Source organism: Nicotiana tomentosiformis, chromosome 2, assembly GCF_000390325.3.
Source record: "Nicotiana tomentosiformis chromosome 2, ASM39032v3, whole genome shotgun sequence".
Lineage (NCBI taxonomy): Eukaryota > Viridiplantae > Streptophyta > Magnoliopsida > Solanales > Solanaceae > Nicotiana > Nicotiana tomentosiformis.
This window is the reverse complement of record NC_090813.1, coordinates 78,733,468-78,805,556: the sequence shown is the minus strand read 5'-3', so window position 1 is coordinate 78,805,556 and position 72,089 is coordinate 78,733,468. Positions and strand designations below refer to the sequence as shown.

At 37.2% G+C, this 72,089-nt stretch overlaps 1 protein-coding gene and 1 long non-coding RNA gene across 2 annotated transcripts; one reads left to right on the top strand and one right to left on the bottom strand.

Annotated features, from left to right (window-relative positions):
* Window positions 1–24,694: 24,694 nt before the first annotated feature.
* LOC138904895 (uncharacterized) lies at window positions 24,695–25,420 on the top strand. The gene is made up of 2 exons (XR_011413486.1): window positions 24,695–24,864; window positions 25,092–25,420. It is a non-coding gene; the product is annotated as an uncharacterized lncRNA (long non-coding RNA).
* Window positions 25,421–28,096: 2,676 nt separating this feature from the next.
* Window positions 28,097–31,735, bottom strand: LOC104098793 (sugar carrier protein C-like). The gene is made up of 4 exons (XM_009605614.4): window positions 31,432–31,735; window positions 31,000–31,322; window positions 28,889–29,512; window positions 28,097–28,766 (listed from the first exon to the last, which is right to left on the bottom strand). Exons 1-4 carry the CDS (start codon window positions 31,562–31,564, stop codon window positions 28,275–28,277), a joined length of 1,572 nt encoding a protein of 523 aa, XP_009603909.1. The 5' UTR covers window positions 31,565–31,735; the 3' UTR covers window positions 28,097–28,274.
* Window positions 31,736–72,089: the final 40,354 nt, after the last annotated feature.

The window sequence follows — 72,089 nt, the reverse complement described above, 5'->3', positions numbered from 1 at the left end:
CATATATAGAATAGGGTGACATGAGATCACCCCCGGGTATGTGTGTGGTAAGGTGGAAGAGAGATTTGAAAGTTAAGAACAACTCTTGGCACGTTCGAGGACGAACGTATGTTTAAGTGGGGGAGATTGTAACGACCCGACAGGTCATTTTGAACATTTACGTTCCTTTCAACTATTTGAAGTCTTGAATAACTTCCTACGAGGTATTATGACTTGTGTGAATTGTCGGTTTTGGTTTTAAGATATTTCGGAGTTAGCTTGGAAGAATGAATTTTCATATTGGAAGCTTAAGTTGGAAAAGTTGACCGGATATTGACTTATGTGTAAATGACCTCATAATTTAATTCTGATAATTCCAATAGCTCCGTATGGTGATTTTGGACTTAGAAGCGTGTCCGACAAAAGTTTTTTGAGGTTCGTAGTGGAATTAGGCTTGAAATGCCGAAAGTTGAATTTTTGGGAAGTTTGACCACGGGGTTGACTTTTGATATCGGAGTCAGAATTCAGTTTCGAAAATTTTTATAGCTCTGTTATGTCATTTATGACTTGTGTGAAAAATTTGAAGTCAATTGGACTTGATTCGATAGGTTTCGGCATCGAATGTAGAAGTTGGAAATTTCATAAGATTAAAGTTTCAAGTGAGTTCGCACAAGATCTAACTTAAAATGGGCATACCTCTCTTTATATGAAGATTTATAAGATTTGTTACCTATCAAAAGAAAGGTATATGTATCTAGTTTCCAACTCTTCAAACCGTTAATCATTTGAACATTCCTACAATAAGTTATGATCAAATTACCAAAGGCTGGAAAAATGCAATTTTGCGGTCAGATGTGCGACCGCAGAATCATTATGCGATCGCATAATGACACATTGTTCGACCGCAAAATGGTCGCCGATATGCCCAGCGCTGCCCAGTTTTTGGCAGCGATTTTGCGGTCCATTGTGCAACCCGCATACCCATTGTGCAACCGCATACCTATTTTCGGAGGGGTAATTTTTCTATTTTTATAACTCGACCCCATTTTGATAAATAGGTTTTGGGGCATTTTTTGGGGCAATTATCTGATGATTTTAGAGAGAAATGAGAGTGTTCTAGATAGAGGAAGTAGATAAAGTGTCTTGTTCATCAAATTCTTATCCAAGCCTTAAAATCCAACAAGAAATCCCTCAAGTTCTTCATCAAAGAGGTAAGGTTCTAACCCATAATCTTCAATTTCGAGTTTGGGAAATGATGGGTGATTAAAAGTATGATTCATGGGTGTAAGAGTATTATTTATACGTATCAATAAGGTTTATGGAGAGAGTGTTGAGTTCAAATGGGTAAAGATTGGGTTAAAAATGGTAAAAATCTTCAATGACTTTAGTTTAAGATTTGAGGGTCGAGTTGATGTTGGAATTTGTTGAAATTTATATTGTTAGACTCGTGGTTGAATGGACTTTCAAATTTTATATCTTTTGTCGTGTTCCAAGACATGGTCCCCACGGATAAATTTTGAGCTAAATTTTGAATTTTATGGGAAATTAGTATTTTCTTATGGAATTAATTCCAATAAATTTTACTGACTGAATCGAATTAATTGTGGATAGATTCGAGGTGTTTGGAGGCCAATTCACGAGGCAACGTCATAACGGTGTAAAGAAGTACATGGTTTGAGGTAAGTAACACTTCTAAACTTGGTTATAAGGGTATGTAGACGTGCATCACAGAAAGTGTGTCTTGAATAAATCCTGTGAAGTAGTAAAATTAAATAATCATGTTATTATTTGAACATGTGACACGTGTTAGAGGAATTAAGCTGAGGCTAGTAATAAAGATCATGTTCAGGCTATGTGCCGATATTTTAGGACCTATGGGATCGTGATGCTATTGAATTAATTATTCTAAAATATACATTTCACACTCATTAATAATTATCCATTGTGAGGATATTTATGGGATTGAGCTGCGCAACGCATCAGGCCATTTGGCTTTATATATGTTATTATTAAATGGATCAGGGCTGCCCACCTGCAGCAAGCCAGAATAGATTTATACATTATTATTGTTCTGGATCGGGGCTGCCCGCCTGCAGCAGGCCTTATTGGCTTTACTATTTTATGGATCGGGGTTGCCCGCCTGCAGCAGGCCTTAAAGGCTTTGTTATTATACGGATCGGGACTACCCGTCTGCAGTAGGCCATATTGGCTTTGTATTACGCTTGGGCTGAAGGAGCCCCTCCGGAGTCTATACACTCCCCCAGTGAGCGTAGATGATCATTGATATTTGGAATGGACTTCCTAGGGCATGGACTTGCCTTACTTTCAGCTTATATATATATTTGGGATGGATTTTCTCAGGGCATGGACTTGCCTTACTTATTTGTATTGTAATGAGTTATCTGGACATGAATCTTGTCAGTATTATTTATATATAGGGATAAATTATCCCAGGGCTGGATTGGCCTTATACGATACTAAGTGACTGACTATCAGTCGATGTGTATTTATATACGGGTTGGAACACCCCTGGGCTGGATTGGTCATAAACGGTACCGAGTGACCGGATAATTTGTGACCGGTATTTACATGAGATCTTTCAACTGAGATGTCATATTCCTAATATCATGCAGTATTGATCTATTTCACTTGTACTGAGTTTAACTGATGAACTTTAAAGCATGCCTACATTTCTGTACCATTACTTTTACTGGACTATACCTGCAGAGCTCATCATTTGTTTCAGCCCAGAGGTTATTCTTGTTACTTATTGAGTTAGTTGTACTCATACTACACTATGCACCTCGTGTGCAGATCCAGGTGCTTTCGGATATGGAGATGGTTAGATTTCAGAGTACTATCAGTTGGAGACTATCAAGGTAGTTGTTTGGCGTTCGCTGACCTTGTCTCTCTTTCATTCAGTTATTGTACTGTTCTATATTTTTAGACAGTGGTTTTTATCAGTCAATCATTGTACTCATATTAGATGCTCATGTACTCAGTGACACCGGGTTTTGGGAGTGTTATATTTAAAATTGTGAGATTTCTTCCGCTGAATTTAATTATTTGTTTTCAAATTTAAAAGATATGGTGGATTATTGAGATTTTTGGCTTGCCTACTATTGAGATAGGCGCCACCACGACAAGTGAGATTTTGGGTCGTGACAACAGCCTTAATGAGATGTCTGCACTCGATCTCACAATAACGGATTACTGATGAACAAGAATAAAAACTTTGAGTAACAGAGAAAATAAGGGTATATTACCTTGATATGCGTGTTACAGTATCCCTGATAAATAATCCGACCCCTTTTATATAGTAGGGGAGTTTTACCCTAAGTACAATTCTATAAAAGGTAAAAAAAATTCTGTTTAACCAATCGCCGAGATCCACGCCGCAATATCCGATTGGTCACGGACATCACGACCTTTTGTTGGTCGTTCTTGGTTACTTGGTAGTGCTCTATGAGGCTTTTGGCATTCGAATCGAACTCGGGATCATGACCCTAATACTCCCGAGGCCGAACGTTTTGCCCGGACCCCGGCTCGAGGGGCTCCTCGTTTCGATTGTGGTTCCTTGTTATTACGTCTCTTGCTCCGTTTGTCTCATCGGAAGCCGAGGCATCCCATGGGCTCGGTTTCACCCGTATACAACTATTATATATCATATACAATCAAACATCTCTATAACAACATCCCTATATAACAACCTTCACTATAAAAGTCAAGTTTTCCTCAGAACCGATTTTGTAAGTTATATTTTATGTCTCTATAACAGCTTCTTACCTATAACAGCAATATCTATATTTATTGCAGAACGCTCATAGTAAAATTACCCCTCTATAACAACCATATAGAATCTTTAAGATTATTAATAATATTTCTAAAAATACACACAATCTTTTCCATTAAACAAAGTTTCTATCTTGCATAATATATAGTAATTGATCTGAAGATTTGCACGTGATATCACTTCCATTAGAAAAAATTTAGATAGAAAATTTAACTATTAAACTATTAGATTGGCTTCAAAGGAAAGCTGTACCTTTTTGCTGAAAATTTGGACACGAATGTTCGCCAATTCAAGCGTTACATCGCTAGTAAGAGAATGAATTCTACGAAACAAGCTACAATTGTAAAGTTTTTCCATCAATCTTGAAAGAATTTATTTTTCTAGGTGGCATTAAAATATTCGCCTTAGAGTTTAAATCTTTATACATTTAGTTAAGAATTTATTAATAATGTATTAGCTTTCTTCAATATTTAACTAGTGAAATATGCATATCTTTTGAAATTTTTACTTTGAATAATTTTCTTATCTTTTAAATATCTTTTACCAAAAAATATTTAAACGTCAAATGTTGTTATAGGTGTATAACAACACATTCACTATAAAAGACTAAAAATAAAGAACAAATGAGGCTGTTATAGAGAGAGTTGACTTAATATATATACAAACACATAAATATATACTATATATATATATAGAGAGAGAGACAAACTTCTCTATAACAACTATCCTCTATAACAACACTTCACTATGACGATTAAGTTTTCTTTGAAACTAATGTTTCATAGTATTAAGTTTTCTTTGAAACTAATGTTTCATAGTATTATATTATATGTAATATGTACTCTATAACAACACTTCACTATGACGATTAATTTTTCTTTGGAACTAATTAGTGTTTTATATTATATTATATGTAATATATGTACTCCATAATAACACGTCACTATAACAGTCAAAAAATCTCACAACAAACATGTTGTCACAGAGAGATTTGACTGTAATAGATAAATCCTTAAATATGCAACTATAACCGATTGAGTTTGTTGAAACAGTGAGCCCAAGTGTAGCAACGGAGCAAGCATGTTTGAAGGTGGTGGCTGTGTTCTATGGCGATACATGTTCCAGCATTTCAAAGACGTTTCTAGTGGAAACTGATGTCTTTAATGCAATTAATCCCTCAACGTCGATTGATAAATCATGGAAGAGGTGGGAACCCGGGGGGGGGGGGTTCTTTTACTAGGAAATAATATATTATTAAAAGATTTTTTATATATATTTTATGTTTAATGTTTAAAGAAAAAAAAGGAGAAAAGAAAATTTTAAAATAAACTATTAATAAACAATTAAAAAGTCAATAGGAACTACTAATAAACAAAAAAGAGCAATTAAGGAAAGAGAAAAAAGAAACAAAGGAGTAAATCTCCTCCTATAATTATAGTAGTCTTAAATGGGGAAATTTTATTATGTGAGTCACATAACTAATACTTCTTGACAAGTTGACTCATGTTCCTACTTACTTATTTTAAAGCATAAGCTAAAAAAAAGGCAATGTTTAAGTCTACTTTTAAATCCGAATTAGAGGCTGGTGGCCCATAAAAGAAAAATAAAGCAGGAATTTTTTTTTCATTATATTATTATCTTATTACCGTATATTATTAGGTATTTACTCTTTCATAAAAAACTTTTTTATTGAAAATCTTGCATTTTAGCATTCAAGTAAATTAAATGTACGTGTAATCTCTATATTTGCAAAATTTAATGCACCATATCTTGAGCTATTCAACCAAAGAAAATTTTAATAAAGAGTACTCCACTCCAGTTAATATGATAGGTGAAAAAAGTAGAAAATTAGAAATGTGAACTAATAATTTTCAATTAAAAAGTACTCATTAGTTTATCACGGTTTGAATAATAAAACTTGTAATTTCGAAGAAATAAGATTTTTAATAAAAAAAAAACTTATCTTGGGAGATTTTTTTTTCTTTTACTGCACATCAGTTAAGCCTCTAATTAGGAAAAAGAGCAGACTTAAATATTGCCTTTTTTTTAGTTTATGCTTTAAAATAAGTAAGTAGGAACATGAGTTCATTCGTCAAGAAATAAACTAGACTCACATAAGTAATGTTGGTTATGTGACTCATAGAGTAAAGCGAGATTAGAGCAATTAAGCAACCGAATTCAAACTCACGCCACAAGGGAATGATAGTGCATTGCTAGTGGCACCATCAGTCATTTTGTTAACGAGGGTGCCACTTAATATATTACCATACATTCGTTATGTATATACATGCATGAATATATACTATTGCATAATTTCGGCCAAAACTTGCGGGTGACGTGACACCCCATCTCTTACACATAGATCTGACCCTGTGTGTTACTATCTATAGTCACTCATATATTACTTTTTAAGTTAATATATAGAGTAACAACAGTACAGAAAAATTCTACGTTATAAGTGCAATATAATTTATCTATCTATCTATCTATCTATCTCTCTCTCTCTCTCTCTCTCTCTATATATATATATATATATATTAAAAGAATAAAGTTTGCATTGTGGTTAACTCAAGTGTCAAGCTACTATAAAGCCACTTGGCAATCTTAAGGAGAGTTTGTGGGAGACTGTCAAATAAAAAAATATCACTTAAGAACTATAAATGGAATCTCATTTATTAAAATTAAATTGAAATAAGAATTCTTTATTTAAAAATAAAGTTCAGCCACTATACTAATATTTTCTAACTGAAAATTTTTATTTGAAAAGTAAAGAATTTTGATATCAATAGTATTTGGATTCCTTTTCTAATATCGAGTGAGAAGAATATATCCTACCGTAATCTAATGTGCAATTTTAATTTATTTTAAAAACTCAATACTTTTTAATGAGTTGAAGATAAATATATTTTAAGGTTTTAACCTAAAGTTCAGAATGTAGCTATATTTAATAAATTATTTATTTCATAATGGATAATCCAAAGTGTCTATTTTAGACTAAGTTTTCTAAATTTTTAACAAGTATACAATTAAAATAATTTTTTTAAAGGCTATAAGTTTCAACAAAAATAATAATTACTTGAAGTTTAATAATAAAAATACTGTGATATTTTGTTGAAGTACTATATAGTTTGATCATATGCACTTTTATTTTTGTCTATTATTGAATAAAAAACTAAATGAAAAAATTAAATAAAATATCATACTTACTAGGGGAAATAATTTAGAAAGAGGGGGATAAAGATAGTGTCACGACCCAAAATCCCGCCACAGGTGTTGTGATGGAACTTAGTCTCTAAGACTAGGTAAGCCGATTATAATAACAATTCACGCCAATTTTTTTAAATATAAACCAACAACGGTAATACTGAGTCACGAACTCTAACTGAATACATGGAATGATCTCAAGGATCGAATACTCAATTATGTTTGATTAATAATTAACAGTACAATAAAATGGAAAGATTCCAAGGGACTTCGACGACCAAGCAGCTCTACCTTGAATCATTGTGATCACACTTTAACTCTGTTCGAGTCCGATATCTCCAACATCTGGCTCTGTACAAAAATGTGCAGAAGTGTAGTATGAGTACACCACGGTCGGTACCCAGTAAGTATCAAGACTAACCTCAGTGGAGTAGTGGCAGGTACAGTCAAGACACTCACTAGTCTAATAACTTGTACAATATAGTATGCAAAAATAATAAGAAATAAATAACAATGATGACAACAATAATCAAGCAGTGATATACACAGCAGGGCGACAAGAACACCATAAATATTGCGCAACACAATAATGAATGCACGTACAACCAATTAATCAAGTCCTTCCAATATAAATCATTCGCCTATATGTTTCTCAAATAATACTCTTCAGAATAAAATTCTTTCACATAAATCTCTTTCTAATATAATTCCTTCAAATATATATTATTTCGAATATAATCCTTTCAAATAAAAGTCACCTAGTGACACCTCATCTCATAATCATAAAAATACGGGTCTCAACCCACTTTCATATTCCACGGCACCTCGTGCCCATATCTCTATCACAGCTGCACGGATAACTCTCGCGCCAAATATGTCTATACATAAAATCCGCACGATTAATTTATTTTCAATAAAGTAAGGTGATCATTTTTAAACCGAGTAAGAATTCAACAAAGAAATGAGTTTATTTTAGAAATAGTTGGAGTGAAGAAAAATGACATTTCAATTTAAATAAAATATCAGACAATCTATTGCTTCGGATGTAAAATTTATTAATTCAAAACATAATAGTAACTTCTTTTATTTAAAACAACTCAGTCATCAAAAATCGATAAAAATCAGAAATATAAATCGTCATAGTCTCGTACTAAAAAGCTCAAGCCAACACAATACAACAAAGAGTACAAACACACAGTAAAATCAAATAATACATCACAGCAGCTCACAAGGATTTTCCTATCACGAAATACAAAATAACCAAAGGCAAGTGCAACTGTAGAGAGATATCAACAAAAGGGCACTCCCGAGATACTGTCTCGTAGTCCCAAAAGTAAATGCTCAACAGGGGATCTCCCGAGATACCGCCTCGTAATTCTAAAAGTAAATACGCAAGACATAGGGATCTCCTGAGGTACCGCGTCGTAGTCCCAAAGTAAATATGCAATACAGGGGGATCTCCCGAGGTACCGCCTCGTAGTCCCAAAGTAAATATGCAACAACAATAATGCCTCAGGCTATCACAAGTCATCATAATTCAATTCCCGACATAGCCCACCTTGTCTCGCCATATGCGCAATAATAATGTAAATGCCCGCCTTGTCTCGCCGCACACGCATAATAATATTCCCACCTTGTCTCGCAACATGCGTAAACCCATTCCCCCCCCCACACCCCATATATATATATATATATATATATATATATATATGTATGTATGTATCCCGCCTTGCCACGCCGAATGTGCATAAATCAATAGTAATAATAGCACGACAGAAAATTTGTGCAAATACCCGAACAAAACTTCCCAACAATATAACGTGCCAATATCACATCTTATACATTGCATCTCAAGTGCTCAAATATTATAATATATCACAGATTTGCACATCAAGTGCTCAAATATTACAATTTATCACAGATTGCACATCAAGTGCTCAAATATTATAACTTGCTACAAAAATCCACAATACATTATTCTTCACAATTAGGAGCCCATGGCTCAACCATAATGTGCTCAAAATCTTAACAAATCTATCCGGGAGTGAACAACTCACCAAAATAATATTTCACATAAAAATCAATGTGACAATTACACCAAATCATCATACAAAAGCAAATCCAACAAAACAAGAATTTAGGCAAGACAAATCAAAGGATTTAATAAGTGCCAATAATTTCCAATTTAATACATAAGGGCGTTCAAGGATTTTAACCAATATAATTTGCACATATAAATCAAGTACGTACTCATCACCTCGCGTACATGGTTTTTAATTACACAAATTGTACATAAGACTCAATGCCTAAGGGGAATTTTTTTCACTCAAGGTTAGGCAAAATACTTACCTTTTTTGAAGTTAGGCCGATATTCCGAAATAGTCTTCTTGCTTGAATTGACCTAGGACAGCTCAAATCTATCCAAATTAATTGTGTAACTTCATTAAAATTCATCGAAAATAATTTCGGATAATAAAATACCAGCTTAAAATTTTATTCTAAAAAGTCAGCGTGAGGCCCGTCCCTTGGAACCCGACAAACGTTTTACGAAATCCGAACACCCATTCCGATACGAGTTCAATCATACCAAACTTATTAAATTCCGATAATAGATCTCCCTTCAAATCTTAAATTAAAGTCTAGAGGATTTCTACCATTTTCAACTCAATTCACTAATTTAGTGATAAAAACAACAATAGATTCATGTAATTTAACCAAAATTAAGTTAGGAATTCTTACTCCAATGTTTCCCTTAAAAAACTCTCGAAAAATCCCTCACCCGAGCTTCCTTGGTCCAAATATTGAAGAATGAAACAAATTTGGACTTTATTATGCTTCCAAGGGGTTTGTTTATCGCGTTCACGACCCTCCCCTCGCGTTCGCGATGAACAAATTCTCTAACAACAATTTTCAAACTCTTCTCAGACAGCCTCTAGTATAATGGTCATAACTCTTTGTACAAAACTCTAAATGATAAATGATTTAACTTTCTGAATACTCGACTCCAAGGGATATAACTTTCAATTGTTTCTTATCTCTCAATTCCTTATAGATTGCGAGATATAAGCTTCCAAAGTCAGCCTTGTGCAACAAAGATTTTCAAATTCTTCCCAGATAGCATGTAGTGTATCTACCATAACATTTTGTACACTACTCCAAATAAAAAATAGTTTATTTTTTTGAAAACTAGACACAAGGGGCTACAATTTTTATTTTTGGATCACCTCCAAATTACTTATAGATTGCGAGATTTGAGCCTCCAAAGCTAGATGACGGACAACAAAAATTCCTTCTTCGCGAACACGAGAACCTCTTCGCGAACGCGAAGAACAAAGTCCCAATAGCAAAATCCTTCTTCGCGAACGCGATGAACAACACCAGAACCAGCAATCAGCAGTATCAAACACCCAAACTTGGTCCGGAACCACCCCGAATCAAACTCGAGGCCCCCGAGACCCCGTCCAATAGTACCAACCAGTCCCAATAAATAAAACGAACCTGCTCGGGGCCTCAAATCACATCAAACAATATCAAAACAACGAATCGCACACCAATTCGAGCTTTATGAACTTTAGAACTTCAAACTTCTACATTCGACGTCGAAACCTATCAAATCAAATCCGATTGACCTCGAATTTTGCAAAAAAGTAATAATTGATATTACGGACCTACTCCCACTTCCGGAATCGGAATCTGACCCCGATATCGAAAATTTCACTCCTCGGTCAAACTTTCCGAAAATTTAATTTTCGCCATTTCAAGCCAAATTCTACTACGGACTTCCAAATAATTTTTCGGATACGCTCCTACGTCCAAAATCACCATACAGAGCTATTGGAATTATCAGAATTCAAATCCGAGGTCGTTTGCACATAAGTCAAATCTTCGGTCAACTCTTTTCATTTAAGCTTCTAAATAGGAATTGTTCTTTCAATTTAATTTCGAATCTTCCGAAAATTAAACTCGACCACACCCGCGGGTCATAATACATATTACGAAGTTACTCGGGACCTTAAGTAGCTGAATGAGGCATAGATTCTTAAAATGACAAGTCAGGTCGTTACATTCTCTCCCTCTTAAACATACGTTCGTCCTCGAACGTGCCAAGAATTATTCTGAAGACATTAAATTACTGAGTGTATTATTTCACACATACTCACGGGTGATTCTATGTCACCGTAAATTTAACAGGGGTCCGACAATATCATCTCAGTGGAGGTTATTTCTTTTATTCACACTTATAAGCTTTAAAGCCAATTCCTTACAATCCAATCAATTTCAAATTCCTTACATCAACACACGGTATTAGTTTCAACCAGCTGTAGTAACTCGTGCCTACGCACACATCATACGTATGTCCATAACCACATCTCTGGTCATAATAGCTGTTTATAATTAACTTCAGCATCCTCAATTAATCTCATCTTAACCAAAATTTCATATCTAATTTTCACAACACTGACGGCAACACGCGAGGCATGAATACCTCATAATTATTTATTCGAGTTAACGAGTCACATTTAATGCCACATGGGCGGGAACCTACCTCGTAGGTTAAAACTCAATAATTACAACACGAATTTGGCACGTATGCACAGAGAATTTCATATAAGAATTTTCAAATAAGCCTAACAGGCATGACTCCCTATTAGTACTATGGTACAAATTTAATTTCACAAGGGAGAACTTAAACACATGAATTTTCCTCACAAGGATCTCGTCCTTATATAACTTCCACCGCAGTTCGTAGCTCGGTTTAAACATATCAATTTATATTAAAATGCAAGGATCTCGTCCTCAGTTCTGAATCACCAGTATTTTACACATCATGCCAACTAAATTTTTCAATTTCCTTTTTTTTCTTCTTTTCAATAAATTCCGTAAACAATTTTCACAATACATAATGAACCCCCATACCGGTAGGGCATATAATTCATAAAATTGAATTCAATTAACCCGAAATTACATCAAAAACCACTGTAGTGAGAAATAAAAAAGTCATTTTTAGACTCATAGCCCACAATAATGTACAAAACAAAATGATAGACACGGGCTAACGCCATCAAGTCTCCCAACACGGAATAACACATAAGTGGGTCACAAAATTACAAAGCTCACCCATAAGCGGAGCATAATAGGAGGACTCGCCTCGATATTCAGAACCAAATCAAACTAAAGAAAATATTCCTTTATAAAAAATCAGGATCGTACCTGTAACGACACCATATGGTGTAGAAGCCTCAGCCATACCATATTAATTATATCAATGGGTCGGGCCTCCCCCTCTAGGGCGCCCTCTACCCGCATGTCCTCTACCCCTAACTGACTGTGCATATGGGGTAGTAACTAGAATAGAGCTTGTAGCCTAAGTATTCTGATGAAATATGCCTCTCCCAAGTCTGGGATAATCTCTTATTATATGCCCAGTATCACCACACTTATAACAAACCCTCTGCAGGTTCGGCTGCTCATACTGAGTCTATGCCAGATAATTGGAATAACCATTATAGGAACCTTATGTCGGTGGTACATTAAAAAAACTTACTGGAGCACTCCGAGTATTCTGAAATTATTTCCATGACCCCGTTGATACAGAAATGTAGAATTATTAAGGACACGGGAATACCGCAAGTCCCAGCATCATCCCATAAAAATCTTAGATCTTAATCATATACAAATTTCGGAGAACCTTTCAATACCACATAAATACATCTCAGTCCAAAACTGATATAACACATGACACCACAATCTGATCGTTGATAGTGGACTCCCCTCACTTGGCGCGAAGCCATAGGACACATTCCGATGATCCACAATACTAACCTTCATCGCTCGTACAACACCGATCATAAGACACCTTAAGCCATTTATTTGGCGCATGTCATCCTCGTGACATTTAATCTCGCTTCCTCCAGTGTCTTGGATGCTAGCATGTACCCCTCGCTAAATAGAATTCTCATACGAACCACATAGTCTCTAATACCACCAACCATCTTCAAATCTATATCCACCCCGTGACCCTACCACGATTGTGACGATTAGGCAACTAATTAAACCTTTTTAAGATCGTACTTATAAACCAGATGTAAGAACCTGCTGCACCCATATATGCACAACTGAATGATCTCTCAATACTTCCGCATCCTCGATCTGGACGACACGTTGTAGGAATAGTTGAGCAACTCTGACTCCCTTATAACCCATCTGTAGTATCACGAACCATTGACGCATAGTTGATATCGAGTACGCAATATCATACACGAGTGGATGCAAAAGAACATAACATATATGCTTCAAGATGAATAAATACCGCACGATAAGGAATGAAAGAAGTGAAAATTTTCATACTAGCTCTGTAGCCTCTCGAAGATAAGTACAGACGTCTCCGTACCAATCCCAAGACTCTACTAAACTCGTTAGTGACTCGTAAAACCAATGAACCTAGAGCTCTGATACCAACTTGTCACGACCCAAAATCCCGCCACAGACGTCGTGATGGCACTTAGTCTCTAAGACTAGGTAAGCCAATTATAATAACAATTCACGCCATTATTTTTATATAAACCAACAGCGGAAATAATTACAAATATAACAACCTCCCAAAACTGGTACTATTGAGTCACGAACTCTAACTGAATACATAGAATGATCTCAAGGATCGAATACTCAATTCTGTTTGATTAATAATTAAGAGTACAATAAAATGAAAAGACTCCAAGGGACTGCGACGACCAAGCAACTCTACCTTGAATCCTTGCGATCACACTTTAACTCTGTCCGAGTCCGATATCTCCAACACATGGCTCTGTATAAAAATGTGCAGAAGTGTAGTATGAGTACACTACGGTCGGTACCCAGTAAGTATCAAGACTAACCTCAGTGGAATAGTGGCGAGGTACAGTCAAGACACTCACTAGTCTAATAACCTATGCAATATAGTATGCAAAAATAATAGAAAACAAATAACAATGATGACAACAATAATCAATCAGTGATATACACAGCAGGGGGACAAGAACACCATAAATATTGCGCAATAAATAATGAATACAAGTACAACCAATTAATCAAGTCCTTCCAATATAAATATTTCGCCTATATGTTTCTCAAATAATACTTTTCAGAATAAAATTCTTTCACATAAATCTTTTTCTAATATAATTCCTTCAAATATATATTATTTCGAATATAATACTTTCAAATAAAAGTCACCTTGTGACACCTCATCTCATAATAATAAAAATACGGGTCTCGACCCACTTTCATATTTCACGGCACCTCGTACCCATATCTCTATCACAACCGCACGGATAAACCGAGTAAGAATTCAACAAAGAAATGAGTTTATTTTAGAAATAGTTGGAATGAAGAAAAATGACATTTCAATTTAAATAAATCATCAGATAATCTATCGCTTTAGATGTAAAACTTATTAATTCAAAAATAATAGTAACTTCTTTTATTTAAAACAACTCAGTCATCAAAAATCGATAAAAAACAAGAATATAAATCTTCAGAGTCTTGTACTAAAAAGCCCAAGCCAACACAATACAACAACAACAACAACAACCCAGTATAATCCCACTAGTGGTGTCTAGGTAAAATCAACAAGGATTTTCCTATCACGGAAATACAAAATAACTAAAGGCAAGTGCAACCATAGAGAGATGTCAACAAAAGGGTACTCCCGAGATACCGTCTCGTAGTCCCAAAATTAAATGCTCAACAGGGGATCTCCCGAGGTAGCGCCTCGTAGTCCCAAAGTAAATATGCAAGACAGGGGAATCTCTCGAGGTACCACCATATGCAACAACAACAATGCCTCAGGCTATCACAAGTCATCACAATTCAATTCCCGACATAGCCCACCTTGTCTCGCCACGTGCACAATAATAATATAAATGCCCGCCTTATCTCGCCGCACGCACATAATTACATGCGCAACTTCCCCCTCCCCCCGCCACACACACACACACACACACACACACACGCACACATATATATATATATATATATATATATATATATATATATATATCCCGCCTTATCACACTGCACGTACATAAATCAATAGTAATAATACCACGATAGAAACCTCGTGGAAACACCCGAAACAAACTTCCCAACAATATAATGTGCCAATATCACATCTCATAAATTGCACCTCAAGTGCTCAAATATTAAAACATATCACAGATTTGCACATCAAGTGCTCAAATATTACAATTTATCACAGATTGCACATAAAGTGTTCAAATAATACAACTTGCCACAAAAATCAACAATACATTAATTTTCATAATCAGGAGCCCATGGCTCGACCATAATGTGCATAAAATTCTAACAAATATATCCGCGAGTGAACAACTCAACAAAATAATATTTCACATAAAAATCAAGGTGACAATTACACCAAATCATCATATAAAAAGAAATCCAACAAAACAAGGATTTAGGCAAGATAAATCAAAAGATTTAATAAGTGCCAGTAATTTTTAATTTAATACATAAGGGCATCTAAGGATTTTAACCAATATAATTTGCAGATATAAACCAAGTACGTACTAGTCACCTCGTGTACATGATTTTTAATTACACAAATTGTACATAAGACTCAATGCCTAAGGGAAATTTCCCCTACTCAAGGTTAGGCAAGATACTTACCTTTTTTGAAGTTAGGCCGATATTCCGAAATAGCCTTCTTGCTTGAATTGACCTCCGAACAGCTCAAATCTATCCAAATTAATTGTGTAACTTTATTAAAATTCATCGGAAATAATTTCGAATAATAAAATACCAACTTAAATTTTTATTCTAAAATGTTAGCGTGGGACCCGCCCCTCAGAACCCGATAAAATATTTACGAAATTCGAACACCCATTCCAATACGAGTTTAACCATACCAAAATTATCAAATTTCGATAACGGATCGCCCTTCAAATCTTAAATTAAAGTCTTGAGAATTTCTACCATTTCAACCCAATTCACTAATTTAGTGATAAAAATAACAGTAGATTCATGTAATTTAACCAAAATCAAGTTAGAAATTCTTACCCCCAATGTTTTCCTTGAAAAACTCTCGAATCATCGCCTCACCCGAGATTCCTTGGTCCAAAAATGGAAGATTGAGACGAATTTGGACTTTATTCTGCTTCCCATGGGTTTGTTCTTCGCATTCGCGACCTTCCCCTCGCGTTCGCGATGAACAAATTCTCCAACAACTATTTTCAAACTCTTCTGAGACAACCTCTAGTATAATGGTCTTAACTTTTTGTACCAAATTCCAAATGATGAATGGTTTAACTTTTTAAAAAATATACTCCAAGGGCTATAACTTTTATTTGTTTCTCATCTTCTAATTCCTTATAGATTGCGAGATATAAGCTTCTAAAGTCACCCTTGTGCAACATATATTTTCAAACTCTTCCCAGATAGCCTGTAGTGTATCCACCATATACACACCTCCAAATGACAAATAGTTTACCTTTTTTAATACTAGACACAAAGGGCTAAAACTTTCATTTTTGGATTATCTCCAAATTCCTTATATATTACGAGATATGAGTCTCAAAAGTTAGACGACGGACAACAAAAATTCCTACTTCGCGAACGCGAAAACCTCTTCGCGAACGCAAAGAACAAAGTCCCAACAACGAAATCTTTCTTCGCGAGCGCGAGAAGCTCCTCGCGAACGCGAAAAACAATACCAGAACCAACAACCAACAACATCAAAACACCCAAACTTGATCCGGAACCACCCCGAATCAAATCCGAGACCCCGTTCAATCGTACCAACCAATCCCAATACATAATACCAACCAGTCCCAATACATAATACGAACCTGCTCGAGGCCTCAAATCACATCAAACAATATCAAAAGAATGAATCGCACCCCAATTCAAGCTTTATGAACTTTAGAACTTCAAACTTCTACATTCGACGCCGAAACCTATCAAATCAAATTCGATTGACCTCGAATTTTGCACACAAGTCATAATTGACATTATGGACCTACTCTCATTTCCGGAATTGGAATCCGACCCCGATATCAAAAAGTCCACTCCCCGATCAAACTTTCCGAAAATTCAATTTTCGCCATTTCAAGCCAAATTCCACTACGAACTTTCAAATAATTTTTCGGACATGCTCCTACATCTAAAATCACCATACAGAGCTTTTGGAATTATCAGAATTTGAATCCGAGGTCGTTTACACATAAGCCAAATCTCTGATCAACTCTTTTCATTTAAGCTTCTAAATAGGAATTGTTCTTTCAATTTAATTCCGAATCTTTCGAAAATCAAACTCGACCACCCTCGCGGGTCATAATACATATTACGAAATTTCTCGGGACCTTAAGTAGCTGAATGGGGCATAGATTTTTAAAATGACAAGTCGGGTCGTTACAAATAGTGTGAGAGAATTTATACTTTGAAGAAATTTAAATGATGAAATAAAGAAAATAAATAATTAATACTCAAAAAGATTATTGATAAATTCAAATATTATAGAGTGAAAGATTAAAAATAAATAAAAAAATTATTTTAAGAGAAAGAAAAACCATATTTATTATAGTATATTATAATATAAGTAGCAGACAAGGATATAAAGTAGGTGACAAGCTAATAAAAAATTATGTAATAATGTAACCATATTAAGTAACGGGTGACACAATAACAATAGACAAAGAACAAATTATAGAGATTTTTTTTGTAAACAAATAATTTAATTGTAGATATATAGAAGGATTAGACATTTAAATTTGATATGAGAAAGCTTTTTTGAATTATTATGAGAAAAAATATATTATATGGATAATATCACGCAATTGAAAACATAATTTATAAACCTAAAATGTAAAACATTTACAATGAAATAATGTCAAGCAACAAATTAACAATATAAAGATGTAATTAAAATTGTCATGTAGTTAAGTTTAAAAAGAATTAAAGTCAAAGCTCTATACGGAAAGCAAAAGGAAAAAAAATTAATTGCTTATTGCACGTAATACTAAATAATAATTACTAAAAGTATTAGTAGATTTATGACAAATAATAAAAGAACTTCTTCGTTTAAACTTTGGCCTATTTTCAAAAGAATTAGAAAATAATACGATAATGTTTATATTATAGATAAAACACGAAATGTGAAAAAATAATTAAAATATTATATGATTGAATATAATGTATATAGAGGAGAATAGAAATAATGTGAAGGGGTCTTACACTTTAAATTTGTTTAATAAAATAATTAAATAGGAAAGGAATATTATTGATATATTTAAACAAAAAAAACATTTAGAGCTACGTAACAAAAGGACAAAGTTAAATTAAATTTCAGGAGTAATACAAAACTATATCGTATTATATTAAAAGTGGAGTAATGAATAAGGACATTAAGTAAAGTGATAAGCTAATAAAAAGTGACATGGCAATATAGCAATACTAAGTAATGTATAATAATACTTAAAATTGGAGCTATGGAACAAAATGTCAAAGTTAAATTAAAATTTCAGGAATAATACAAAATATATTCATCGCATTATACTAAAAGGGGAGCAATAGGTAAGGACATTTATAGTCTCTTTGGCCAAGCTTTTTTGGGGGCCAAAAGTGCTTTTGACCAAAAATTGAGGTGTTTGACCAAGCTTTTAAAATGAAAAAAAAAAGTACTTTTGAGGAAAAGCAGAAGTAAATTTTGAGAAGCAGAAAAATATAGTTTCTCTTCAAAAACACTTTTCTAAGAAGCATTTTAGAGAAAAATACACTTAGAAGCAGTTTTCAAAAGCTTGACCAAACATTAATTACTTATCAAAAGTGTTTTTCAAATTAATTACCTAAACACAAACCGATTCTCATCAAAAGTATTTTTTTGAAAAGCACTTCTCAAAATAAGCAGATTTTAGAAGTTTGGCCAAAAGTGTTTTTTTTTTGTTGTCAAAATTATTTTTTTTCTCAAAATTAAGATGTTTGGCCAAGCTTTTTGAAGGAAAAAAATGCTTTTGAGTAGAAGCAAAAGTAATTTTTAAGAATCAGAAAAAAGTAGCTTCTTTCTAGAAGCACTTTTTTGAAAAGCAATTTTGAGAAAAATACAGTTAGAAGCACTTTTTAAAAGTTTGGCCAAACACTAATTGTTCCTCAAAAGTGCTTTTTAAATTAATTAGCCAAACACAAACTACTTCTCACCAAAAGTATTTTTTTGAAAAGTACTTTTAAAAACAATACTTATCAAAATAAGCATATTTTAGAAGTTTGGCCAAACAGGCTATAAGAAAGTGGTAAGCTAATAAAAAGTCATATGACAATATAACAATACTAAGTAATGAATAATACAATAACAATAAGCAAGGAAACTAAAAAAAAAAAAAGAACAAAACTTTTAGAAAAAAATTTATATATGTAAGTGTTATAATTTGAATCAAGACAAGAAAATTGGTATAATATATCACATAACTGAAATCTTAGCAAAATGAAAGTCAAGAAACATATTTATTAAAAAAAAAAAAAAGAATTCCATGCAACAGAGATTAAAAGGAAATAATTGATCATATATAAAATTTAATTATTAAATAGAAGTCATAATTTTATATAGAAAATAAAATAAAGGAATTTATTGAAGATAATCCAAAAATAGATACATTATTAAAACTATCAGTAAATGTTTTAATAAGGTAATAGAAAGCTTCACTTTACGATTTAAATATAAATAAAATAATAAATTTTGAAGAAAAAAAATCACCGTAATAAATGTACGAGAAGAGAGGGGACAAAGATAATGCTAGGGTATTTATAAGTTATATAACACTCAAAAATAATATTAAATTTAGAAAATAAAGGAAATTTATTGCTTTTATAATACAAAATATATACATTACTAAACATATCAGTAGATCTTTTAACATGGTAATAAAAAGTTTTTAACTTTATGATTATTATATTATTTTAATTATAAATAAATAATAAATGTGAAAACTAATAAAACATCATAGTAAAAGTATTTTACTTGATAATTGTAAGGACCTGGTCGGTCATTTTGAGTATTATAATCCCGTTCCCTCATTTATTGCCCAATTTATGCTTTATAATTGATTTATGACATTCCAGATTAGTTGGTTCGGGTCCGGAAGGAATTCAGAGTAAAATGAGACACTTGGTCTCATAATTGAAAATTTAAGTTAGAAAAGTCGACCGGATGGGAACTTATGGGTAAACGAACTCGGATTCGAATTCTGATAATTCCAATAGTTCTGTATGGTGATTTTGGATTTAGGAGCATGTCCGGAAAATTATTTGGAGGTCCGTAGTAGAATTAGGCTTGAAATGGAGAAAGTCGAATATTTGGAAAATTTGACCGGGGGTTTGACTTTTTGATGTCGGGTCAAAATCCGATTCTGAAAATTTGAATAGGCCCGTTAAGTCATTTATGACATGCGTGCAAAATTTGAGGTCAATCAAAGGTGATTTGATAGGTTTCGGAGTCGTTTGTAGAAATTGAAAATTTCAAAGTTCATTAAACTTGAATTGGGGTGTAATTCATGATTTTAGCGTTGTTTGAGGTGATTTGAGGGTTCGACTAGGTTCGTATGATGTTTTAGGACTTGTTGGTATATTTGGTTGAGGTCTCGAGGGGCTCGGGTGAGTTTCGGATGGTTAACGGACAAATATTTGGACTTAAACATCTACTGAAATTTTCTGATATCTGAACCTGATTTCCTTATACGCTATCGCGTGAATGCGTCTGCAATCACTTAGGCTTAGTTGGTCAGTAGAGGTTTTGTGCTTCGCGATCACGTGGGGATATCCGTGATCGCGTATGGTTAATTGAAGGCTACTGAGTTTTGTGCTTCGCGATCGCGTGAAGTGGGATGTGATCGCGTAGCTTTGAGATTTTGTGGCTCGCGAACACGTGAAGAAGGTCGCGTTCACGCAGAGTAAGTGGAGCGGAGGTAGAAGTCACGCGTTTTGTTCTTCGCGATCGCGTGGACGAGTTCGCGATCGCGTAGGTCTGTGATGTTGTGCATCGCAATCGCGTGGGAAAGTACATGATCGCGTAGTGTTAAATCTGGGCTGTGGAAAACTGTTCTTCGCGATCGCGTGGGAATGTTCACGATCGCGTAGAGCAAAGGACTGGGCAGGTAGTTTAAGTTCGCGGTCGTCCATTTTTTATTTTTGACGGATTGGAGCTCGGGAAGAGGCGATTTTTGAGAGATTTTCAGAGAAAATAATGGGGTAAGTGTTCTTAACTCAATATTGGTTAAATTACCCGAATCCATAGTTGTTTTTAACATTTAATCGGTGAATTAAGTTGGAAAATTTGTGAAAACCCTCTTGGTTTAGTTTGGAGAGTTGAGGGTCGAGTTGATGTCGGATTTGAGTAAAATTTATATGGTTGACTCGTGGTTGAATGGGCGTTCATATTTTGTAACTTTTGTCGGGTTCCGAAATGTGGGTCCCACGAGCGATTTTTGAGCTAATTTTCGTATTTTTATGAAAAATTAGTATTTTCTTATGGAATTAATTTCAATAAATTTTATTGACTGAATCAAATTATTTGTGGCTAGATTCGAGGCAGTTGGAGGCCAATTCACGAGGAAAAGACATTGCAGAATAAAGAATTTCACGGATTGAGGTAAGTAACAGTTTTAAATTTGGTCCTGAGGGTATGAAACCCCAGATTATGTGTTATGTGAGTGATTTTAAGGTGACGCACATGCTAGGTGACGGGCGTGTGAGCGTGCACCGTAGGAATTATGACTTGGTCAAATTCGATGGAACTGTGTAGTTGAATTATCTGTTGATATCCGTACATTTCTACGTGATAGGGAAAATTGAGCTGAGACTCGTATTAAAAATCATGTTTAGACATATGTTGTTGTTATTGGTACCCACTGAGGTTATTTCTGTGGTTGAATAATATGTTCAAATTGTAATTTTTCACTCATTCATGTTCATTCATTTTATATCATACCTCAATCTCTCTTATTTATTATTGATGCATGATATCACTATTTTTGGACTGCTATCATGGTTTCTGAGAGCCCGAGAGACTGAAGAGGTTGATGACTGAGTGAGGTCGATGGCCTAATTGTGAGGATATTTATAGATCGGGTTGCACGCCGTAGCATGTAATTACCGACGAAGTAAAAATGGTAATAACGTAAAACCAATGAAAGTACAGTTAATACCTAACTAGCTTAATTTAATTCTTGTTTAATTGGTCTAATCCCGCTCTACCCTTTGTGTTTTTCTATTCCCTGATAAATTTTAATTTTGAAAAAGGAAACCAAGCTGGTGCGAATTTTTTTCTTCTTCAAAAGAATCAACACAGACTCCACAAACTGAAGAGACCAAATTCGATATTTTAAGTTTTTCACGAATAATGGTGACTATAAAAAACATCGATTATCAATGAAGCGGGAGAAGAACCACGATGCCTTATGTTCAAAATCCAATGGAGGTCAAAAACGCTAGATGGATTTTTTTTCCACCTGTCCAAGTTTTAGTGGGTAGAGTTATCCAATACTCGGAGTCCACTACTTATATGGTCACTCAACTTTCCGAAATTATCTAACAAAATCATATTTCTTTCATTTATAACAGCAAAGTCATTTAACTATGTCTATAGCACTCATAAGGTAAATCAACTAGATTTATCAAACTTTTGATTGCCAAATACCTATTTTACCCTCTAAATTATCAACTTTTATCTTCTGTTTTTTTTTGCTTTTTAATATTATGATTTTTTCTCTTTTTAATCAACATTATGGACTTACCTATAGAACCAAAATATTTTTTTTAAAATAAAAAATAAAAAAAATATTTTTCTAGCATTATAATGTCGAAATAATAATATAATTGAGCATAATATTCAAGAATATGCAATGTATATTACAAAAATACTTTTATTTTAAATAATTATTTTCTATAGTACGTGCATGGAATATATATTTTAAAACTTTATTTTCTTTCATTCTCAATTATGTAAATAAATTTTTGAGTTTTTTAATATCAAAATTATTATTACAAACAATTTTTTCTAATTAACTTTCTACTATGCTTAATATTTTATTATTCCAACACTATATATGCTTAAATACTATTTAAATTTTTAATTATAAATAAAATTTATTTATTCTAAGGTAAGTCCATAATATAAATTAAAAAGAGAAAAAAATTATTATATTAGAAAGCTAAAAAATAAAAATAATAAGAAGATAAAAGTTGATAATCTAAAGGGTAAAATAGGTATTTGGCGATTAAAAACATAGTTAAGTGATTTTGTTGTTACAAAGTTATGATGTCCTTTATGATTGGCGATTAAAAACATAGTTATGATATCCTTTATTGACATAGTTAAGTGATTTTGTTGTTACAAATAAAAGAAATATAATTTTTGATATATAATTTTGAATAGTTAAGTGACAATTTAAGTAAATGACTCTACTCGTGCGATCAGAATGTAGCATGTTTCTGCTGAAATGACCGGGATGGACAGAAGGTAGCTTGGACACACAAATCAATCATTTGCTCTAAACTTGTGGAAAGTAAAAAATAATGGAATAAAATAATTAAATTGTCCCAGAAAGTATAGTCAATTGATGTGCACTTTCATATGTTTAGCCAGCAGCCAAGGAAGGATACAAGTAATGAATATCGATACAAGAATAGGTCACCTGTCCTTGCTCCGGTTATATATTATAGAGGCGGACCTACCCATTGGATAGGTGTCATTGGCCCAGTAACTTCGAAAAAAATGTATGTCTATGTATATATATATTTTAAATAATAGGTACTCCATATATTTTGATTGGCTCACTAAGATTCAATCTTCGACAGCTGCAAAATTGGTCAACTTAGGACACAATTTAACTTTTAGTGCATTGTCTGGGTTCGATTACAACTCTAATATTTGCTCAAATTTTTATTTGACAACGGTGCCCCCGTGATTTTCAAATCGTGATCACTCTGCCTTTTTAATAATATATATATATCCGACCAATTAATTAGTCGGACTATTGTGAACTCATTAGTCCAACTAACCAAATTCATACAGTGTATAGCCTATCAAAAGGGAAAATGTTCACTACCAAGATTTTATCCATTTCCAAACTGGAATTTGAAATCGCTGTTAAAGGATGGGGCGATCCCATCCATTCTCCACAACCCTTGATTTTGCATGCTTGCAGAATGCAGACCCTCAAAATAACTGAGCATCCTTGTTATTGTCGTTTCCTCGAATATGTAAGTGTAAAATTGAACATCTGAATACCAAGGACTTAAATCGACCACGAATATGAAACAAATGCGCATCATGAGGTGTGGAATTGGGGTGTGACAATTTGGATACCATGAAAATTCAACTTTGCAAGAGGTCAGGAGAAATTTTATATAGAAGAAAAACATTCTTTTGAACCATATAAGAAAAACATTCGTGAGGTCCAATAACTTGCTCAGCCAAACAACTTACACTCCTTCCAATAAAGTAACAAAGTTCTTAATCTAATTTTTATATATTAATCAATTGCTTGAAAAGATTATTTTTTTCTTGTTGTGATCATAAAATTCATCTTTAACCTTGTTTCATACTTTTTGTACAATTCAACCGATCATTGCCGCTTGCCGGCTTTTCTTGTCTTCGTTAAATGGGAATTAGATTTACGCCTCTTTGTATTGTTCTTATCCTTGAACTCCTCGTATATTTATATAATAGAAGCTAGTAGTAATGAAAATCACATCCACAGAAATAGTTATAGTACTTTTGAAGAAAACAAATTAATTAATATAATTGAGATAGAAGATGGCGAAGCCAAATATGTTCGTCCTCTTGTTTTTCATGATCCTCTCACTTCTGTTCATCAGTTTGGCTGAAAGCAGATTCACTTCTCCTGGTAAGAATAATTGACTTTCTCACACTCAGTTTCATCTTTATGCTATTCGCAAAGATTGTAATAACATATTATCAGGCAAGTTGAGAAAAGTTTTCAAACCCACGTGTGTATTGACTAGCTTTGGCTCGATTGTGTGCGTGTATCTAATAATATAATAAGATTGTGCAGGTATATATTAATTAGTTTCAAATCCTGTATATATCTTTACGTATATTGTGTTGAAACAGCGAATTTGAGTCCAAGTCCAAGTCCAAGTCCTGCAAGAGAAATAACATGTTTGAAGGTGGTGAATGTGAAGGATGGAGACACATGCTTCGGCATTTCCCAGACGTTTAGATTGTCCCCTAATGTTTTCGACGCTATCAATCCAAACCTCAACTGCACTGCTCTCTTTGTTGGTCAATGGCTCTGCGTAGATGGCACTTTGTCTTAAAATCACATCAGCAATAACTGAGGCTTGAGTTTATTGTATTCATTATCATGTTTATGTTATGATCTTTCTTGTTCTTGGAATTCTCAAGTGGCATTAAACTTGCTCTTCATTGGTATTGCCGTAGACTTCTTTCTTTCTTTCGAAAATTTAAGTTCTCTCTCCAGTCTTTACCCACAAAAATTATTGAATACACTTGGAAAACATTTAAGTTTAATGTACAGTATTGACAAGGTGCCATTGACCCACAAAAATAAGTGAACACACTTGCAAAAAAATAAGTTTAATGTACTTATCTTATATATGCAATATTGTATTCATGAAAATTCTAGGTAGAAATGACATCAGATAGTCATTGTAAAAGACTGCTATTTAGGAATTAGCCTATGCATCCTAAATTTTAGTTTCTTAGTTCAATTTTTTGGGATACAAATGTCCTGAAATTATAAAATGTAACTGCAAGCAAATCCCTGAATAGTAGTGGCGGACCTAGGATTTTATGCAAGCGGGTTCAATCTTAGAAGTACATAACATTAGTCGTAAAATAGTAGTTGTCAAGTGGGTTCAAATAAAATATTTATACAAAATTTACACAGCTTTAATCTTAATTTATACATATATACAATATTAATTTTTGATAAAGCGGGTTCAGTTGAACCGGCTTGCCACCACTGTCACTGAATAGCATCCCTAAGAATGGTTGTTTGTGCACTTTGCCCAAGTACCTATTACTATATGTTTTTGGGCCAACAAGTTGAAGTCCATGAATAAAAGATTAGAATCCAAACTCTTGTTGAACTTCTATAGGGCAGCACTTTTACCTACTATCACATACACAATAACTTATGCAATCTTAAGAAAAGCCCAACATATGCCCAACCCATCCAAAGATCATATTCATTAACGCAAGATGAGGTCGATTTTCCTTTCAACCTGTCTTAATTCCAATCCACCCTTGACATAAATAATATTTACAATATTTATAAATAGTAAATTCAACAATTGTAAAACTGCTTTGACCAATACTGAGGTTCAGTGAAATACTGGTGAAATGTTATAAAATTTTGTTTAAAGAATATTTCAAGTAAACTAATGATTCTGCAATCACAATTCTTCTTTTATTTTTTCTTAGTTGAGAATCTGGTGTAAAACTTAGGTCATCAATTTCAAAGTTGTCCCAGTGAAAGAGATAGGAACAAGTAACAACACTAAGTACCACTTATATTCGATTCCTATCCAAAATCCTATCCAAAACTCACAAAATTATTACACCTTTCTATCCACAAAATTTAGCCAAATTGGAAAAAAAAAAAAGGCGCATAGAATCATATGATTCATCCTCTTCTTCCTTCTCATTTCTTGCAAATTCCGTGACCCCAACGAATTAATGAGTCATCTGGACCTCCTACGTTAGTAGAGGCAAAAATAAAAGTGCAAAATACTATTGCATTCAATACTTAATACTATAATTTTTTGAGGTGTGTCATCAATTCCTAGGTAGCTTCATAGGCAAGATCGTGAATAAATTGAATAAAAACCCTTCTTATATTTTGTCTTTTTATTGAAAGGCACTTGTATTAATTACCAAGGAGATTAGCATCGACGTCATTTTTCACCCAAAAGTCCTACAAATTTCATGATTCGTAACCAAAAGCATGTCGGTTTTGATTCCCACTTTCTAACAAGAATGCGGATATAGGAAGCTTCTTAACAGTAGTAATTGAGTGAATTACTTTATCCACACGAGCTTCTTTTTTAAAGTTTTTCCTTTTGCTTTATGTTTTTTTTTTTTTGGCACAATCTTAGGATATAATGCAATAGTTTTACTAGTGGGTTGTCACTCCATTTCTTTTTGAAAAGTCGAGTTCTCAATTATTTTAACCAGAAGTCAAGAAAAATATATAATTTCATAGTCTTTGACAACTTTCTGATTGGCTAAATACAGGATTACAAAGAATGTGGAATCGAATATAATTTTATTGTTAATAAAAACGTGGTATTGTATTCTTGAGAACAGCTAAGCAGTAGTTAACTGGTTAGGATTCTTAATTTTCCAAAAAGAGAAACACAGAAAAACTCGATGCATATTATAGTAGATTATTAAAATTATAAGTGGTAAAGTGGATAATGCCAATTTTTACAACTACTTGTGATATTCTTCAATGAATAATATGGAACAAAAGGCAACAGTTTGGAAAAGCGGTGCCAGGGGTAGATAAAAGATGACTTCATTAGAAGTTTCCTGAGCTTTCAACGTAACTTTAGTAGAGGTGGGAACCAAATGCACGTGCTTTTGATTACAAAATACGAATCAAATCAAATCAAATTGAAATGATACTTCCAACTTTAGGATTTGAAAAGAACGATAAGATTTTGAAAATCATAATGAATGTACGTTAGAAGAGAAAAGAGGTTCCTCTTCATTGTGGTCACACCCTTTTTATTAAAGCTAAGAGTTTGCTTGCTTCCTGTTTTCTCGTGACCACCTCAAAAATTTCAAATTCAAGGAATTGAATTTTCTTTTTCCCTTAAAGAAATATTTAAAGAGGTTTGTAAATTGTAAGCTAGAGATGGTAATTACTATCATATAAAAGAAGATATATTTTCTTAGTCCAGTTCAATGAGTAGCAAACCGAGTTTGGTATATGTCCTATGTGCTAGTTCAAGCAGATTAGTATCCAAATGCCGTTTATGGCTGACAGCTTTAATTTGAACATAATTTTGAATTATGACCAGACACTTGGAAGTTTGCTTTTCAGGACAAACTAATACACTCAGCAAAACAAACAAAATGCTACACCATTGCTCTGACAAATCTTATATTAATTGTTGAGAGGTTGAAATTGAACACAGTAAAGTATGTATTTTCTATGCAATAGAGACAAGAGAAACAGTTCAAATCTAACAATATCATCCCACTAAAACATTATACAACAACAAATAAAATTAAAATTAAATCCAAACATCTTCTTTAATTAGGTCATACTATTTTGTAGCCAGCACTCCCTTTTGACATTTCAACACTTGTTCCATTCCTAGTTCCAGGATAGTCCACTTCAGTCATGAACTTAGACCAGAACCAATGCTCTTTCCACACAATCACCATCTCTTCAATTGGGATATTCTTTGTCTCAGGCAAGAAGAAGTAAATGAAGACAGTCATAATCACAACAAAGAATGCAAAGAAGAGGAACAATCCAAACTTCAAATGACACAACATTGTCAAGAATACTTGTGCCACTATAAATGTGAAGATCATGTTCACTGAAACATTGATACTTTGAGCAGCTGATCGAATTTCGAGTGGGAAAATTTCACTAGGTACCAACCATCCTAGAGGTCCCCATGACCAAGCAAATCCAGCTACATAAACACAGATGAATATCACCACTACTATCGCGTACCACTTTGGTAAATCCCCTGGAGTTCCATTCACTCCAAACTTTATAGCTATGCAAATTGACACTGCTATCTGCAGATGTATCAAAAACCAAGTTCAAGTTAGAAATGTGAACTTAATTTCATATACAAAGAGTAGAATCCACTGAATCTAAATTCAAAATTTCCAAGAAAATGGAAGGAAATTTAACTTACTTGGCAGATGAGCATTTGAATGCCGCCTTCAAGGAACAAGAATCTTCTTCCCAATTTATCAACATAGTAAATAGAAACAACAGTTGCAAGTACATTGACTCCACCAGTAATAACAGCAGACATAAGGGAAGCATCAGCACCAAAACCAATAGTCTTAAACAAAACTGGTGCATAGAACATAATCACATTGATTCCAGTAAGTTGCTGGAAAAATGGGATCATAATTGCCATTGTGAGATGTGGCCTATATTTCCTTTGCAACAAATTTATCCAAGGGTTCTCAATTTTCCTAGAAGCCTCACTCGCCACGACTAAATCATTGAACTCTTCGTCTACATCATCAATGCCTCTGATTCTTTTAAGCCTAGCTTTCGCTTCGTCGTGATTGCCACGTTCGATCATGGAGTTTGGTGTCTCGGGAAGGAAAAGTGAGCCTATTGTGATGATCAATGCAGGTACCATAGCACCTCCTAAGCTTAATCTCCATCCCCAATGAATCTTGGCAAAGAAATAGTTCAACACATTTGCTACAAGTATACCAATTGTAATGGACAGTTGAAAACCTATGTTGAGTGCTCCTCTGTACTTGTATGGAGCCATTTCAGATAGGTATAGTGGAACAGCCTTCAATTCAATTAAACAAAAACGTTAATCATCCCAATTAAAGGAAAACAACAACAAATGGTTCAAAAAAGCAAAAAGAGAAGGGAAATATTGTGTTTCTTTCAAGGGGGCCAGGCCACTTGTTCTTGTCACGATGGATAAGGACAGAATGTCTATTTTCTTAATTAGATTAAGAAAATGAGCAACATTATTTCATGATTAATTTTAATTTTACGACTTGCAACTATCAAGTCAATTATAAACCAATTTGTTTTTAGTAAATTAGTCATATTCATGAGCAGACGATGTGGAAAGAATTCAGGCGCACGTTACTTCAACGGAGAAAAAGAAATACACACACACCCAAACAGAGTATCTACTATTAAGAAAATAGGAGTTTTGTTAATCTCAACAACTAGCATTGGATTAAAATATTGCTTATGTGATATCATGACAGTCACAACTTGCTGAAGAATACCAAAGCAGATTCGTTATTCAAATTAAGCTAGTAGATTTTAGACTGAACAAAGGATTTAAGATAGTGGGATTTAATTTGCAAAAAAGTCTTTTTCAAGTCAGGTTAACGTCCAAATTGTAAAAAGGTAGGGACCTCCTACTTGGAAGGCTCAAAAGTCCAATCGACTGTTGATTTCATTTTCTTTTAACCAAAAAATTTAAATAAAAGAGACAATAGAAAAAGATAAAAGCAAAATGGAATTAGAATTGTGGGGAAAAGAAGATTAATTTGTATACATAGACTGTTTAATTTTTTTACCCTTTGAGGTTTCTTTTTTAACTGTATTTAAAAGGAACATTCATGAGTGGAATTAATAACTTGAAAAATAAAACAAATAACTTTTCGATCAAATTGCATATAAATATTAATTTACAGGATACTCCTATAGGATAAGATAATTTTTTTTAACAAAAAAGTGATAGACATATGGTTTCAGGACTTTATGGCAAAATATCATGTGTTGCACATACTTGTCTGATCTCTATGCATTAAGTAAGTACTTACTGCCATTCAGATCCAAACTGCGGGAAAAGTGTTGACCACCAACTTGCCTTTACTATTTTTTACAGTTTTGAAACCAAGAAATAAATGCATAAACTAAGAAACGTAATTCCATGGCAAAAACCAAAGAAACAGGGGAACCATAGAACAGGACAATCTTGAAATAAATGAACAAAAAAGGGGGAAAAACAGAGACAGACGCACAGATGCTGTTGTTTGTAGAGAAAAACCACCATTCTTTGATTGCATAAACATAGTCACATGGTAGTACTGTTTAGAGAATAAACACCAATTTTGGACTACATAAACAACTTGGCACGACCAACAAACAAATAATTAGGAATATGACCACATGCCAATCTCTTGACTTGATCCAACACATACGACAAAAACAACACTGCTCGGACAAATACTTTTTGCACAGAACTTAAACTCAAAATAAGGACAAACTAGGAATAAATTTTGCCGTATAATGGAAAATACGATATACCTGATTGGCGAATCCAATACCAAAACCTAGTAAAATACGACCAACAATGAGCATAGCAACATTCTGAGCAAAGCCATTGATCAAAGCTCCAGCACAGAAGAGGACACCTCCAGAGAGCATAGAAAGTCTCCGTCCAAGTTTTCTGGTGACAGTAGATGCCACCAGAGACGACAAAAGAGCAGCCAAGTACAATGACGACGTGAACATCGTCAATGTTTGGCTGTCAAATTTGCAGTATTGATTTGTTGAATCATCTGCCTTTTGCTTCCTGAACACAGATGGGAAAAATCTACTCAAGAATGAGTCCATTGATGTCACACCTCCTGATCCATACATAAGAAAACGCAGTCATAACCTAGAATGAAACAAATTATAAAACGTATAGTAATTCATTCACAAATTGTCTTTTTTCCTATATGTGTTTTTACGTACCAGAAATTCCAATATCGTAACCGAAAATGAGACCACCCATGGCAGCGACAATGCACGTAACGGTAACATAAAGAGTTAAATTGCCGGGATATTCTTTCCCGTTGCCGGGACCAATACCACCACCACCAGCCATCTTTCTGAGCTGATCACAAAACAAGAACTACTTGTGGCACAAGAAATGATCAAGAAAAAAGAAAAACGTTGAGAGAGAACTGTAACGTAAACTGGAGAAATATAAGATAAAAGCTAAGTGGAAAATGAAAGAGAGATTTAAGAGTACTTCAGAAATGAAGAGAAGGAATATAGAGGAGTAGCTGTGAGAAGGGAAGAGTATATATAGAAAGTGAGGGAGACTATTACAATGTCGTAAATCCGGGACTATATGCTGGACTCTACTTAGCTGTCACTTTTTTTTTTCTTAATGATTTTTTATTTAGCTGTCAAAATTATGCATAGAATCTTATCTCACGCTATTAAAACTTTATTTAATTAAGGTGACAAAAAGAATAACGATAAACTCTTTAACACATAGTTGACTCACTGTATTACATGGAGAATTATAATTAAAATATAACGTATAATATACTGGAACTAATAAAGAGATATTTATGCAAGAGGTGAACTGTAGATTATTTCTCAATATTTTTCTATATTCCAAACGAAATAATTTAGGTCTCCCAACCAACAGATTTTGGATTTAAAAAGTTTATTGTTGATGTTGTGGAATGTGAGCTCGGAAGTTTTTGATTGGGCATCTTATTGAGTCTAATTCAATCTAATTCAAAATTGTAGCCTTAGTTCTATTAGAATGTGTAACATTGTTGTAGCCTTGCAGGGAATGAATTATTGTTTATGGATATAACATTACACAATTATTATCCCATGAATCGTTTTTTGAGGTTAAGTTAGGTTTGATGTCTTTTTTAATATGGTATTGACGCCAGACTCATTCCTATTCTCGATTTTATTTTCTCTACATGTCTAGCTAACTCTGATTATCTGAAGGTGTTATATGCTTCACATTGGCAGAAGAAACAAATAATTATCTTCTTATATGATGGTCTTGGATAATCTTAATTCAATAAGCTTATGAAGTTGACATATGTTTAAAATTTATTTTCTTAACAAATTTACACAAGATGCTTGGAAACAAGTTGAGTTAGGCCAAAGGTCATGTGACCATACGAATAAATAGTTGCCTTGAATTTAGACTGGATAATAATAAAACAAGGAAGGCTTGTAGTATATACTAATTAAAGTTGATGTGGGAAATGGTGTGTAAGGAAATTAAGTGTTTATTTGGGGTTCCTGGTAGACGGCAGTCAAATGAGGGAGTTCCCACTCTTGGTAATACACATCAGCCTTTTGTCATCTAATTTATCTCTATCTTTTCTGACTTGGGATATACTGCCCATTTGGTGGCAAATATTTCCACCTAGCTTTGCTGGTTTTAGTTGACTTTCTTTTTCAAGAGCGTTTACTTCGACCAAAAGGGATGACAATTCATATACTTAGAACATTTTGAGAATAAATAGAGACCAAAAAAATACAGCTTTTAGAACCGAAAAATTGTCAATATTTTAGAGAGTAACGGTTCATGTTATATTGAAAAAATAATTAGAATGGTGTATAGAAATAAAAATACTTGAAAAAATTTGCTCCTCATATATTAATTTTTTCCCTTCTAGGACGGAAAGAAGTGAAAAATAGGTATTAAAGTGTTTGACTAACTATAAATCTTGAGAAAGACATGAATTTTATTTACTAAGAATATCTAAAGGTAAGTCTACCTTATCCATGTATTTTAACATCAGTGTGTAGCACGGAAAGCCATTAATTATAACTACTTCGTTAAGCAATCCTTAAATTAAGGATAATAATAAAACAAAGTTACTCTAGTTCTCATAGATTATGTCATGAGCGGTTGTTTGATTAGCTACTCTTCACTTCTATTTTATTAGAGTGATTGACGTTGCAGTCCAGTTCTAATTTTGTTTACGTGAAGCAAGCATTTAAACCTATGCCAGATTAAATTTGGTTATACTAGCATTTAGTATATAGAGAAAAGAAAAGTGAAAAGAAGAAGAGGAAGAAAAAAAACAATTATAAAGAATTCCACATAGGCATCATAGAAGGGATAATATGGATTTTTAGTTAACGAACTTTCCATCGTTTACCATTCTCTTTGTTTGAAAACTTTTAATGTTTCCGAGCAAAGAGGAGCATGTTGTGAGCATTTAATATTTTACCGTGCTTGAATATTTCCCGCTCTCATCTTCCCAGGCGTGTCCTCACTCCACTTCCATTTGTCCCACATGCTTGTACCCTCCACACTTTGCTCCCTACTCCACTCTCCATTATTCCCACTCCTTGCCCCCCATGCTTGTCCCCCACTCAAAAACCCCAAACCATATTTTTAGGCCATTAAATCACACAACCCTCGCCCATTTTGGAAACCAGTCGCATAACCCCTTAAACCCCCCTCATTTTCCCCAAGACGAGGCTCTCATCTCTCTTTCTTAAAAACAAAGGTAACAACACCAAAACAACGACCAAGATCTTTAACAAAACTACTGTCAAACCAGCCCTCTTTTGGCCCCCTAAAACTTCCCAAAACAGGCCCAGAACACCCTCTTTTCGCACAAAAATAGCAGCTTCAAGATTGAGTTCGAGTCCGTTGAGGTCGACGTAGAAGTTCTCCGGTCGATGGTTCCTGTTGGTTGAGTTTATTTGTTGTTCATTTGGTCGTTGTCTCATCTTGTCGATTGAGTTACAAGCTCTCAACTTCAGGTTCATTAATAGAGGAAATCAAGACCCAAATTGACTCGCTCTATTCTTTTCCAGATCTTTTGTGTTATATTTTCGGGTAAGCATTTTCTTTTAAGTTGAAAACCAATATAGTTGCTTTCAATCAAAAGTTTTCTTTAAGATGGTAATTGTATGTATAATTCTGTTGTTTTACTCCTTTGTTTTTTTTGCTATGTTTGTCTTTATTATTAAAAGAGTACGTCGTTACATGATTGAGTTACATTAGTGAAAAGTGAGAAGCGCGTTGCTGAAAACAGGAGGTGTTGCGCTGAGCGTTTCATTTGTTGTCAAAATGGTTTTGATTACCTTGATACTCAGATAGCTATTATCTTAATCCTTCTCCAAGAAAGATGTTTGGTATTGTTTTTCAGGATTTGTGCTAAGTGTGTAGTAGCATATATTTAGAATTGTTTGGTGATGCCTTTAACCATTACAGTTGAGTAATTTTCTTTTTGGCCATAGGTCAGTACTAGTATAATTTATAATTTAGACACATGTCAGTCAGTGAATCTATTGTGCTAAAGTTCAGACGTCCTTTTAATAGAACTCACGCGTTAACCCACATAATTTTTCATAACTTCAAATCAGCTTAAAAAATGAACCAACTCATAAACATCGTTAGTATGGTTTAAACGCGATTAATAATAAATCATCACGACTATGGTTACGGTTCCCGTGGCATGGTCGCGATACATAATTCCCAATTCGAGTGTGTGTTTCACGTGACTCGACCATAACTTCAAATAATTAAAACAAACTTATTGTGAATGATGGGTACATTTTACGTAGCATGATTTGCGATGTGTACAAAAAATAACAAGTGCGCGACACCGCGTCTTGTTTAAATAAACTTCATAATTTTTTTTTTAATAATTAAAAGCGGATAAATAAAACATGGAAACTAATAAATCATAGTGTTATCCAAAATTAAATCAAGCCAAGTTGTAGTCAATAAAGCGACCGTGTTAGAACCACTGGACTCGAGGAATGCCTTACACCTTCTCCCCGGTCAACAAAATTCCTTACCCGAACTTTGTTTTTGCAGACCAATAATAATATAGTCAAACTTTCCTTTGACTAGGGATTCAAATAAAAGGTGACTTGGAACACCCAAAAATCAATTCCGAGTGGCGACTCTGTAAATAAAATAATCCCTATTTCAAAAAATTGTCACTTTAATTGGAAAAACTCTTTAACCCACCATCCATAATACACATTTATCCTTGGGGGAGGCATAAAAGGGGTGTGATAGCTATGGCGACTCTGCTGGGGACCTTCAAGAATTCGAGCTTGTACATTGACTTTATTTGGCTTTATTAAATTTTGTATATATTGTGATTTATTTGAGTCTAATGTGTTACTTGTCGAGTTTTTACTGTTTTGATATTGTTGAACTGTACATATAAATTGTATCTTCTCTAGCATTCCTCTGAGTCTTCTGATAATTAGTTATGTTGTGTTTGCCTACCAGCATCACAAATTTTCTGTCTTGAGATAAAGCCAGTTAGCCTACCAGCTTCTGGTGAAGGATTTAGTCACACATGTTTAGGCGGGAGAGCCGTTAGCTAGCCAGTGCTGTTCTACTACTGGTAATGCTTGACGCTCCTCGGCTCGGGTTGTCCGTCCGGGTAAGCCAGGTCTAGATACCATCTCCTTTAAGATTTACAAATTTAGAAGAACAAGCCACAAGCAATGAATACCCCTAGTAGGTTGCGCTTTATTTGCATCATGTGCATTTGACTTAACAGTAGTCGACTCATGGGCCGAGTTCTGTTTTAGGACAGGTACCTAGTTGAGACCATTATGTCATGTTATGTGCTACTTGTTGCATTATTTGGGAGGTTGCATGTCGACCGACTTTTAGCATAAAACAGTTGAACGAACAGAGAAAAATGATGTAGTCTAGCGCATATGGTTTTTGAAGATTAATTTTCATTAAAAGAAAAAAAAGTTAATTTTTACCGAACTACGCGGGTCTGATTCTCACCGGATGTGAGATACGTAGGCAAACCTCATCGGTTCCGGGCCCAATTTTCAAAAAAAAAAATTCAAAAATATTTTCTTTTTCCTTAATTCTCTGTTTACAATTCTTTCCTTAGAAAATCCAAAAAAAAAAAAAATACTAAACCCAAAAATATTTTTTATAGTCCCACAATTGAGTTTTATTTATTTATTTATATTCTTTTATGGAGTCAAAACCCGAGAAATCGGAATTTTTCTGGGTCAATAATATGTTTGATCAAATCCTAACCCCGTGTCAGCGACGGGTATACCATGAGTGGGGAAAGAGGTAGGTCTGAAAAGAGGCCCAGATCAGAAGGGATATCAGATTTTCTAATTGTCGATCAGATACTACAATTGTTGTGGGATTGGTGGAGAGACTTTAAGGAATATGAGCGGAACCAGATAAAGAAATACTTGGGACATTTGGTTCACATGATTACGATAAAGCCTAGGAGGGGTGTGATTGAAGCTTTGATTCCGCATTGGGATCCTGAAAATAATGTGTTCCGTTTTACTGACTGTGAAATGACTCCGACCTTGGAGGAAATCTCCCATTTACAGGGGTGGGGCCGCAACCTTCGCCGCCAAAGGCCCATAGTACCAAAAAATATGAATGAGGGTAGGTTTCTGAAGCTTTTGAACATAAATTACGGACAATACGAAGGTCTAGGAGGCAAATGGGTTAAGTTAGGCCTTTTGTTTCAGTTGTATGGCCTAGAATGCAATTTCGAAAGGAATATGGAAAAATTTAAATCGAAGGAAGATAAGGAAACTTGGAAGATACATAGAAGGTTTGCATTTATGGTCACTTTTTTGGGGCGTGTAGTTTTTTCGGAAAGAGAGGGACGCATTGACATCCGTTTGGTAGGTGTAGTTGAGGCTCTGACCTCAGAAGGGAGTGATTATACTTTGGTTCCTATGATTCTTTCTTGCATTTTTCGTGCTTTAACTAGATGTAAAATGGGCGCGCGAAACTTTGATGGTTGCAACATTCTGTTACAGATATGGTTTTTGGAGCATTTCTATCGTCATCCTACGATCACTAATTTTAGTGAGCTATGGCCCAATCATACTTACGATCACCATAAAATAATTGATAAATGTGACTTACCAGAGGGGATTGGCGCTTGGAAAGAACTACTTCTTACTCTGTCTGCCAAACGGATCACTTGGAATTACGATTGGTTCTTCTCCAAAGAGGTCATTTGTGAGTCTGCATACCACTCTTATTTGGTACTCATAGGATTGGATGGTGTTCAGTCTTATGCTCCACTTCGGGTAATGTGCCAATTTGCACAACTACAGGAGGTGCCACCAACACGAGATATGAGTAAGTTCTGTTATGATTTTGGTAAAGATCAACCTCATGACGAAGAAGAAATTATAAAAATTTGGTATGCAAGTAAAGTCTCGGAGTTGAATGATATGGTAGAAGACCGCGATCGTGGAGAGGTGATCCCTGAATATATTACCTGGTTTCATAACCCTTCATTTCTTAGAGATAGGATTGAAGGATCCAACAGGAGGAGAAACGATCAAAGAGCTATAGAAAGGTTAAAAGAGGAATTGGAGCATTCCTGGATGACCATATCTAAACAACAAGCCCAATTGCAAGCCGGATTCGCTCAGATTCGTTTAAATGTTGAGGAAGATTATCAATCGGCCTTACGGGGCATGGATAAAGATCTAAAGTATGCTAAAAATGAGGCGGCCCGCTTAGAAGAAGAATTGGCAAGCACTATTGGTTTAGTTAGAAGAGTTGAGGCAAATAAAAATGCTGAAATGCGTAAGCTGCAAGAAGACTTGAGTATCATTGAAGAGGATGCGCACCAACAACAATTAGAGTTTGATCAACAGAGAGAGCAGTTTGCAAGGGAAAGGGCCCATTCGATACGTTCAAAGGGTCAGTTTCTTGCACAATTGGAAGAAACGAAAAGTCATCAACATGCAGATTTTGAGGTTGAGCGGCGTCACTGGATGATTGAGAGAGCTGTGCTAAACCGCCGGATTGAAGAATATGAGGGAAGCGAGACGGATATGGGTAACGCCCTCAACACTACCCAGATATGGTTGCAGAATTATCACATGAATATGGGGCAAGCTAGAGAGCAAGTACTTCAATTGGCAGAGAAAGCAGCATATATCCATGATGATCATCGTCATCTAAACAATGAGCAAGTTGGTCAACAGGCACGTGCCCTCGTTCCACAATTGCCGGGAGTGTTTCAGAATTTGTACGAGATGTTGGGGGAGAGTGGAGGCCAAGGGATGCAGATCATTGATGATATCAGTTTAAGAAAGAATGCCAATGAAGATTAAAGTTTTAGTGCAGTCAATTAGTTTTTAGTTTCATTTTGCATTTGTTGTATTTTTAATTTTATATTTGTCGCATTTTCAGTCATATTTATGTCTTTAGAGTCATTTTGAAAAAGGAAAAAAAAATAAAATTGTTATTTGTCTTTCCTGAACTACGTAATAATCTGATTCATGCGGCGACATGATACGTAGGCAACCCGCAAAAGGTTCGATCAAAATATTTTTTTCAATGATTCTAAGATGATGGATCAAAATGAGGCGTGAGTGGAAAAAAAAAACAAGAGCGTCAATAAGAAGCTACCTCATAAGCCGGAATGAAACATGAAGCCTCCAAAAGTATGTTAGAAATATTGACAATGATAGGAGCATGGCACATTATGTGATTCATATCTATAAAATGCTTAACCCTAACACGTTTGCTGTCTCTTATCTAAGTAAGCTTAGGGTGGTTGGTTTGTGGTGAAACTGGCAACACACCATTACTTCACTAGATCTAAGGGAGCAGTAGTAATGGCCAACGATGATGAGATCGAGTTGATCAGTGACGATCCACAGGGTCAATCAGTTGAACAAGAGTCAGAGGAAATAAGAAAATTGAGACAACAATTGTCTGATGTGTATCAAGCTTGGGTGTCTGGTCAGCCTCCACCCCGTGGTCCCTCAGAGGGAACTTCCACCGTACCCCTGGCTACTCAACAACCGCCCCATGAAACGAGCGACCACATCCTACCACCAGGGTATGTGCCAAACTACAGCCTCCACGTTGCTCCCGGTACCTCTAATGTGCGACCTCCAGTCGCACCGGTCAGGAACACTCCTCTAGTCGTGTCTGGCGCACCGGCATACACAATCCCGCCTCCACATCCTGTGACGAGGCCAATCAACGAGCCACTATCTCATGCTTATGATGGCCAATACTACTCTCCAAATATGGCTTTCGGGGTTTTGGCTCCATATAATCAGACTCCTCAGTACGAGTCACCAGTGGAAAATGAAAAGCCTGCCAAGACAGTTGAGTCGGATGAGATGGCCAGGAAAATGAAAAGTCTTGAATAGAATATAAAGAACATACAAGGACTAGGGGGTCACAAAAGTGTTTCGTTCAGTGATTGATGCATGTTCCCTCACATCCATTTGCCACCAGGGTTCAAGACCCCAAAATTCGAGAAATATGATGGGCACGGCGATCCTATTGCCCATTTGAAAAGGTACTGCAACCAACTGAGGGGTGCAGGTGGAAAAGAAGAATTGCTGATGGCTTATTTTGGAGAAAGTCTTGTGGGGGTAGCCTCTGAATGGTTCATTGACCAAGATATCGCTCACTGGCATGTCTGGGACGACATGGCCCAAGCCTTCGTCAAACAATTTCAATACAACATAGATATTGCACCGGATCGCAATTCCCTGTCCAATATGAAGAAAAAGCCGACTGAAAGCTTTAGGGAGTATGCAATCAAGTGGAGGGAGCAAGCAGCTAGAGTTAAGCCATCTATGGATAACCACGAGTTGATCACTGTTTTTCTGGAGGCCCAAGAGCATGATTACTTTCAGAACATGATGTCCGCAATGGGTAGACCTTTTGCAGAAGCGATCAAAATAAGAGAAATGGTCGAAAATGGTCTCAAGACTGGCAAAATTGTAAGTCAAGCTGCTCTCAAAGCCACCACCCAGGCTATCCAAAATGGGTCGGGAAGTTTGGCAAATACAAAGAAAAGAGATGAAGGGTCCATGATGACTTCGGGATCCAGGGAAGTTCAAAGAAGGGCATCGCACCCTTATGTGCAAGCTCATCGGGGGCACTCCAACTACCCTCAACATTACTATCCCCCGCCAATTCCTCAGTACTCTTTGGGACCGCCACAATATATAGTGTTTAATGCTCAATCATATGCTCATCCTCCTAATCAACAGGTACGAGCACCAGCTCCAAGATTACCCCGAACTCAGCAGCAAAATTTTTGGGCACCCTACAACGCTTGTCCTAGGCAGGATTATGGTCGAGAGCAGAGGCCAGTGGAAAAATTTACTCCATTGGCGGAATCATACTCTAGTCTGTTCCAGAAGTTGAAGCAGATAGGAGTGATTGGACCCATCGCTCCCCACCATATGCATCCTGATTCACATGGATTTCAAGCAAACGCTAGATGTGAATATCATTCAGGTGCTCCGGGGCATAGCACTAATGATTGTTGGACCCTGAAAAGAGCCGTAGAAAGACTCATTGTTGAAAAATTGATTTTAGTCACGAATGGTGAGGACCCTCCTAATGTGACCAATAACCCGTTACCAGTACACAATGATGTTCATTTTGTGGGAATGATTGGCCGAGATCATGAATACAAGCCAGTTGGTCGAGCAGAAATGACAGTGGTAACGATTCAAGAGGGAACCAAACTGGAAGTAAATCCAAGCCTAGATGCACCGTTGATTGTGAAAGGTGCCCAGAGCTCATAAGGGGCAATTTTATATGTTCCAAAAATCTCGAGGTTGGAGGTTCGCTCCAATGCTCAAAGCCCAAAGTTATACGTCCTTGGAGGTCACCCCATCACAATGGAGAATCAGGGCGGTACGACGGGTATAATAGAGCCGATCATAATCAAGCCTTCCACACAACCCCGTATAACAAATACGAAAATCATCCCTTGGAACTACAACAAAACTGTAGTAACCTACAAAGGTAAGGAAATCATAGAAGAAGTGGGGGAAATTGGAGGTTTGACTTGATCAGGAAGGTGTTACTCTCCAGAAGAGTTGAGGAAGGCTAAGCAAATCAGAGAAGGCCAAATGCCAATAAAGAAACCGGTCACTGAAGAAGAGGCGGAGGAGTTTTTGAAAAAGATGAAAGTTCACGATTACTCAATCATTGACCAGCTGAGAAAGACTCCTACCCAAATCTCTCTGTTATCTCTGCTTATACACTCAGGAGAGCATGCCCGTGTACTAATCAAAATCCTGAACGAGGCACATGTCTGAAAGAATACCACTGTGAATCAATTAGAGAAGATGGCCAATAGATTTTTTGAGGTGAACAGAATATCCTTTACTGATGATGAACTTCCTGAGGAGGGAGCCGGTCACAATAGGGCTTTGCACTTGACTGTCAAATGCGAGGGGCATTATGTGAAGCAAGTCATGGTTGATGGAGGCTCGAGTGTAGATGTATGCCCTCTTTCTACCTTGAAAAGAATGAAGATCAATACAGACAGGATCCGACCCAGCAATGTTCTCATCCGGGCTTTTGATGGCTCAGCGAGGGATACCATTGGGGAGATCGACCTGACCATGACGATTGGGCCTGTTGATTTTGAAATTGTCTTCCAAGTATTGGACATGAAAACTTCTTATAACTTTCTTCTTGGAAGGCCATGGATCCATACAGCCCGAGCTGTGCCATCCACTTTGTATCTGATGCTCAAATTCGAGCACAACAGGCAAGAAATTATTGTTCACGGAGAAGACGAGTCATCCATTTATAAAGACCCGTTAATCCCATGTATTGAGGCCAAGGAAGGATGTGAGTCCATTGTCTATCAGGCTTTCGAAGTGGTTGTTGTGGACCATGTTGAGGAAGGAAAACCCATTCTACATCCGCATCTCTCTGCTACATCTGTAATGGTGGCTGCACTTATGATGAGACAAGGTTATGAGCCAGGAAAAGGTTTGGGGGCATCATTGCAAGGAATTTCAGAACCCATTTCTCCGTTCAGTAACAGGGGTACTTTTGGTTTAGGCTTCAGGCCAACACAAGCAGACAAAGACAAAGCCAAGCACTGCAAGAGGTAATGGTGGGTTTTGCAGCAACCTATCCCTCATATTTTCTACACTTTTGTCAGGCCACGATTCAAATATGGTCAAAATTCTGAGGCACATGCAAACATTGATGAAATTTGCCATGACCTCAGGCAGATGTTTTCTGAAGTGAACATAATCCAGGCGGGTGAAGGCACTAGTCGTGTCGATATGCAACTAATTGGCCCAGAAACCATGCTCAATAACTGGGAAGCAACTCCTCTCCCCACAAGGAAGGAGTTTTGTTTTGTTAATGCCGGCTTTAATAACATGACATGCATGCGGAATTCACGCCCAGATCTTAAAAGGCTGTCTAATTTCGAAATAATGCATCAAGAGGTCGAATATGATGAAGATAAGGTTTTTGATGAAATAAAAAGAGAGTTAGAACAATTTGAAAACAAGCCTAGGCCCAACCTCAATGAAACTGAGCCAATTAATATCGGAGGTCATGAAGAAGTCAGAGAAACAAAGATAAGCATTCACACTGAACAAAAAACCAGAGATGCCTTGATTCAACTTTTATTTGAGTATAGGAGATGTGTTTGCCTGGTCTTATGATGATATGCCTGGTTTAAGCGTCGATTTAGTGGTTCATAAACTTCCCACGTATCCTGATTTTCCACCAGTCCAACAGAAGCAGCGAAAATTTAAAACGGACATGAGTGATAAAATCAAAGAGGAAATAATGAAGCAGTTGAGCGCCAATGTTGTCAGAGCTGTACGATACACCACCTGGGTGGCAAATGTTGTGCCCGTGCCAAAGAAAGATGGAAAAACTAGAGTCTGTGTTGACTACAAAGACTTGAACAAAGCAAGTCCGAAGGATAATTTTCCTTTGCCGAACATCCATATTCTTGTAGATAATTGCGCAAAGCATGAGATACAGTCGTCGTGGATTGCTATGCTGGGTACCACCAGATTTTAATGGATGAGGGTGATGCAGAAAAGACCGCTTTCACCACTCCATGGGGTACCTATTGTTACAGGGTCATGCCATTCGATTTAAAGAATGCAGGGGCAACTTACATGAGGGCCATGACCACCATTTTTCACGACATGATGCACAAAGAGATTGAAGTATATGTCGATGATGTCATCATAAAATCAAAGACACAGGCTGACCACGTGAATGATTTGAAAAAGTTCTTCAAACGGCTTCGAAGGTATGACCTTAAGCTCAATCCAGCCAAATGTGCGTTTGGGGTTCCATCTGGGAAACTCCTCGGTTTTATAGTCAGTCGGAGAGGCATCTAATTGGATCCATCTAAGATAAAGTCCATTCGAGATCTGCCACCCCCGAAAAACAAAAAGGAGGTCATGAGTTTGCTCGGAAGGTTGAACTACATCAGTAGGTTCATTGCTCAGCTCACAACCACGTGAGAGCCCATCTTTAAGTTGCTGAAAAAGGATGCTGCAATCAAGTGGACAGACGATTGCCAAAATGCTTTTGACAGGATCAAAGATTATCTATCAAAACCCCTTGTACTGGTCCCACCTGAACCTGGTAGGCCTTTATTTTTATATCTATCGGTGATGGATAATTCTTTTGGATGCGTTCTGGGGCAACATGATGCGACGTGCAAAAAGGAACAAGCAATATATTATTTGAGCAAGAAGTTCACAAATTATGAGGTTAAGTACACCCTTTTAGAAAGGACATGTTGTGCTTTGACTTGGGTCGCTCAGAAGTTGAGACATTATCTTTTGGCCTATACTACTTACCTCATATCCAGAATGGATCCTCTGAAGTATATTTTCCAAAAGCCAATGCCCACCGGCAGGCTCGCAAAATGGCAAATCCTACTTACAGAGTTCGACATCGTCTATGTCACTCGCACTGCAATGAAAGCACAGGCTTTGGCCGATCATTTGGCAGAGAATCCAGTTGATGATGAGTACAAGCCACTTACCACATACTTCCCAGACGAAGAGGTCAACTCAATAGAGGAAGTAGTTCCAGATGACAACCCTCTATGGAAAATGTATTTTGATGTAGCTGTCAATCTCAAAGGAGTTGGGATCGGGGCAATCCTCATCTCACCTATTGGACAGTATTACCCTGCAACAGCCCGACTTCGATTCTTCTATACCAATAATAAGGCAGAATACGAAGCATGTATCATGGGTTTGAAAATGGCCCTCGATCTGGATGTGCATGACCTATTGGTTATGGGAGATTCTGACTTGCTTATCCGGTAAGCCCAAGGTGAATGGGAGACTCGAGTCATCAAGCTTATTCCATACAGACAATGTGTACAAGATTTGAGCAAAAGATTCAAATCCATCGAGTTCAGGTACATTCCCAGGTTTCACAACAAGCTAGCAGATGCTTTGGCTACTTTAGCCTCGATGCTCCCTTATCCGGGAAACACCCATATCGATCCACTAGAAATCCAAGTTCGGAATCAACACGGTTACTGCAATACAATTGAGATAGAACCAGATGGTGAACCATGGTATCATGACATAAAACGATTCCTGAAAACGAGAGAATACCCAGAGCACGCTAAGGGAGATCAAAGAAGAACTATAAGGAGGCTCGCCAGCGGTTTCTTCCTGAGTGGGGAAATTTTGTACAAAAGGACCCCAGATTTGAACTTGTTGAGATGCGTAGATGTAACAGAAGCTGAGCGGATCTTGAGTGAAGTGCATTCGGGGGTATGCGGACCTCACATGAATGGATATGTTTTGGTGAAGAAGATTCTGCGGGCAGGGTATTATTGGCTTACAATGGAGCGAGATTGCTTCAGTTTTGTTCGCAAGTGTCACCAATGCCAGATTCATGGTGACCTGATTCACTCGCCACCTTCAGAGTTGCATCCCATGTCCTCTCCTTGGCCTTTCGTTGCTTGGGGAATGGATGTTATTGGGCCAATTGAGCCAAAGGCTTCAAATGGGCATAGATTCATTTTGGTTGCAATTGATTACTTCACCAAGTGGGTGGAAGCCGTCACTTTCAAAGCAGTCACCAAGAAAGCAGTGGTAGACTTTGTTCATTCCAACATCATCTGCCGCTTTGGTATCCCAAATACCATTATCACTGACAATGCAGTCAATCTCAATAGTCATTTGATGAAGGAGGTATGCGAGCAATTTAAAATTATGCATCTCCATTCTACCCCTTACCGGCCAAAAGCCAATGGAGCCGTTGAAGCGGCGAACAAGAACATCAAGAAGATTCTTAGGAAAATGATCCAAGGCTCGAGACAATGGTATGAAAAGTTACCTTTTGCTCTTCTGGGATACCGCACGACTGCTCGCACATCGGTTGGTGCAACTCCTTATCTGTTGGTATATGGGACAGAATCTATAATACCGACTGAAGTCGAAATTCCCTCTCTTCGGATCATTGTGGAGTCGGAGATTGAAGATGCAGAATGGGTAAAGACCCGATTAGAACAACTAATGTTGATTGATGATAAACGGCTAGCAGCAGTGTGCTTTGGCCAGTTATACCAGCAAAGAATGGCACGCGCTTACAATAAGAAAGTGCGTCCAAGGTACTTCGAGGTACGCCAACTCGTCCTGAAACGCGTTCTTCCACACTAAGTAGAAGCTAAAGGAAAGTTCGCCCCAAACTGGAAAGGACCCTACATCATCAAGAAAGTGTTACCAAAAGGGGCCTTGCACTTGGTAGATGAAGAAGGACGGGTACCATATATGACTATTAATGCAGATGCAGTCAAAAGATATTATGTGTGATATATACCCACTGTGGAACTTTCGTGCATGATTTTCTTAGATCGAGATGACGAAGGCTACCATTGCTCGCTAGTCCAAGAAAGCGTCACCCTTTTGTTACCCCTTTTTAAGTTGTATTTCTCTTCTTCCTTTGTTTTCCACTTTTTGGAACATGTTAAAAAAAAAAAGAAGCAAATTTTCTGAGTCATTGAACTACGTCCGACCTGATTCCGAAAGGATACGTAGGCAGCCTTACCCTGGGTTCGGTCCCATTGCAACAAAAATCTATATTCCCAATACTCCAAAACTGGGGCAGAAGTTTGTTTTTATCTTACAGTTTTTTCCTGAAGAAACAGTTCCAAAGGTTGTAATTCAGTTCAAGTTTCCTTTTACCTTTTCTTGTTAAGAACTTCTGATCGATCTTTGAGAATACTTGAAGTCCCCTTGCCAGGGGCATCGGCCAACCTTCCGCGTGTCGTATCTTTTTAAAAAAAAAAAAAAAAGAGAGAGTCTTATCGGTGAAACCCCATATGGGCACTGTAAGGCGACATTGATTAGAGAAATGAGAGAGGTCAGTTAGCGAAAACCCATAAAGGGTGCTACTAGCCGAATGAGGGTCTTCGATGCTCCGACGTGAGCACAACTAAGACAGTTGCAAGATGAGCGTTTACGATGTATTTTGTCAATTAGACAGCTCAGACAGATCAGACGTCCAGTCCAAAATGCATGTCATGATTCATTGAAGTCGGCACATATCTCCAGATAAGTTTCCTTATTTCTCTCCCCGGAAGGGACACCTTTTATTTAGACACAATTCCTTTTTCATTTCCAATTGCTCTTCTATTCTTTTCCACAATTTTTCTTAGTTTCCCTTTCGGTCTAATCTTGCATCAAAAGCAAAGCAAAGATGGCTGCAAAACTAGCTACAGTTTCCTCGTAATACCAAGCATAATTTAGAGCATATACGGCATTGATGAAGGCAGGAATCCATATGTGATCTCTTTTGATAAGGCGGACAAAGTATCTCAAAGAAACTGAAAAGGTCGCTTAAGCAAGACTTGCTTCATGGGAAAAGTTGATAAGCACTACACACAAACATTGGTTCTAGGTGAAAGACAACTAAGTTTGATTTTAAAGGAAAATTGCCTTGCCTTAGGGACAAGGATTAGCGGTACCATGGATATCCGGGTATGAAACAACCAGGGGAAACGTCAGAAAGACAATGTCTCTAGAAAGCGATACAGAGTATTCGGGAACCTCGATATCACATTGACAAAATCAGTTCTTCGACAGCGGAGGGGTGAATTCAAACTACTAAGGGAATCAAGGCCACAAACCGACCACCACTTTAAAAACTCACAAATTTTTCTTTGTTTGAAGCGGATCAAAGCAGTACAGAATGGCGATTTTCAAAGGGCGAATGTCACCAAAGGTAAGTTTTCGCGAAATCTCAACTTTCCTTTATTTGCAGCATGCATCATTACTGTCCATACCTCCCATTTTTGTAGTTTAACCCAGGTAGAACTTTTTCGCCTAGGGGGATCTAGTTTATTGTTCCGGGTAGAAGTACTCTTCGCTCAGGATGTTTTACGTAGTTTAACCCAGGTAGAATCTTTTTCGCCTAGGGGGATCCAGCTTATAGTTTCGGGTAGAAGTACTCTTTGCTCAGGATATTTTACGTAGCTTAACTCAGGTAGAACCTTTTTGTCTAGGGGGATCCAATTCATAGTTTCGGGTAGAAGTACTCTTCGCCCATGTTTGCATAATTTGGTTTAATCCGGGTAGAAGCACTCTTTGTCCAGTCTTGTTTTTCATAGTTTAACCCAGGTAGAACTTTTTCACCAAAGGGATTCAACATTCTTTTTCCCAGTAATATAGGGCATCAACCCTTGGTTACATTTCCTTTTTAAGTAATACAGGGCGCCACCCCTGGTTATATTTTTTTTTTAGTAATATAGGGCGCCAACCCCTGTTACATTTTCTTTTCAGTAATACAGGGCGCCAACCCCTGGTTACATTTGCTTTTCAGTAATACAGGGCACCAACCCCTGGTTACATTTCCTTCTCAGTTCTACAGGGCACCAATCCCTAGTTATATTTCCTTTTCAGTAATACAGGGCACCAACCCCTGGTTACATTTCCTTTTCAGTATAGGGTACACCAATCCCCGATATCCTTAGCAGTATAGGCTACACCAATCCCTAGCTGTGTTATCCAACATAGGATACTTCATTCCCTAGTTGATTTGAGCTTAAATGCATGGTACACCACTCTCATTACCTTGCCGCATTTTCCCAATATAAGGTACATCAATACTTAGTTGAGATATTCTTTTGGGATCATGACCGTTTCAGGATACACCATTCCCGTTTTTATTTTTTTTATTTTTTTATTTATTTGCTTTCAATAAAGAAGTAGTTTAGAATTTTGTTACAATAACTCACGAAATTTTCCTAGTGAAAACTGGGGCAGAAAAATTTCGTTCGTTTGTTTGTTGTGATGTCTGAGCAGGTTTTACCTCAAGGCACAGTATTCGAGATGAACAAAAGAAAAAGTCTCAATCAAAAATAAAGAAAAGAAAAGGAAAAGAAAGGGAATCCACATGCAGAAGCAGATGGAAAGGATACGGACTACTCAAGACATGACTAAAGTTACGAGCTTCATATTTCCCGTTTTGCTCAGAAGAAGCCGTAGAAGAATGAACTAGCACTTACAGCTAGCAAGCATCAAGGTTCAGATCAGAGTTTGCATGAACAACCAGTCAAAATTCAAGATCAAGCTCCAAAAGACTTATAGATAGGAATCTTGTAACTCATAGTTGATAGGCTTGTTTAGTTTCTTTCTAATAGCAAGACCACGGACCAGAGCCTCGACGGAACCTCACTCGACTCTCCAACTCATCATTCTATCACTTTCCTTGAACTACACGCGACCTGATTCCCTTATAACCCGGGATATGTAGGCTGTCCAAAACCAGGACTCTATTGTACCTTTTTCTTTTATTTTTGTCCTCTTTTTAGTAACGATATGGTCAAAATTTAGTCACACGACTCACTTTATCTTTGCTTGAAAACTTTTAATGTTTCTAAGCAAAGAGGGGCATGCTGTGAGCACTTAATATTTTACCGTGCTTGAATATTTCCCGCTCCCATCTTCCCAGGCGTGTCCCCACTCCACTTCCATTTGTCCCCCATGCTTGTCCCCTCCACACTTTGCTCCCTACTCCACTCTCCATTATTCCCCACTCATTGCCCCCCATGCTTGTCCCTCACTCACAAACCCCATACCCTATTTTCAGCCATTAAATCACACAACCCTCCCCCATTTTGGAAACCAGTCGCATAACCCCTTAAACCCCCCTCATTTTCCCCAAGACGAGGCTCTCATCTCTCTTTCTTAAAAACAAAGGTAACAACACCAAAACAACGACCAAGATCTTTAACAAAACTACTGTCAAACCAGCCCTCTTTTGGCCCCCTAAAACTTCCCAAAACAGGCCCAGAACACCCTCTTTTCGCACAAAAATAGCAGCTTCAAGATTGAGTTCGAGTCCGTCGAGATCGACGTAGAAGTTCTCCGGTCGATGGTTCCTATTGGTTGAGTTTATTTGTTGTTCATTTGGTCATTGTCTCATCTTGTCGATTGAGTTACAAGCTCTCAACTTCAAGTTCATTAATAGAGGAAATCAAAACCCAAATTGACTCGCTCTATTCTTTTCCAGATCTTTTGTGTTATATTTTCGGGTAAGCATTTTCTTTTAAGTTGAAAACCAATATAGTTGCTTTCAATCAAAAGTTTTCTTTAAGATGGTAATTGTATGTATAATTCTGTTGTTTTACTCCTTTGTTTTTTTGCTCTGTTTGTCTTTGTTATTAAAAGAGTATGTCGTTACATGATTGAGTTACATTAGTGAAAAGTGAGAAGCGCGTTGCTGAAAACAGGAGGTGTTGCGCTGAGCGTTTCATTTGTTGTCAAAATGGTTTTGATTACCTTGATACTCAGATAGCTATTATCTTAATCCTTCTCCAAGAAAGATGTTTGGTATTGTTTTTCAGGATTTATGCTAAGTGTGTAGTAGCATATATTTAGAATTGTTTGGTGATGCCTTTAACCATTACAGTTGAGTAATTTTCTTTTTGGCCATAGGTCAGTACTAGTATAATTTATAATTTAGACACAGGTCAGTCAGTGAATCTATTGTGCTAAAGTTCAGACGTCCTTTTAATAGAACTCACGCGTTAACCCACATAATTTTTCATAACTTCAAATCAGCTTAAAAAATGAACCAACTCATAAACATCGTTAGTATGGTTTAAACGCGATTAATAATAAATCATCACGACTATGGTTACGGTTCCCGTGGCATGGTCGCGATACATAATCCCCAATTCGAGTGTGTGTTTCACGTGACTCGACCATAACTTCAAATAATTAAAACAAACTTATTGTGAATGATGGGTACATTTTACGTAGCATGATTTGCGATGTGTACAAAAAATAACAAGTGCGCGACACTGCGTCTTGTTTAAATAAACTTCATAATTTTTTTTTAATAATTAAAAGCGGATAAATAAAACATGGAAACTAATAAATCACAGTGTTATCCAAAATTAAATCAAGCCAAGTTGTAGTCAATAAAGCGACCGTGTTAGAACCACTGGACTCGAGGAATGCCTTACACCTTCTCCCCGGTCAACAAAATTCCTTACCCGGACTTTGTTTTTACAGACCAATAATAATAGAGTCAAACTTTCCTTTGACTGGGGATTCAAATAAAAGGTGACTTGGAACACCCAAAAATCAATTCCGAGTGGCGACTCTGTAAATAAAATAATCCCTATTTCAAAAAATTGTCACTTTAATTGGAAAAACTCTTTAACCCACCATCCATAATACACATTTATCCTTGGGGGAGGCATAAAAGGGGTGTGACATATGGAACTAATTATTAATTAAGTAGGTTTACCACCGTGATAGAAAGTAGCAAAAACGTGACTTCATTGTGCAAATAGGAATCAAAATGGAACGTAACCTTACTTTCAAATGTGTGTTTGTTTTTGTTTTCCTAGTTCTAGTTTCCGTTATATTTCACGCGTTAGAACGCCTTGCACATTAGCCTAGTCTATTTATTTTCTATTCAAATTTATTACAAGTATTATTATTGTTAAGGTCCCATGAGAAGCTCATAAACGCAACCGACCACACCTTTTCTATTTTCTCTCTTTTTCTTCGACCAGTCTCTTTTATTATCTCACTTTACTTTGCAGTTTGCACAAAGAAAATAGATCCAAGTAGGGGCAAATCAAGTGGAAAAAGAAGAAGTAGAGGGGCCCAAACAGGAGGAAAAACAGAAAGCGGGATTAATCCTTGTTTTTTCGAGTTTTTCTAATGAAATTAGCGGTTGATCAAATTTTCAAACCTGGTGGCTTGACTTTACATAAGAGTAGGTCCCAAGTCAACTCGTCATGTTAATTACTCTCTCTAATTCGGCTAATAAATATGTTTATATTGAATCTTTTGTATTTTCTTCCTTGTTGATAAAGAATTCAATTAACATTCGAGTACGAAAATTCACACCATTTCTTTCTTTTAGTGATGACTAGAGGGGATCCAACATGAGATGGTGAATGCACGTGCACATGCTATCTCTAATTCGGGCAATTATAAGGTGTATCTATTGCCTTTAATTAACCAAAAATTTACCCTTGGTCTGAATTATCATCTGCACACGGTATCTCTCTAAATCACCTTTAGCTCAACATCCATTTATTCGACAAAAATTAAACATTATTAATATAAATATAAATTAGTGAAAAGGAAAAGAGAAAATTAACTAGTCAGCACATATATATGCATGATATTGATTAAGAGTCCAACATATAGCCTCTTCATCATGAAAAAGTCGTTTTAATTTCCTGCTGTATGGGATGCTAAGGCTTGCCACACATTGTTTTTTGGTTAGAAGATAGGGTTATGATGAGGCAGAGAACATATAGCCTCTTAAGTGACAATCCACTTACTTCACCACAAATCATTACAAATAATGACTTTATTGTACAAAAATCCATGCGATGGATTCATCTTCCTTTTTTTTGTGTGTGTGCATTCTCCTCAAGTTGTTTCTTAGTAGGGTCATTTGGTGCTTCAAATGCTCTAGTTTTTCAATTATAGTTCTTAAGAAAGAAGATAAAAAGTGAATGGAGTGATTATCTTCTTTCTCCACTATTCATGAGCCCGCCTCCATCATAAAATAAAATAAAATTAAAATAAGAAAGAAACAAATACATAAATGAAAATTTAACGTCTTCTGATTTCAATAATATAAAAATGGGGTAGTTAAATTTTTTTTGCAAATGTATATGTTCTTCCAATTGTCCCATATGATTATGATCCACTAGAAATTAAACATGGATCATAGAGTTTGTTCTTAGCTGCTTAATAATGGCTGACAATGAATTATCTGCCCTTTTCCCCCTGCCCCTAACTCCGCCCATTCTGGTCTCCTATCTTCATATAAACGTAGCTACATACTCTCTTCCCAATCCACTGTCACCACACTCCCAGAATTGACTGCAATCCAGTCGATGAAGGGAATTAGCTGAACACTTTCCAACTAAAACTTATAATACTCTATTATGTACATAGATCAAATATTATATATCTAATATATAATAATATATATTAAATCTTAAATATTCTTGACGAAATTTTTTATTTCACCGCAACGGCCCTCATATAGGTGGTTCCCTTAAACAATTAAATAGCAAAGTCAATGATTCTTAATTGGTTCAAATGTCATTTAGTAGCAGGAGGTAATGCCATTTCATAGACCAGCAGATATTTAATTCATACCATAACGTATATATCATTTCACTTACTTTCTGTCACTAATAAATGTTGCTTAGCTGTCAAATTATATTGGGTTTATAATAGTTTATAAAATTCTTAAGTAATTAGCCCGGTTTGATTTTTTTGTTTCTTTTAACACATATTAAGTAATTCATATTTTAGTATTAATTAATAATAAATTGATCATATTAACTTTAATTTACTTATTAGAAATATAACAAATTACTCTTAGTCTCTTCGCTCTAAATGCAAATTTGGAAAAAAAAATTTAAATTCTTATTGGTGTACCTTTTGAATGAAAACAACTCCATGTGCATTACTTTCATGCATTTTCCTTTGAAATGTAATAAAAGCCTTTTTTTTAGTATTTCCTTTACATCCTTCAATTGGGGAGAAAAGGAAGGACGAATATGGGAGTTGACTTATTTCAACTTGCAATTTGTTGAAATTTATTAGTTTTCCCATACCTTCGACGAATCATATGCGTGTGAACTTTGAATATATTAATTCGAACTTTGAACTTAAGGATTTAACAGCAACTTTCCTTCTTTTTTTCTGGGACCATTTTTGGGTCAAGAGATATTGTCACTACTTATTGAATCTTAAGACCAAACTTCTTTATTCTTTTACATTTTGCCCAAGAATTTCCTAACGTTTTAAAGGAGACGATAACAATTATATGTACAAACAGGGACGTTAAGAAATATTTAATTTGTTATATATGAATGAGTCAAAATTTGTTTTTAAAATATTTGAGCTAAGATAGTATTGAGGGAAGGGTTCCCAAGCCGTCGTTCGTCTAAATGGCCCAAGAAGGAGCGGAGTTTGTGGTCGAAGAGTCAACGAGAGCCGCAATCGAGGTATCAACAAGGGTCCAGGTCGAGGTCAAAGTCGAGGACCGTTGACAGAGCTGTAACGACTAGTTTTCAAGATAAGATATTAAATAGAATATTCTAGTGGATATTCTCTGCATCTGTATTATTAAGATTTTCTTAGAAATATGTCCCATATATATAGGGAAAGAGACAATGATGGGGGACATGTGAAACTTATTTGTAAAAACACACACTTGGATTTGAAAAAGAATACCATATCTCATTTGGGTGGATACAAATATTACTTTTTTACTAAGATTCTCATTTATACTTTTTCACCCAATCAAAGAATAATTATACTATTCAAGGAATTGTTTATCACTCTTCTTTATCAGAAAGAAGATCCACGTATTCCCTCCTTTATTGGGTGAATCGTTCCTTCTATTTATTTAAATGTCATTTATTGTTGTTCATTGGCAAAATACATAAGTTACTCCCTAAACTATAGACCAAATCCCTGTTACATACTTTTTGCGAACGAAAATCACATTACACACTTAGCCTTTCCAACGTGTATCTAATACACACTACTTTTTTCTTGTCCAGTTTTTCAGGATGTGTGTAATATCACGCACCAATCAAATAATGACACGTTTTATAATTTTTATTTAAAAAACTAACATAAATAAAATTATAACTATACCTCTCATCTTCCCCATCTAAAGTTCTAAACCTCCATGGTTATCGTCCATCTCTCTTCACCATCAAACGTTATAGCCTCTTCCCCCACCATTAACTAACCAAAATCACCAGAAAACACATCCAAAAATCCATCTTTTCCATTGAATTTGAATCAGAAATTTTGAGCCCAGATCCAACTCATTTTCTATTTCTCTTCTCTAAAAGCTTGACCACCATAAACCGACATTACCATGTTTTAATTTTCTGTTTTGTATCATTTCGACTCCCACAACTGAAACAAGGAATTTGTAATAATGAGGAAAGTATATTCCTTAAAGAGAAAAAGACTAAAAACTCTACAAATCAGTTATTTAAAAATTCACCTATTAATAAAATTAAAGAATGTGCTTATGTGAAAAAGCTTGAGCTAAGCTTTAATGGTTGGAAATATTTTTCGAAAAATTCGACTTCAGCACGGCAAAAGCTCAATCTAAGATTCTCTGCAAAAAAAATATCTTCTATGCAAAAGCTTGAGGCAAGCTTTAATGGTTGGAGGAGCTATAAAAAGCTTTAATTACTAAATCTAATCACAATTTCGCGCCAAAAGATCTGCAAAAAAAACTAAAAACTAATCAACAAGGAGATATATAAGAAATCATGGTTGGTTTAATTGAGAAGAAGGGGATGGGGTGGTGAAGAGAAGTGGGTCTAAGTGTCAAGTTCTCAAAGAGCAACCATGGCAGAATTGTTTAAACAAGGAAGAAGATACTTAATTTAAAATAAATTAAAACTAAAAGAAAATTGACATTTGACACAAAATTTCTTTTGTTCACGCGACTCATTTGTTAAAAAAAAAACACACAATCCACGTGGGAAAACTAGTGTGTATTAGATACACTTTAGAAAGGTTGAGTGTGTAATGCGATTTTCGTCCGCAAAAGGTGTGTAATAGAGATTTGGTCCATAGTTTAGAGGGTAACTTATATATTTTGTCTTGTTCATTATTATTGAATGTTACATTATTGCTCCTGATTTCTAGAACATTTATTACTCCCTCCATTTCAATTTATGTGAACCCATTTGACTGGGCACGAAGTTTAAGAAAAGAGAAAAGACTTTTGAACTTGTGGTGTAAAATGAGGCAGATATATTTTGTGTGGCTATATATTATTGTATAAAGGTAAATTATTTCCAAATAGAAAAAGTGGTCATTCTTTTTTTGTACAGACTAAAAAAAAATAGATTCACATAAATTGAAACGGAAGGAGTATATGTTATTGCCATTGTCCGACAAGATACACACGATATTTATTGCTTCTTTAAAAACTCCATCTAAGGATATTATTGTTAGCTAAGATTAACCTTGATTTACATAAATTAAATTATTTGAACAAAGATCTATATTTTTTGGTCAAACAATTTGACGCCGTCTGTGGGAATTTCTTAGTTAAATTTTTAGTTTCCTCTAGATCTACAATTAACACACTTCACTAACATAAAAAAATATTCCAAGATCTCCTTTCTTCGTGTACACAAAACCTTACATGGCAGGTAGCCAAGGAGAAAGGACGAGAATAACGAGTGACTTCCCAACAAACCTCATGAATGTCATCAACAAAAATTGTGATACGGTAGGCAAGGATAAGACGCCCAGTGCTTCCCCTAGGCGAGGACGGTCACCGCCCCCACACTGCAGCATAGCAAAACCTAGTGGTAAATGGGCCTCCACGTATGTAGAGAAAGGGACACCCCTAACTGTGAAAAAACTCTTCGAGGCATGTCTAACTGACACGCTAACAAACGTCCTCAACAAACCCGCTCCAGGCACGACTGCAGAAATCGCAAGGACTTGCACGATGCAGCAAACAAACGAGCAGTGCTACCAACCCCTCCCTCAAACGACACGGTATAACTTACAATGTTACTGATACAATAACAACAACAACAACAACAATAACATACCCAGTAATATCTCACACCGTGGGGTCTGGGGAGAGTAGTGTATACGCAGACCTTACCTCTATCTTGTGAAGATAGAGAGGTTGTTTACAATGTTACTAATAGTGTAGGTGATACCCCCTCTGTTATTCTAAAAAGAATGGAAGAGATAGAGAATGCAAACAAGGCACTTCGAGATCGGATGAAAGAACACCAAGACCGAGTTGATAAGATACCAGGCGCTCCTAAGTTGCTACCAAAAAGGGATGCCGGTAAATTCATAGAGTAATCGTACAGCGAAGACGCAGCCCCGCATGCCATACCAAAGACCTTCAAAATGCTGCCCTACCTCAGGATATATGATGGAACGACTGATCCAGAAGATCATATGACTCATTACGTCACCGTCGTGAAAGACAACGACCTCGCCAAGGAATAAGTATCCTTCATTCTACTGAAGAAGTTTGGCGAAACGCTTACAGAATGGGCATTAACATGGTATTCACAGCTACCAGCCCGCTCGATAGAAACTTTCAAAAAAATGGTCGATAAGTTCGTAACCGCCCATGCCGGAGCCAAGAAGACCGAGGCAAAAGTAAACGACACATATCAGGCAATCCTTGGGAGCGGGACTAAAGCACTTCTTCGACCTGTTCAACCGAGTAAGGATGACTCTGCCAATGTATCCGAAAGGATGACGATCGCAGCCTTTCAAAACGGCATGAGTAGAATATGGTTCAAAAGCAACTAGAAAAATGTTGAGCTGATTGATGAAGTATCCTCCAACCACTTGGGAGGAAATCCACAATGCTTATTGTGCCGAGATCCGAGCAGATGAGGACAACCTCAACGGGCCGACACACTGACTAACCTCGGTACAAGCTGAATCCCGAAAAGATCGAAGAGACAGCAACAGAAGAGATCATCCAATTTTGTGACCTAACAGAGAACGGGATCAACTATATATCAGGACGACCGTTGCACCATCCCTCCGCTACGAAGAAAGGTTCACCCACTTCAAGGACGGGAACTCATCGAAACGAAAGAGGTATGCCTCCCTTATTATCTACACATAATTTTTGTATGTCACTTACTGAGATCGTCTATGCTCTGGAGAAACTCGGACCGAAAGTAAAGTGGCCATCAAAGATGAGATCAGAACCGAACACTAGGAAGTACGACGTCCTCTGTGAGTTCCACCAGGAATACGTGCACAAAACCGAAGATTGCATCGCCCTCAGATAGGAAGTCGTAAACATGTTACGACAAAGACACCTTAAAGAACTATTAAGCGATAAGGGGAGGACCAACTTTGCTAGAGGACGTAAACATAATGGCCCGCCAAAGCCGCCATCACCAGATCGTACCATCAACATGATCATCGGCGGCGACGACGATGCCTCTGTCAACGACGTGAAGTTCACCACCACTTACAAGCTCAAGCGATCAATCACTCGCGAACAATATGACAGACTCGAAGAGAGTATCATCTTCGACGAGTATCATTATGGGACTTTCCCTCATAATGATGCCCTTGTTATTACTTTACGCATTTTAGATACCTATGTCAAACGCATAATGGTGGATGATGGAAGCGGTACATGTATTATTCATTCCCGAGTCCTTAACTAAATGAGGCTCAAGGATAAGATTGTGTCGCGTTGTATTACCCTAATCGGTTTTAACAATGCAGCTGAGTGAACATACGGGGAAATTACACTCCCCATCTTGGTCGGTGGCGTAACTCTAGAGACAACACTTCACATCATGGACCAGGCCACCGCATACAATTCCATAGTGGTTTGACCATGGATACATCCCATGAGAGTCTTCCCATCCAGCTTATACCAAGTAATTAAATTTCCAACCCGCTGGGGAATATTCAGTATACGCGGAGAACATCGCACATCCCGGGAATGCTACCACATAGACTTAGAAAATAAGCCACCTATAGAAAACCTTGACCTTGTTCAACTAGACCCCAACGACAATAGCAAGAATGCCTATATCGGTTGTAAGCTTTAGAAACCGGGTAAATCCAGTCAATTCTTAACAGCTAACGCAGATTTGTTTGCTTTCAGCCATGCAGATATATTGGGCATCCCAAAGGAAATCGCCAGGCAAAAATTAAACGTCATTCCATTCCACCCCAATGAGACAGGTCATTCGTAAATTCTACTACACAATTAACAACTGAGTGCGCGAGGAGGTGGAAACATTGCTAGAGAACGATTCCATCAGGGAGTCCAAGTACCCCAAGTGGATCACTAACGTAATAATGGTCAAAAACAAAAATGGGAAATGGTGAATATGCGTGTACTTCACAGATCTGAACAAGCCATGTCTGAAGGATTCATTCACGTTCCTTCATACTAACCAACTCATCGACACAACGGCCGGACACAAATTATTAAGTTTCTTGGATGCTTACTCGGGTTATAACCAGATCCTGATGTAATAATAAGATCATTAAAAGACCGCGTTCATCACCTACCAAGGAATATATTGCTATAGAGTCATGTCGTTTGGGATAAAGAACGTGGGGGCTACGTATCAAAGATTGGTAACGAGGATGTTCAAATACCAGCTCGGTAAAACCATGGAGGTATACATAGACGATATGTGGGTCAAATCTAAAAGCGCAGAGGATCACAACGATCATTTGAAAGAAACTTTCGACATACTCACACAATACGGAATAAAGTTGAACCCGGAGAAATGCACGTTTGCCATAGCCTCGGGAAAATTCTTGGGTTTCCTGGTGTTGCAGCGAGGGATCGAGGTAAACCCCGACCAAATCAAAGCTATCGAGGGGATACTAAAACTCTTGACCACCAAAAAACAAGTCCAGAGGTTGACTGGTCGCATCGTCTCCCTATCAAGGTTCATCTCACGATCGTCGGATAGGTGCCATAAATTCTTTGGCGTACTCAAGAAATACAACAGCCTTAAATAGACTTCCAAGTGCACCCACACTCTACAAAACTAAAGGCATACATGTCATCACATCCCTTGCTTTCGAAACCCAAACTTGGGGAGAAGTTCCTCGTCTATCTAGCCGTATCCAAAGTAGCAGTAAGCGTAGTCTTGATCCGCAAAAACAAAGGTACGTAATCTCATATCTATTACATTAGCAAAACACTCGTCAACGCCGAGACTAGGTACCCACGCCTCAAAAAATTAACTCTAGCCTTGGTCGTAGTTTCATGGAAGCTTATATCATATTTCCAAAGTTACCTATCTCGATCATCACAACTTTCTCCCTGACGAGGATTTTGCATAAACCCGAGCTATCAGGAAGGTTGGCCAAATAGGCCATTGATCTAAGTGAGCACGATATCACCTACCAGTCCCGAATAGCGATAAAGTCAAAAGTGCTCGCTGACATCAGCGCAAATATAATCCCTGATGTCGAATGGGAAGTCGTCTAATATTCCCTCCAAACACAAGACCTCTAGGTCCTATACACAAATGGTGCATCCACCGCGTCAGGGTCCGGACTGGGACTCGTACTCGAGGTCCCAACAGGCGAAGTGATTCGCCAGTCCATAAGGTGCCCGGATATAACTAACAACGAGGCCGAGTATGAGGTCGTAATTGTAGGTTTAAGGCTAGCACTCAAATATGGAGTGAAACGGTTAAAACTGCGTTGTAAATCTCAGCTCGTAGTCAACCAAGTCATAGGAACTTTTCAGTTCAAAGAACAAAGATTGCAAAAATACCAGACCGAAATCTAAAACTACTACTTGAGTTCGACGAATGTCAGCTCGATCAAATCCCACGAGCACAGAATACCGAGGGAGATGGCCTCGCCAAACTAGCCACAACTACCAAAAACATCATGATAGGAGACAAAAATGTGGTCCATCTCCTCAACTCATCACTAGACCAAGTCAAGGTAAGAACCATAAAATTAACTTGGGACTGGAGAAATCGTATTGTCTCATATTTGTAGGACGACACACTCTCTGGCGACAAAAAAAAGGCTAAGAAACTAAGAATACAAGCGGCCAGGTACAATATCCTCTGCAGCGATCTGCATAAGAGGACCTACGGCGGCCCTCTGGATAAGTGCTTGGGCCCGAACCAAACTTAGCGCGTCCTTGAAGAAGTCCATGAAGGCCATAGCGGGGCTCTTTCCGGCACCCGAGCACTGGACAAATGCCTCTTACGGGCAGGATATTACTGGACCGCTATGAAAAAGGATGTCGCAGATTTCGTAAGGAGATGTGAGCAGTGTCAAAAGTGCGCCCCAATGATTCACCAAGCAGGCGAACATCTCCACTCGGTCATATCCCCTTGGTCGTTCATCAATGTCGACCCAAAACCCAACCTATCGTGATGGCGCCTATCATGGTACTAGGCAAGCCGACTACTCAAACATTTCCAACACTTTCGACTTTGAAATATACTAGAACAGTTAAAATAAATAAAAATATCATAAAATGGTTTAGAATATCATAACTCAATACATACGTTTTCCTAAAAATCGGGTGTCACTGAGTACATGAGCATCTACATAACGACATAGTATGATACACTGTCTAGAAAATATAACTGAAAGATAAGGGAGGAGATTCAAGGTATGCGGATGCCAATCAACTACCTCGACGATCTCCGAATATCTAAACTCTGTGAATCAACAACCGCCGTGACCGTAAATACCTGGATCTGCACACGAGGCGCGAGGTGTAGCGCGAGTACAACCAACCCAATAAGTAACAAATCTAACCTTTGGACTAAAAGTAGTGATGAGTTTGAATAATACAGTCCACATGCAGTATTAATAGTACGGAAACATACAACAAATATGACAGTGATATCTTAGAAATTTATAATCTACCAGTAATGGTATAAGAATTTAGACATGCTTTCAGGTTTTGCAATAAAATTCAACACAGAACAGGGCATATCCATCCCAAAATGCAAATAAACCAGGGTAGATGCAGACAAAAAGAAAATAACTGCTAACATTGGGCCCACTGTGGATGTGCAGATTCTGGAGGGGCCGATCCAACCCAAACGCTATAATAAGCCAAATCCTGGCATGAATCAATAACCTCTATTGCGGCATGCAGCCCGATCCCATGGATAACGCTCGTAATGGACTCTCAGTCTCACTTAGTCATTAATCTCTCTAGTCTCTGGGGATCACAAGAAATCATGATAATCAACCCAAAAATGATGATATGATGTATCAATAAAGGACAACAGAGACTGAGACATATTATGCAAAATAATAGTTGTGACTGAGTACAAATGACAAATTAAGCAAATAATTCAACATGTAAATGACCTTTGTGGGTCCCAACAGTACCAACACGAAGCCTAAGCTGGATTTCTAACATAATTGGTAGCTCAATTGCTCTAACATATGGTCAAAATAGGGGTAACAACGAGATTATTCAACTATACAGTTCGACGAAATTGACCAAGTCACAACTCTTATGGTGCACGCCCGTCACCTAGTGTGTGTGTTACCTCCACAACAATCACATAACACGTAATACGGGGTTTCATACTCTCAGAACAAAGTTTAGAAGTGTTACTTACCTCAAACTATACAAAACTCTACTCCAACAAGCCTTTGCATCGCAAAACGGCCTCTGAATGCCTCGAATCTAGCCACAACAATTCCATACGATCAACTTAACCTATAGGAATCAATTCCATATAAAATTTCTAAGTTTTTAATCAAAAGTAAAAAAATCAACTCTCCAAATTTAAGCCCATTCAACCACGAGTCTATCCATGCCAAATTTAATAAAATACAACACCAAAATCGTCACTCAAATCCCCAAATTAAACTCTCCAAATTCCTAGCCTCAACCCCTAAAATTTCACCTAAAAAATGCACAAACTAGGTGGGAAATTCAATGGGGAAATATATTTATTGAATAAAAATAACCACCTATGACTTACCTCAAGAATCCCTCTCGAAAATCGCCTAATCCGAGCTTGAAATGTCCATAATGATCAAAATAACGGAACCCTCGATTTTAATACACTGCCCAACCTTTTCGCTTCTGCGGATCACTTAACCGCACATGCGCTTCCGCTTTTGCGGAATTTACTCCGCTTCTGCGGACGTGCCTCACATGCCCTCCTTCGCTTCTGTGACGCTTCCTCCGCATCTTCGCTCTCGCAGGTGCATAAATTCCATTGCATCTGGCACAGACCCTCAGCTGGCCAACTTCGTTTCTGTACCAAAACACGTCGCATCTGCGACCACGCAGGTACCGAAATCCCCTCACACCTTCGAACACTACACTCCCCTTCCCAGGTCGCTTCTGCGAGCTTGCACCTGCGAATCAAAATTTTGCAGGTGCGATTTCACTAGAGCTGGTGCTTCAACAATCTTTCAAATCGCAAATTCGATCCGTTAACCATCTGAAACCAACCCGAGGACCCCCGAGATCTCAACCAAACACACCAACAAGTCCTAAAATGCGATACGAACTTAGTCGAGCCCTCAAATCCCTCAAACAATATCAAAAACACGAATCGTACCCCAATTCAAGCCTAATGAAAACTAAGGAATTCCAACTTCTACCATCGATGCCAAAACCTATCAAATCAAGTCTGATTGACCTCAAATTTTGCACACAAGTCATAAATGACACCACGGGCCTACTCGAACTCCCGAGACCAAAATCCAAGACCGGTAACCATAAAGTCAACTTTCAGTCAAACTTCTAAATTTCCAAAGCTTCTAATTTTCCAACTTTAGCCATTTCAAGTCTAATTCCACTACGGACCTCCAAATCACTATGCGGACACACTCATGTGTCCAAATCATCCAACGGAGCTAACAGAACCATCAAAACTCTATTCCGGAGTCGTTTATATATAAGTCAACATCCGGTCAATCTTTTCAACTTAATCTTCTAACCTTGAGACTAAGTGTCTTAACTCATTTTGAAATATTCCCAGAACCGAACCAACTACCCTAGCAAGTCACATAGCAACTATTAAGCATAAAATGAGCAAAAAATGGGGAAAAGGCTATAACTCTCAAATGATAGGCCGGGTCGTTACAATCAAATGGGGAATGGATATCGTGGGCCCCCTCCCAGCATGGCGAGGTAATGTACGATTCCTTTTGGGTTTAACTGATTATTTATCTAAGTGGGTGGAAGCATGATTGTTCGCCCAAATACAAGAACATGAGGTAATCACCTTTATATGGAGAAACATCATCTGCCAGTTCGGCCTTCCCAAAGAAATCAACTATAACAACAGACCCCAGCTCATAGGAAAGAAAACTGTTGAATTCTTCTAGAAATGGCATATCAAGAGGATACTCTAGACCCCATATCACCCCAGGGGTAACAGGTAAGTATTGCCCTCCAACAAGTCAATACTAAACATCATGAAGAAGAAGCTCGAAGATGCCAAGAGACAGTGGCCAGAAATACTACCAGAAGTATTGTGGGCCTACCGAACAACTCCGAAAACAAGAACAGGAGAGATGCCCTACTCTTTGGTCTATGAGATCAAGCCAGTAATACTAGTCGAGGTCATAGAACCCAGTCTAAGGTACTCACATGAGAGCAACACGAGTAACGACGAGAGCAGAAGGCAGGAACTCAACGAAGTCGACGAACAAAAAGATATGGCCTACATAAGAATGGCCGCCCAAAAACCACAAGCAGAACGATATTACAACAAGAAAGCAAAGGTCATACCGCTTAAAGTCGGGGACAACGTCCTGAAAGCTAAAACTCAAGCGAGCAAAGACCCAAGGAAGGCAAGTTGGGAACAAATTTGGATGGTCCATATAAAATCATAGCCAAAGCAAACAAGGGTTTGTTCCAATTAGAGACAATGAAATGAAAACTACTACCAAAAAATGAAAGGAATATCAGCCACCTCAAATACTTCAACTTCTGAGAGAAAAAGCGCTCCCTAAGTCGTGTTCATTTTTCCCTCACTTGAGTTTTGTCCCATTTGGGTTTTATCAAAGAGGTTTTTAACGAGGCGGCGAAGGGAAGGTAGGGTCATGGTTACTATTTAATTGCTCAACCTCTCAATACTCTCCAGATCGACCAATGAAGGGACTAGATAGACTGGGACTGGAATGCCAGCCAATACCCAAAAATCTGTAAATTTCTCCAAGTATGCAACAATGTCAAAGCAATAAAGTTTACGCTTATCAGCACACCTCTTTCGCATTAAGGTTATGTTCGATTACGATCAAACAGACACCTACCGGCCCTCGACCATGATTTAATGAAAAATTATGTTCACCCCGCTCGAAAAAATACCTACCGGCCCTCGGCCACAATTTAATAAAAGGTTATGTTCGACCCCGCTCGAACAGACATCTACCGGCCCTCGACTGCGATTCAATGAAAGGTTATGTTCGATACCGCTAAAAAAAACACCTACCGGCCCTCGCCCACGATTTAATGAAATGTTATGTTCGACCTCGCTCGAACAAACACCTACCGTCCCTTAGCCGCGATTTAATGAAAGGTTATGCTCGACCCCGCTCGAACAAATACCTACCGGCCCTCGGCCGCGATTTAATGAAATGATATGTTCGACCCCGATCGAACAAACACCTACCAGCCCTCAGCAACGATTTAATGAAGGGTTATGTTCGACCCCGCTCGAACAAACACCTACCGGCTCTAGGCCGCGATTTAATGAAAGGTTAAGTTCGACCCTGCTCGAACAAACACCTACCGGTCCTAGGCTGCGATTTAACAAAATGTTATGTTTGACCCCGCTCGAACAAACACCTACCGGCCCTCGGCCGCAATTCAATGAAAAGTTATGTTCGACCTCGCTCAAACGAACAACTATAGGCCCTCAGCCACATCCTAACAAAGAAACAAAAATATACACGAGTACATAAAATAAACCGCAAGAAGAAAATAAGATGCAAGAAACAACTATGATATTTCATATACTTAAAAAAACTATTCATAATAGGCTCGTGAAGACGCCGGAAAAAAATATACAAAAAATCAAAAAAGAAAACTACTGACCACCACCATCACGACCTTCAACATCCCCGCCGACTTGGCCCTCAACAGCGTTACCACCCTAACCATCAACACCCTCGTCATCATCACATTTTCCCTCAGGATATATAGCATCATACCAGGCATTCTCCTTGAGCTTGTCCACACCCTTGTCCTCACCGGCCTCAGGCGTAGCGGGATCATACCCACAAGCACTTCGAGCTTCCCGAGCATTAACACGAGCATCCTCGAGGGCAGCCTCAGAAACGGATTCTACCGCATGTAAATTCCGAAACACATCTAACTGGGCCTCGGTATGAATTCATTTCTCATACAACTCCCGAGGAACATTAGGAAAATCTGAATTACGGGAAGAGGACGGCTGCGCCAGTAATCGAGCATTCCGGCCTCAAGAGCAGCAACTCGATTATAGAGGCTAGAAGTCTCTCTCTCCAACTCTGCAATCCTCTCATCGAGCCGCTCTTCTTTAAGATTTGTCATTTCTGAGTCATTTGCTCGCTCAAAACGGAGAGTCCGGATCACCAACTCAAGAGACTCCGCCTTCATTAAAGCCTCCGACCGAGCGGAATCTGCCTTCTCTAAATTTTCTACCTTCTCGGCGACCTCGCCACTTAGAGCCTCCGCCCTGAATTGGCATTCTTCAAGCTGGGCACGCAACACAACCACATGAGCTTGGAGATCGCTACACTGGGCTTCGACCCCCTTACTAAGCTTAAGCTCTTCTTCCTTGATCCTCAACGTCCCATCCAGGACGCTTCACTTCCCCACCATCCGCACCAGCTCCTCGTCCCCGGCCTTCAAATCTTCCCTCAATTGGCACAGATTGCCGCCCTCACAAAGCTGACGCCAAAGCTCCCGGTACTTCTCAAGAACCCTGAAGTACTTATCCTTTAACTTCACATAGATGTCTTTATGCCTCTTCTCCCTACGAGCACTCTCGATTTCCAAGACGACCGTCTACAAAATGAACAAAAGAAGTTAGAGACTGTGAAAGATAAACCAAAGGAAAAACAACAGCTAGCGAATGTATTTACCTAAAGGGTGAGGCATTAATGTTATTCGACAGGTCAATGTTGTTCATATCCTCGAGGTTCGTGCCCTCAACTTCAGAACTGAGGGGGACAAGGGAGGGGATAATCTGCTAGGTATTCATAAGAAGATTACGGTCCATCGGGATTTTAATTGTCCTCGAACCCCCCTCCAACCTCACTTCAAGCTGAGTAAGCCCCTCGTCGATCATCCTAAGCTCATCTGCATCCATGTCGGAATTAGATCCAACATCCTCCTCAGCAACAACCTTACTTCTATCATTAGTCGAAGGAGGTACGTCCACAGCAACGCCGGAAGATGAGGCCTCTTCACGTCTTGGAAGTGCAGGGCCGTCACCGCCACGCCTTCGACCGCAGCTCCCTCTGGTCGTGCATCCATCTAATCCAAACAAATGGTAAAATACACTGTGGCTGTCTCCCAAAGGACAAATTTCATGACCCAAAATCACACCACAGGCGTCGTGATGGCACTTAGTCTCTAAGATTAGGTAAGCCGATTAAAATTACATTTCGACCCATTTTTTTAAACATATAATCTAATACAAGTGTCAAAACCAACAACGGAAATAATAATAATAATAACAACCTCCCAAGAATGGTAATATTGAGTCACGAACTCTAACTGAATACATGCAATGATCTCAAGGATTAAATATAAAATATTGTTTGAATAAGAGATGACAGTACAATAAAAATAGAAAGACTCCAAGGGACTGCGACGGCCAAGCAACTCTACCTTAAGTCCTTGCGATACAATCTAACTTTGTCCGAGTCCGATATTTTCAATACCTAGCTCTGCACAAAAATGTGCAGAAGTGCAGTATGAGTACACCACAGTCGGTACCCATTAAGTATCAAGACTAACCTCGGTGGAGTAGTGACGAGGTATAGTCAAGACACTCACTAGTCTAATAACCTGTGCAATATAGTATACAAAAATAATAGAAAATAAATAGCAGTGATAGCAACAATAATCAACTAGTGATCTAAACATCAAGGCACCAAGAACACCATAATTATTGGTCAAACAAATAATGAACACAAGTACAACCAATAATCAAGTCCTTCAAAATATACATCTTTCATCAGTAAGTTTTTCAATAAAAATCTTTAGAATACAATACTTTTCAATAAATATATTTCGAATATACTTCATTCAAATAAATATCTTTCAAATATAATTCTTTCAAATTAATATCTTTCAAATAAATATCTTTCAAATATAATTCTCTCAAATAAATATCTTTTGAATATAACATTCTTTCAAATAATTATTTTTAAAATAAAATTACCCTGTGACACCTCATTTCATAATCATAAAATACGGGTCTCAACCCACTTTCATATTTTCACGGCACCTCGTGCCCATAATTAAATCATCATATTTTCCCCTAGTACCTTGTGCCCACAATTCATATTTGTTGCGGCGTGCAACCCGATCCCATATAACATTAATCATACCTGTTGCGGCGTGCAACCCGATCCCATATAACATAATCTGCCCGGCAATAGCCACAGGCTCACGATTTCAACATAAATCAGACTAATATGAAGTTTACCAAAACAAGATATAAGAATAAACACAAGGAAAATCTCAACATCAAATAAAAATTACCAACACAATAACCCCACATTATCATATATCATCCCTGACAATAGACACCTTTATCTCTTCAATAGCCACCCTTATCACTCTTGTAATAGCATCCCTTATCCCTTCATCCTGACAATATCAATAGCCACCCTTATCGCTCATATAGCCACCCTTATTGCTCCGCCCAGATAATATCCCAATGCACATAAGTATAGTGAAATGTCACCCTCATACCCACATAATATCAACAGTGGAATACCACCCTTACGTCCTCATAATAATAACCCCCATCACACAATAATTTACACATAATATTATCACGATAACACAATACAATAATTCATATCACAATTTGCCAATGACCACAACCAATTCCAAAGATACAACAAAATCAATTAACTTCACAACAAATTGCCCAAGGCTCCACACAAAGTATATAAAACCTCAAAACAACAACAGAGATGGAAAAGTAACTCAGCATAGGACAACACCTTCATTAATCTAAATTTTAGATAATTATATTAACGCCTCAATTTAAACTTATTTAATTAATTATTTGCAGATGGAAAATCCATAATGTGATTCTTTCCAAGAAATATCAAATCAACAAATACACAGAATTCACACAAAAATCCTAGTGGCAATCACGCCAAATTATCATATAAAAACAAGCTCCGCAAACAAGGAATGATGCATGACACATAAAGGATTTAATAAGTGCCAACAATTTTTAATTTAATACATAGGGGCGTCTACGAATTTTAACTGATATAATTTGCACATATAAACCAAGTACGTACTCGTCACCTCGCGTACATGGTTTTCAATTACACAATTTCAACATAAGACTCAATGCCTAAGGGGTAATTCCCCACTCAAGGTTAGGCAAGATACTTACCTTTTTGAAGTTAGGCCGATATTCTAAAAATTGCCTTCTTGCTTGAATTGACCTCCAGATAGTTCAAATCTATCCAAATTAATTGTATAACTTCATTAAAATTCATCGAAAACAATTTCGGATAATAAAACGTCAACTTAAAATTTCACATTAAAGAGCCAACCAAAAGTCAATGCGGGACTCGCCTCTTGGAACCCGACATAATGTTAATGAAATATGAACACCCATTCCTACACGAGTTCAACCATACCAATTTTACCAAATTCCGATAACAACTCGACCTCCAAATCTTAAATTTTCGTTCTTGAAAAGTTTTGTAAAAATCTTGATTTCTTCCATTTAAATCCAAAATAAATAAAGAAAATAACTATAGAATAATGAAGTATAATCATTTTCAGAAATAGAACACTTACCCCAATCCATATGGTGGGAAAAATCGCCTAAAAATCGCTTCAATACGAGCTTCATAGCTCCAAATATGTTAAAATAGGTGAAACCCCCATTTTTAGAATGAGTCCACGCAAGTTGCATTTATCATTTGAGACTAATAAATCACATTTGACACATGCAATTTTTGCCTCAATCCCAGAAAAACCAGCATTACCAGCGTTCGGTAAATCGATCATAACTTTCTGTACAAATATCCAAATGATGAATGATTTAATTTTCTGGAAACTAGACACCAAGGGCTACAACTTTCATGTTTTGATAATTTCCATATCCCTTATACGATTTCGAGATATAAGATTTCAAAGTAAGCTTTACGCATCAGAAATCTGGCGGTGCACACTGTTATAGCCAAAATATGCAGTACCAGCCTTCAGTCAATTGATCATAACTTTCTATACAAATGTCCAAATGATAAATAGTTTATGTTTTTGGAAACTAGAATCAAAGGGCTACAACTTTCATGTTGAAATTTCCAGATTCTTTGTAGATTTCGAGATATAAACTTCCAAAGTCCCAACGCGATTGCACCAGTTGCTGCCAAAAACAGCTTCTGCCAACAGAAATACCAACAGCTTCAACAAGGCGCCAAACGATCTGAACCCCATCTGAAACCCATCTAAGCCACTCGGGACCTTGTCCAAATATACTAATAAGTACCGTAGCATAATACGGACCTGATCGAGGCCTCAAATCACATCAAACAACATCAAAACTACGAATCGCATCTCGAATCGAATTATGAGTTTATGAATTTTCCAAATTCTATAATTTGCGGCGAAACGTATCAGATTAATCCAGAATGACTGCAAATTTTGCACGCGAGTCTTAAATGACATAATGGAGTAGTTCCAATTTCTATAATCGAATTTTTCCCCCAATATCAATAAAGTAAACTCCCGGTCAAACTTTTCAAAATTTTTTTATTTTTCAACTTTCGCCAAAATGCGTCGAATTGTCCTACGGATTTCCAAATCCAAATCTGAGCATACTCCCAAGTCCGAAATCACCATACGAAACTATTGGAATCATCAAAAATCCATTTCGTGTTCGTTTACTCAAAAGTCAAACTCCGGTCAACTCTATTCATTTAAGCTTAAAAATGAGAGTTGTTCTTTCAATTAAATTCTGAATCTTCCGAAAACCAAACTCGACCGTACACGTAAGTCATAATACATATTACAAAGCTGATCGGGAGCTTAAGTCGCTGAACGGGGCATAAATTCTTAAAATAACAAGTCGGGTCGTTACAACAAAGCCATAGTCTCCCACATCGATGGCCGCCGACCTCTCCCCCATGACGTCTACAACCCTCCTCTTACGAGGCATCAAATCCCTATCACTAGGAAAAAGCTCTTTGTCCTCATCGATGAGACGGAACATCTAAGGAGTCGAGGTTTCCACGGTCGAAGGAGGGACAAACTCGGAAGCAGCCGCCGTCAAAGAAGGGACCGGGGCATGAACAGAAGAAGCCGCCATTGTTGAAGGAACTGGGGCACGAATAGAAGCATTCGTAGAAGAAGGGGCGGGAGCCGAGGACGTAGGGGAATTCCTCTTTCATAACGCGGGTGCGGGAGCTTTCGACCTCCTCGAAGATCCCCTGGCTAAAGCTAGGAAAAACACAGGGAAAGGGAAAGGTCAGCAAAAGTACACCAAAATAAAAAGAACTAAGACGCAGGAAATAAAAGGAACTTACCAGTCGAAGAGAGAGCAGGCCCAAACTTCTTGAAGAAACCGGACCACTCATGGATCCCTACGATGTGAGGGAGGAGCCGACCAATCCAGTCAGAAATGTCCACAACCAAATGAGGAGGCGAGGTCTTGGCTGCATGAGAAAAAGACAAGAGGTCAAAATCCCACGACCAAGCATGGGAGAAAAATCAGATGCCTACATACAAGGAGATTAGGTACTTACGAGTACAATTCGAAGCCTTTGATTTGGTGGTGAAGGTTCAGCATCGTCCCCCTATAAAGGCCGGGGGCGAACAAATGAATTAAATACTGAAGAATCAGTTTGACCTCGGCTAGCTCGGAATATTTGGTGCGCATCCGTATAAGCTTTTAAATGTACGGTGTAAGATGAGCTAGGAAAACACAATAATAATGACAAAAGTCCTCCGCCAACGAAAGAAGATGGAGAGTGTAGCAGACTTGGAAGGGATAGACGTAGAAGGCGCAGTACCCAGGATGGTGGACCTGCACCGTATCCCACCTAGCCAGGATTAATTTGACGTGATCGGGAAGGCCGAACTTGGCCTTAAGCTCTCCTAATTCTTTCTCGGTTATCACTGACCGAAAAGCTCCAGGGTCGGTAACAGCTAATTTGGAGAAATCAGATCTAGTATCATGGTTGCGAGGAACTATCTTCTCCACCAACGGGAAGTTTCTGTCCTCGATAACGATGACAATATTCTCCTTGTAGGGGGAAACACCATCGCCAAAGGGATCGCATCACTTCCCTCACTAGACTCAAAAGACATGTTAAACATGTTTGAAAAAAAGAGAGAAGTATCGAGCGATGAAGAACCAAGAGCAATACAAATCACTGGAAGTGAGAGGAAAGGTTTCAAGGAAAGAACAAGGGAGCGCTATAGGGTTTCGAAAGAACAGAAATTTAAAACTTCAAAATCGCACCTAAATACTTTTATTTATAAGGATATTGGTACCAGGACCGAAAACAATTCATCATTACTGACACCGGAACCGAAGCGACAGGATCAATCAGGGGTCACATGCGAAACAAAGCAGTACATCGGAGAATATGCGTCATAATGACCCGTGACGTCATGACGT

Bases quoted from the DNA above. Each gene is read 5' to 3' on its own strand.
- LOC104098793 (XM_009605614.4), bottom strand. From the start codon at position 31,564: ATGGCTGGTGGTGGTGGTATTGGTCCCGGCAACGGGAAAGAATATCCC. The intron at 31,323-31,431 runs GTACGTAAAAAC...TGTATGGATCAG, and splicing joins TTACGATATTGGAATTTCTG to GAGGTGTGACATCAATGGAC. The intron at 28,767-28,888 runs GTAAGTTAAATT...ATACATCTGCAG, and splicing joins TTCAAATGCTCATCTGCCAA to ATAGCAGTGTCAATTTGCAT.